Below are 60,948 nucleotides of genomic sequence, written 5' to 3'. Positions count from 1 at the left end.
CATTCACTTATACTTTTGTGGATGTTTTTTAATCTGCAAAACTTTTAATGCACTCAATGCTCAAATCAACTAAATCCGTCAGTGGTTGTATTGAGGTTCCAAACGTTCTTGTCGAGGTCAAGATACTCAGTAATTTTGGAAATATCAAAAATAAATAGTTTAGAAGTCATTCATTCATTGGTAAAAAAAAATAAAATAAAACTCAAACAAATTGCCAGTTCAGAAAAGCAATTGTAATACAGTTTGTTATATTTGTGCCTCACTATTAAATAATCTTTGAATTATTTATTTATTCTTTAATCCATGTCTTAAAATTTCTTCCTTTCAGACGTCAGCACTATATCACAGACAGCTTCCATTACAACTCCAGCTCCAGTTTTCGCATTCGACGTGACTTTGTGTAGATTGACAGACAGTCAAATTAACTTTCAATGGGCTATCTGTAAAAAAAGATCCACTTTTGTATGAATCGCTTTTGTATTGCCAATGTGTGAACAGCTTGCAACAAATCTTTTAAAAACGACCCCCACCTGACTAGGTTGTAAATGAAAACCTGTAGACTGATTTTTATGTAAAGGAACTCCAAAGGATGTGATGGTTACGCGCGCTCCGAACCTCTCTTCTGCTCAATGACATGAAATGACTGCTCATACAATATTTCATGCCAAAAGAGCTATTCTGTACTGTAAACGTGTCATGCAAAGAAAAGGAACTAATTCAAACTATAGTCTCACATAGCCAGATCTTTAGTCCGTAGTCTCAAATATACTTTATAATCAAACTATCATAACAGTGTAATTTTAATTACCTCATGTTGACATGATGCCAGTGAATTGCAGAGCTGATGCAAACATATCCACAATATGATTAGATGCTTTCTTAACTGCCGCTTTCTCCACGTTGTGATTTTTGTTGTGTTTATTTTGTTATTAAGTAGAATCCGCGCAGCACATGTTTGCAACGTCGCTCTCAGCAGCATGGACGGTGTCTGGATGTTCGCTGCAAAGGTTTTCCATTTCCTATTTCCATTTTTTACTTATAAGGGGAGAACGAAAAAAATCTTCGACGTGAGTAAATCCGGTCCTTGAATCAATTTCAGTCTCGTGTACGTTACTTGTGCAGGAGCGCGAGCACGATGAATAAGTTGCTGGCAGCAGTTCGATTAACGGCCACTGGTGTCGCTAATAACAAGGTTTCTTAATTCTACATATAGCCCCTTTAAGTCCCAGTTGAGTAGATATAAAGTAATTGGGTATCATTACACTTTTAGGATCATTAGAATGTTCAAAGAGTAACAAGTGTTTTATGCATGTAACAGTCATGTGGAATATGCATGGACTTGGTATCTGGAATCTGGAATATTTGGAATATGTATGGATTTAGTATCTGGCTTTGACTGCTCCAGAATGTCAAACCCCTCATTGATTTTTGTCATTGTTGTTTTTGTTTGATCTCAGCAACTGCAACCATCACAGATGATGACCCATGCTATGACTACACCATTCTTGATGAACAAAATATAAGCCCAGATGATTTCTTTGCTGTTTATAATCGTATATATGGATATGATGTCACTCATATTGAATTGGATGGCTGGTATCGTCTCTTAATTAATGGATCGAGTGCTCAGATGCCTGAGTGGTGTTTCAGTTATATGTCATGTGGAGGTTTTAGTTCGCTGTGGCTTGATGGCTCTCATCCTCAGCTGGAAGATGGAGTTGTTACTCGTGACGTCTACGGCTCTTATTACGAATTGTGCAGTTTCTACAGATCTGACCCAATCCAAGTCAAAGCCTGTCCTGGAAATTACTATGTCTACAAATTTGTAAGATTAAATGAAATGATCCCAGCCCCTGCATATTGTGCAGGTACAGTTATGCATTTTTCTTAATTACAAATTAAATTGTGAGCTTTGCTAAAGACTGCATTTCCCAGACCTGCTTAAGATAAATGAATTTACCATGGAAATTATTTGTGTTTGTGTTTTAATAAAATTTTAGCAACCCCTCTATTGTTCCTAAAACAATTGTTTTCACCACTCCCAGGTCACAATATGGAAGTTCAGGAACTTGCCAATTTATAAAAGGCTATTATATGTTATAATAAAAATAAAAAATTATAAAAAAGACAAATAATATGAAAAACCCAACAATTCATGAAACTAAGTATAAAATATCCTAGAAAAATGTGACAAATAATTATTGTTGTTTATGAAACGTATAACATTACATTTAAAATGATGGAGCCACTAAAGTGCACAAGTAAAATTACGCAAAATAACCATTAGTGCGCTAATTAAGCATAAACATTAAAACTTAAAGAAATTAAAAACAAACAAATACTGTGCTCGCATATTATTGTGTTCAGTTTACGTATATGATCTAGTTTTCTTATGCACATGCAGTTTTTCATAGGCACGTAACATTTCGTGTGTAGAAAAGGGGGTGTTTAAAAAACAATATAAAACATTACTGCTAGAGAAAATACTGCAATAGCAAATTGCTGTGAGTAGAAATCAAATAACTATGTTCTCTCTTTAATTTTCCTTAACAGTTGTTGTCGCCAGTCCACCAAGTGTTGACCCTTGCTACGGTTATAACAGTCTGGATGAGCCTTGGAGAGCAGATAAAACTTCAACTGGTGATTTCTTCGATTTCAAATGTGATAGTGATGTCAACTGGAATGGCTGGTACAGGCTGTTCTACAATGGTCAGAGTGTCCAGATGCCAGAGTCATGTGTTGGTTATGGCATGTGTGGCACTTATTACCCACTTTGGCTCAACAGCCCTCACCCACAGCTAGAAGATGGAGTGGTCACCAGGAAAGTCTGCGGTTCCATAGGGAATGACTGCTGTGGTTACAGGTCTCATCCCATACAAGTCAAAGCTTGTCCAGGAAATTATTATGTGTATGAGTTTGTCAGGCCACTAATGTGTGCAGCTTACTGTGCAGGTAAACACATTGTGTTCTTTTTAATGTATATATATATAATTTATTTATAATTCTGAAAATTATTGTATAAATACTTCCCATTTCAGAAGTCTCAAACCCGACAACAATGCACATAACAACATTGGCATTACCAGTCACAGAAACCAGTGGTAAAGTATTTTCATTAGAGATTAAAGTTTGTCATGATACTTTTGCAGGTTGACTCAAAGTTTAAATTCTTTAAATGCGTTCTTTTATGTTTTTAAAAATTATATATTTTTTTTACTTTTTTCCAAGTCACAAACACAAGTATATCAGGGCTATTATCGAAAACTCAAACTCAAACCATCGAAAACATTTTCATTACTTGAAATAAAATGAAGTGAAATAAATAATAAAAAATAAAATAAAAAATAAAACTTTACAAAAGTTAATTAATTTCATTCCTAGCTAATCTCATCAATAACCAAGGACTTCAATTAATGATCAAATTAATATAATTAAAATACCCAGTTTACATTTATTCCACCTGTAAGTGATTGTGAAACTAATGGCTAAATATGGGGTCATGACATTAAATATTACTAAAACAAGCTTAAACCCAGCTATTGTCATTAATCCTGTGGTTCTCCTCTAAGGTGAAGGAGACCACTGTTCTGAGCTCAACTGCACTGAGGATGAAAGCTGCGAAGAGGAACATGGTGTTTATGGCTGTTTTTGCAAGGACAACCATCACAGATCTCAGCGTGGATCCTTTGGTTGGACTCATTTCAAATATACACTGCCCAGCCAAAGAATTAAAAAATTAAAAAAATATTTTGCTGATGGATTTAAATGATTTAAATGGATTTAAATAGGCAAATATTTAGGAGTCAAAGATTGGATCATTAGTGCAATGATTATTATGTTTCTAGCATGTTATATGTTTGGCAACAGTTCTTTTAACCCTAATTAATGGATTGTGTAGCTTTTCATTTCTTAAACAACCATGTAGGAAGATGCATCAGGCTCAAATTGTGAAAGAATGATTGGGAGGGAGCATGAATAATCATTTTTCACACATGAATTGGCACCTCTTGAGTTCACTGAAAGTCTTTGGAATGTACTGGAGGAGACTTTACAGATTGTTTGATTTTTGCATTGTCAATAGAAGATCTTTACCAAAAATGTATGAATGTCTTGATGGAAATGTTGTTTCCTATGTACAAATGTGTCTTCCTACATACAAGATCTTGACCAAAAATGTGCACCCCTTGATGGAAATGTTATTTCCATCAGAGGATGCATTAATATTTGGTAAAGATCTTGTATTGAAAATCTACTCGAGCACATTCCAAAGACTTTCAGTTAATTTAAGGTCTGGACTCAGAGGTGCCAATTCATGTGTGAAAATGATTATTTATGCCATTCCCAACCGTTATTTTCACTCTTAATCATTTGCCTATTTAAATCCAAAGTTATTTATTTATTTAATTATTTTTTGCCAAGGCTGTCTATGTTCATCATTGATAATATTTTTGTTTTTGATCACAGCTGACATTTCTCTCCCTCAGATTTCACTGAAACCTGTGGAAGCAGCTCTGGCTCCATGTCTCTGTCTCGCTGTCAGCTTTTTGAGGCTGGTTTTCCTTCTGACATCTTACACCTCAATGACCCCAACTGCAGAGGAACAGTCCGGAATGGCAGAGTGGAGTTCTATTTTGACAACAATGACCACATCTGTGGTACAAGTCTTGTGGTAGGAATCATTACATACATGCTAAAAAGATCAAACGTACAACAAATCTTATTTTTTTTTTATATAAATACAATTCTTAGCTATTATTTAAAGTACAAATATTCAAACAATATGTCCCAACAGGCCAATGGCACCCACTTCATCTATGAGAACTTTATTGTGGGGGATTCTGGATCTGGGCATATCATCAGGAGGGGAACCAATCTGAGGATCCACTTCAGCTGTGTGTACTCACAAACCCAATCACTCTCCATGGACATCAACCCTCTGGAGAGGTGGGACTCACAAATTAAGAATACATAAATACATACGTAAAACCAAGAGTCTCTAAATTGCTTTCAAATTATTTGTTTATTTAATTTTCAACAGCATTGTGCACAGGATCCTTCCTGCTGGTCAAGGGACATATCGGGTCAGGATGATTCCCTATCAGGATGCTGAATTCACCCATCCCTTCACTGGTAGTGTGAACGTGGAGCTGGACAAGAATATTTTTGTGGAAGTTCGTGTCGATGGAGTTGACAGCCGTCAGTTTGCTTCAGTGATTGACACATGTTGGGCTACACCTGTCAATGATCCTCATTACTCTGTCCGCTGGGACCTCATCACTGACATGTAAGCCATGTGTTATTTTAATTTATATATATTTTTAAATAAATACATTAAACTTGGTGCTTTTGGGATATATTTTTAAATCTTTTATTTATTGGACATTAATTATTTTGACAAAAAGGGATAGACATCTGCACACAAAAATTACAGCTCCACAAAGTTTATTAATAAAACCTGGCACAAGCCTGATGAATGAGATGCGACTCATGCGACATTAATTAATTTTCATTTAGAACTTATATTTTTTTCATATAAATGAATAAAAAATTATAATTTTGGATTGATAATTTTGATTTTGCTTTAGATTATTTATTTTTATTGCACAACAGAAGGAAACGTACCAAGTAGAGATAGAGCACTGATACAAAATTTTTCCGCAAATACTGATTGTTTAGAATGATATCTGCCCATATCTATTCCGATATTTTGATTATCTTTAGGATAAATTTCTCCCAATGAATGGTGTAAACATTACAGGGAACCCTCTCACTTGGTACATTAATATTAGAAGTTAAAAGCCTAATTATTAAATTGAACTGCTATTTATTTTCAGATGTTATAATTACACTCAAATAAATACAACTTAAATGTTTGTATACAACTCAGTTGCACTTGATGTTTTATTAACAAAGTTTGGGAGGAGCACCTTCAGATAATTAACCTAAATTAACACAAGAGGAGCGTGCACACTCAGTCAATCAATCAATTGCCAAATAAGAGGTATATATACAGCAGACTTACCTCCGTTCGTTGACAGTTTAACACCATCCCTTCTCCTCACTTCTAGTCCTAACCACTCCTACAACAACCAGGGGGAGTACTCTAGCCTGATCCTACCAGACTCTCATACATTTCATTTGTACAGAGAGTCTGGCCACTCCCCATTGACAAGCGCTAACTTCCTTGAAGGCGGGTACTCTGTTGAAGTTTAAGTCAAGTCATCTTCATTTACAGTATATAGCGCTTTTAACAATGTAGATTGTTTCAAAGCAGCTTTACAGAGATAAACGTAAGATTTAAGGTAAGATTGTTTTGACTTTATAACGGTTCTTAAAGTTATTTTCCAGCTAAAGTTAGTTTTGATTAATTCGCTTCCGTTGCAAAGATCATTTAAAACTATTGGATCTGCCCAGAGCCACTCTGGATCTGCCATGACCAATCGCTAGCGTTCACCTTAGCCAACTCACTCACCACTAACGGAGCGAGCTGGTAAATCTAACTTTTCCCGAACCCTGTGGGGAGGAGGGCCACAACATCATGGCCACCAACAAAACTCAGCAAAGATTGTTCTTGCTCCGGCTTAACTTCTGGATATTCAGCAGCCTTGCCACAACGGACCGAATGGCTTCGCTAGCATCTTTCTCTGCCGCCATTACTGAACTACAACTCAAACTAGTGCACAACCTCAACGTCATCATTCTCAGCCACTCCTTCTGTTCGCTGATTGGACAGGTAAAAATTGGCCGGAGAAAACCCGCGAATATACCGCAAACCCAGATGACGTACTGAAGGAAAATGAAAATTGAGCGCAAGTATGTAGGAGGGCGGAGCCAGGCTAGGAAAAACTCTGGGTTCGGGCCAAATTATGCTTTTATGCTTAAACTGGAGTCTGACAATGCTGGAGAGACTCAAGAAGAAGTGACAACATGTAGAATGCAACAGCCTGTTTCTAAATGGTTAGTTGTTGAATTTATGTTGCTGATGTGGAGTTAACTATGTTCAAGTCTTTGATTAGCATATTCTGTCATGATCATCTATAAATCGCTGGTGTAGGAACTGTTGTAAGATGCCTGCAACAGAGTGAAAAGACGGATGCGACAGCTTGAGCAGACTCACAAATGTGCTCTAACACTATTCCTCTTCTCAACATTGACTGTGTGTTCCCAGGGGCGGGGTTTATGTAAATTTTAGGGTTAGTGATGTCACCAACCCGGGAGGAATGTTGTGTAGTCCCTACCAGCCATTTGTTGTAGTCCTTAAAAAACGATTTATTTAAAAGCAAATATCTCCCTTTGCTTTGAACTTTGAGCATTGTAACTTTGCAGATGTTGTTTATGCTCAAACTGCAACATTACACACTAACTAAAATTTGGAAATCATGATAAACCACCCCTTTAAAATAGGCCTTTTAGAGAAAATAATTGGCCCAATTTTTTCAACCCATATACCTATTATTGGCCAATACATCGGTGCATCCCTAGTACCAAGGCACCTATCAATTACATTTTCTTTATTTTTTTTTTTATTTTTTCATTTTTTCATTTGTTGATCATTATCATTCTCAATATGCCCAGGTGTCCCAGTCCAAATGACTCAGTGGAGCTTCTGCAGAATGGTGTTTCCACATCCAGCCGTTTCTCCTTCAGCATGTTTATGTTCACTACAAACTCCACAAAGGTTTACCTGCACTGCTCTATTCACCTTTGCCTTCTGTCAGACAGTCGCTGCTCAGTGGTGAGTTTACAAATGTTGTAGCAACGTAATGTTTCACAAATGGAGTTGTTGAAAAGGCACAGTATTTTCCAAAGGAGGGTACAACAGGGTTAAAGGCGCACGAATGTAAAAGGCGCATTTGATTAAAATAGTTTCTATATATTTAAAATATATTTTTATATTAACATATTTTAATTGCTGTATATTTTTTGAACAAAAATTAACTCTTTTATTTATGAAAAAAATAACAGAAAATACTAGACTACAAACTTTGCTAAAGTAATTGTTTTGAACAAGTATTAAATTAGACATTATTAAAAACATATTACATTAGCTAAAGTATTTGCCACATGCTGGTGAGTCTGTGTGGGATAAAAGGCGCCACCTTGCCACCTCATTCATTTATAAGATTTTTAAACAAAATAAACCACTTTTATGATTTATTTACACATTAAATCTGTTGCTCCATCAATGTTTAATACTATTTTTTTTTCTGCAATCATAAAGCAATAGTTTTTATTTTACTTTGGGAGCAGTGAAAAGTCCCCTGCTAAGTCTGCTGTGGTGAAAATCAAGTTTTTAATGTTGTTTATACATCTATCTATGTGGTGTTTTTAATAGGCTATGCTTTAAGAAAAAAACATGTGTAAATTCATGTCAACACCACTGATGAGTATTCTCTCCTTAAAACTGCAGTGAACAGTTTCAAAAATGCGGTTTGAAATCATTTGTGTTTCTGACATCACAAACTTCCTTGTAACCAATCACGTCAATGTGTGATTGAGTGGATCTCTGAGCTGGTGTGAGTGAGTGGAGGCGGGGCTAATTTGCATTTCCATAGAACCATGTATACTAAATGAGGCAAGCGTGTAGGCAGCATTCAAGCTATTTTAAGGCATGAAGAATTGATAGTTTAGTTTTGGCCCGTCCAGAAGGATGACATTTTAGTTACAGCTTGTGTGTGTGTTCAAAAGAAACATCACACACGTGCCTTATGTATGTGAGAGCGTGCATAATAAATGCTGTGGAGCCCTCTGGTGATCACAAATCAGAACAACACAGTCAGCATATTCCCTTAAAACTGATTAACAGTTCATACACACATAATGGATACTTGTGGTTGTCTTCTGTTGTTGATGTTTGTGATTAAGAAGATAATTATTTGATGACATAATTTGGCATACCGCCTAAATTTCCGGTCTTTGTTACTTTTAGCACTGTGACTCTGAACAAGGCGTGAGAGATGCCAGATCTGTGGACTTCAATGACAGCAATTCCATATCCATGGGTCCATTTATGTGGTCTGACAGTAACAAAGGTGATTTATGGAATAAAAAAAAGAGACTAATTTATATTGTTCATGCATATCTGACATAGTTCATGTTTGCAATTGAACACAAATCACACGCTATACTTTACACTGACTCTTCATAGGTGAGCAGCTCCCAGTTTGCCAAGTGCTGATGTCCAGGGATCCAAGTCTGTGTGCTTCTCTGATGGTTTTACTAATTTCTATGATATGTGTCCTGATATCCTTTTAGACTATTTCCACTAAGAAACGTTTTAGGGATTCTCCCTGCAATCTCTGTTTGATTAAGGTTTTGTAATCTCTTTTTTTCTTTACCATATGACTTTACCATGTCTCCTTATGCTAAAAATACAGATTTGCAGACATGATTTTATTTTGATAAATGTCTTTTTACTCATGGGATGAAATATTCAAAATAATATGTTAAAAATAAATACAATAAGCAAACTGATTTCTGAATTGTTTTGGTTATTTACGTGTCAGTTCAAAATCTTTGTGTTTTCATTCATAAGCTAATAATAAGTATACCTATTGATTTAGGCTATATCTCATGTTTCAAAGATTAAACATGCATGTGTCATTTAAAGGGGTCATATAATGGTACATGCACTTTTACAAGTTGATTGTACTGAAATGTGTGTTGGCAGCAGGGCCGTTTGAAGGAATTTGGGGGCCCCAAGCAAAATGGACATGGAGGCCCCCCCAAACACCCCCCAATCCCCCCCAACACGCACGCACGCAAAGCCTACCACAGCATAGCCATAGTTCACCCGCACTTTATATAAATAAAAAATGTTTACAGTGCAAATACTGTGCATACAATTTGAACATTTTCAACAATTGAACATTTGCAGTAACCTTGAAGTAACTGTTCAAGATCCATTGGTAACTTATAAAAATAATGTCATATTTAATAATTTAATAATTTAATAACTGTCACTAACGTAGGCCTATATCCCGACACTAGCACATTAAGATAAGCTATGAAAAAATCATGTTCCTCTCTGCCTCTTTCTGGTTAAATAATGTTTATAGATGGGTTACAAAGTATTTATTAAGTAAAAAGACTGTTTGCTAACAGTTAAATGACAATTAACTAAAGATTAAATAACAATTTACCATCTATTAATGATGGTTATTATAAAGTGTTACCGAAAAGATGTGTTAGCATTTCCATATTTTGATATTAGAAGGAAAGGGATGCAGCTGCTTTCACAACTACCAATGCTTAAAAACATCCCGAGCTAATGTTTGATATGCACAGAATTTATTGTGTGGTTTTCCTAACCCCCATTTGGTAAATAGATTATCACGGTGGAATAGTTATTATAGCATGCTATCTATGCCACTTTCATCAAAACCTATTACAAAGCTATAGCAATGCCATGTCATTAAATACGATAAACAGTGATTCTGGAACAGATCTGCGTCTTCCTTCTCCCGTTAAAAAAAAAACATATTACAGTATGTAACCATATTCCGTCCGTTCGAAAAAAAAGTTGCACTAACTGTTCGTTACAAGCAGCATTTGCCGTCATGCAGGTAGCTAACGTAAACATATTTTTGCTAGCCTACCTGCTGCAAAATTACACCATTTGCACAAGACAAGTAGAGCTATTTTATCCAGTGTAATTTATCACTTACCACTATCTTGTTTTACTTGCATAATTCCACTTCATGATGACTGCCGAGGAGGTTTTGTATTTTGCCGGCAGCAGAGATCACGTAGTTGGCTGGCTGCTGTCAGCGACTACTGAGGGGGATCCCGATAACAGTGTCATTGCACTTTACTGCATTGACTATCAAAGGGGCGCTCACACAGTTTGTCGTTGCATTTTATTCTTAACCAGTCGTTGTCTTGGGGCCCCAGGCCAGCTCGGGGCCCCAAGCAATTGCTTGGTTTGCTTGCCTTGTCGCGACGGGCCTGGTTGGCAGTGCCTGTACACAACCATATAAAATGATAAAAATCCATCCAGTGTTTTTTTTTAAGATCTCCTTATGTTTTCCCCTCTCTCAAATCAAGCTGTTTGATTTTGTGACGTCACAAAATCGACACCCCTCCCACGATTGTTGATTGACAGAAGCATTTCAACACAGACCCGCCCTCGCTCGTGAGCAAGCTGTCAATCATAGTCCGTGCGGACCGGCGCGTCATTGTTGATATGCTGGAGCACTGTCTATGAGCAGAATGGCGATTGTGGCGATCTGCGATTGTGGTGTTCTGTTCTTGGGTATAATAAGGAACACAGCATCATTTTGATGTTCCTAAATCCGAACCACTGAAGACACAGTGGCTGAGTTTTGTTTTTGAAGGGAATATGCCCAAAGCATTGACGCAGGGATTCCCCACGATCAACATCAATGCTTTCATGTTTGCGCGAATCATTTCACACCAGACAGCTTTACAAACGAGAAAAAAAGGATCGGTACCAACGTGTTCCTGCTGAACGTCCAGAAAAAATGAGTGTAATGTTTTATTAACCTTTATATTAATATTTATATTAATATTTGCAAATCGCTTGCATGCTTCAAGATGAATGCGGCTAAGGTTTACACTCAGGGTACATTACGGCATGTTTTCTATGTACGACGTTCTCAATATAATTCATAATCCCACATTTATAATTTATAATTACAACGCATTATGGCTATTGTGTTATTACAAACGGTGTACGCACAGAACAGAGGGGCGGGGGAGCAAAGCTCATTATCATTTAAAGACACATGCACTGAAACGGCGTGCTGAAAACAGAGCTGTTTTTGACCAGGTAAAATGAGTGTTTTCTTACAATACTAATTAGAATTTTTAATTAAAGTATATTACAAACTTTTCATTTAGACCCTAAAGAATCATATTAGCTTGTACAAAAATGACATTATATGACCCCTTTAAATCAACGTCATTGTTCATTTCTTTGTTTAGTTTACGGTGTAGGAAGCCCATAGACAGTATAAGAAGTGGACAGAGCCATCTCATTGGAACTCAATTAAGACAAGTGAAGCCCATTTTTAGCGATTTTTTAGGACTTCCGTTCCTGACGCGGAGACTCAAACCGACTCAAACTGAGCTTGACGACGTAGATGTGACGTGAGCAACCCGTCTGTCTTCTAGTGGCTGTGGCATGAGAAATCTGAATCATTCCCTTCCGAAACTTGCAGAGACGGAGAGTGTGAGTATGAGCTGTCCATGAGCTTGTAGCAGGAGAAACTTTTGCTAGGTATTCTGATTAATTATTTTGTCATTTTGCCTCCATGTCTTCCCGATTGCCCACGAGCTTCTCCTCCCGTCCATACGGTAATCTCTCTACTGTGCGACAGAGAGTCACGTGGTTATGACGCAATCGTTAGCCTACTTTTACAAAAACTGCCTCTACGGGGCCATAACGTAAGATACAAGGTAATGGAGCATTTTATACATTGTCGTGTTTCTTTAGAAAAAAAATAATGGACAAATGGAGTCTTCAAACGCCTCAGATGTAAAGTTATTCGCTGTCAAAGTGACGCCAAAATGAATGGGAGTCAATGGAATGCTAACAGCAGGTGAAGTTCTGCTACAAGATGGTGGCACGCGGCCGGCTTCAACTTCCAGTCGACTTCCTTCCCACTTGAGGAAGCCTCAGGACACGCAGAGCTGACATTGTTATGGCAATGGGCGTTTTTGTTTTCAACAATCACGCTGTACGTGGTAGACCAATCACAACAGACTGAGCTGTCTGACCAATCAGAGCAGAGTAGCTCGCGGAAAGGAGGGATTTAGAGAGATTGATTCAACTGACGAGTCGTTTGAGAGTCACTGAAAAATGTGGTGATGTGCAAATGTATATTATGAGAAAATTAAACATTTTTTTTTTTTACCTTTGATGCATGTAAACCTGTTGTAGGAGAATAGCATAATAGGGACACTTTAATATTCTGAATTTGAATAATAATAATAATAATATATTACTAGGTTCAGTATGAGCTTTAAGACGGTCTTTCTTAATTAAGCAAAGTCAGTTCAATTCATTATCTGGTTTTACAGGAAGACTTACATTTATGATTTTTTGACAGACATGGGTGGTGCAAGAATTACGTTTTTCCAATGCCAGAAGGGAATTTCTTGCTGTCAGTAAAGCACCAACAGAATGTGCTTAGTCCACCAACTGCTATTGAACACATTTCTGTTACGAGGCTTTTGTTCATTTCTTTGAACAAAAGAGAAAGCTGTGGTTAAGTGTCTTTCTTAAGGCTTTAGTGGACTTCAGGTTATTATTCAGATCCACATGCCTGTGGATCTGGTAAACAAACAAACAAACAAACAAACAAACAAACAAACAAACAAACAAACAAACAAACAAACAAACAAACAAACAAATAAACAGCAAGACAACTGCACATACAAGAACTAAAATGAAATTATAATGACCAGGAACAAATTTTGTTTTATTTTGTGATACACAGAATATTATACAATTGGAAAAGTTTGCAGTCCATCAGTAACCATTATATAGTATTTCTTTCTAAATAGCAAATGTATGGGATATCATGGGAATTATGTCATGTTGCATGAAATAAAAACCCAAAAATTGTTTTGATCATTTCAAGTTATGTTAAAACTCAAAATAATGATGTTTATGTCAAAATTTAAAGGTCCCGTTCTATGCCCCTTTTCACAAGATGTAAAATAAGTCTCTGATGTCCCCAGAGTGTGTATGTGAAGTTTGAGCTCAAAATACCCAACAGATCATTTTTTACAGCATGTTTAAATTGACATTTTTTGGGGCTCAGAAAAACGAGCCGTTTCAGTGTGTCCCCTTTAAATGCAAATGAGGTGCTGCTGGACGACACAGGGGGCGGAGCTTCATGAGCTCGTGCTCAGTCTGTCAGGAAAAATTCATCTCACGGAATGATGATAATATCAGAAACTCTCAGTAACGGCGTTCATTTCGGACAATAATGCCTACAGAGTCAGATTGCTGTATAGAGATGAAACAGGTATAGTTTAGTAGTTTAATTACGGTTATTAAAACGTATTTGTCATCTGCTTGTAGGCTATGTATCCATTATTTATTAATAGCCTACAAGTCTGCTGTCTGAATGATGATCAAACATGTACTGATGAGTTTAATAAAGTTTATTGTACATCACACAAAAGATGAAGCGTCAGTTTTACTTTAGAAAATCACCATAAGAGCTGAGTAAACACAGTAGGCTAAGTTATAAGAAGTGCACAAGTAGCCAGTAGAGTTGAGGGAGCATTCCTGTGGGCGGAGGTTAGTCAAGAAACGGTTCTGGTGATGTCACTAATGCAGGATGTAGAGGGGTGTAGTCCAATCGAGCCGTTTTTTTGTAGTCAACTTCTGTTAAATAAAATATCTCGCTTGGCATTGAACTTTGAGCTTTATAATTTTACAGATATTATTTATGCTCTAACAGCAACATTACACACTAACTAAAGTTTGAAACATGGAATCGCATGCAACGGGACCTTTAATCTCAGATAGTTGATTCTATTCATTTAATATGACTCAACATTTTTATGACAAACTTACTTTGTGACATTCATTTATTTTGTGTAAACTTGGTTATTTCTCTGCCATCCATCTCAAAGAATTCCAATATCATTGTCAAAATCACAAAACAGTTTTGGAATGTGATTTTAAAACAGTATGTTTGCAGAAACACTGAACTTAATGCTGTTTACACCCCTCCAGTAATGGAAAAAAAAAAGTTTAAAGAGATTATGTCAAAATGTGTTTAGAATTTGTGGCATGCATAAACCTCAAGCATCTTGAAAATCCCAGAAACATGTTAGTCCTGTTTCTTCCAAATATTACTGAAGTTAACTTAAATTTTGTTTACTTTTGACAAATGTATCTGGGGGCTAAATATCTTATTATTTCTTCAATAGTTTTTTTTTTTTTTTTTTGTAATTCTCAATTCAGTTTTAGAGCTAAAACTGTTCAAGTACTAAAACTAGAATATAAATTTACCTAACCTCATTAAAATGACTAATAAATGATGATTTAAATGCAACAGATAAAACAAGCATGGCAAACAAACTTTAACTTTTCAACAGTAGTATAGGAAAGTGTTCTACCTTGTGTTTCCTTGGATAAATGCAATCCGTTCATGCTTGAGATGCTGTTTGTGTATCACACAGTTGCTAGACAGAAAGGCATGATGCATGAATGTGTGTGTGTGTGTGTGTGTGTGTGTGTGTGTGTGTGTAATTGCTTAATAATTATAATTATTGAATTATAAATTATATTATAATTGCTTTATTTAATCTCATAGGCCTATATTTAGTGTATCAGCTTCTAATTGAAGAACTAGTTCTACAAACAATGTAGGACACATACAAATAGTGTAGCTGAATTCAACAAAACAAGTGCTTTTGGTAAAGTATAGCTAATCTTCAAACAGAATTCTAAGAACACTACATCATTTGTTTTAGGCTCATAGGTTTATGGGTTCACGTGAGATCAACACCCCCCACCCCCACACCTTCGAAGCACTGATTCGAAACAAAAGAGTGGAAGCTTTGTGAAGCAGAGTTTAAACGCCACTATCACATGAAGTTGACAGACAATAACAGCCTAAGTGACTGACACTTGTTGGACTACTTTACAGCTCATGATCCGCATTGCTCACTCCCCGGGACCCTTGATATTAAGAGTAAACTTTAGGCTGCTGGGCCTGTATGAAGACTTCAGATGCAAAAACGTCTGACATTTTTGTTTTAAAATCAGCATTTATATGTTTTCATTTCATTTCAGTGACATTTTTGGAAATAAGGCATTTTAATAACTGACTAATAACCTTTCCATTAACATTAAAGTGAAATTACTGAACCTAATACTGAAATTACTGATTTGCTGTGAATGCCTCGATAAAAGAAGCCACTAAGCTTGTTTAAATGTCTCATTAGAGGTACTCTAAGGTGTTTATTTTTCTCACATTTTTAAATCATTCATTAACAAAGCTATTTTATTGATTAAGTAGCGTTGTGAAACTCTACATTTGTCTTGACGGTTTTCAGTAATAAAGGTCGTGTAGAATCAAAACGATGTCCGATTCTAAATGATTCTATGGGATAGATTATTTTCGGATCATCAAATTATTTCGAATTTGAGTTAAAGGGACAGTTCACCCAAAAATGAAAATGTTGTCATAATTTACTCACCCTGATGTTGTTCCAAACCTCTATGAGTTTCTCTCTTCTGTTGAACACAAAAGACGATATTTTAAATGTTGGTAACCAGACAGTTGAAGGTTAGTATTTTTTTCCTACTATGGAATTCAATGGCTACCTTCAACTGTGTGATTTACAAACATTCCTTAAAAAAAGAAATGCATACTGGTTTAGAATAACTTAAGGGTAAGTCAGTGATGACAACATGGGCCAGTTGCATAAACATTGCTGCTAAGTTTGCACTGCACAACATCAGGAAGATCAGGTCTTTCCTAACTGAGCATGCAACACAACTTCTCGTCCAGGCCCTGGTCATTTCTAGGCTTGACTACTGTAATGCTCTTCTGGCCGGACTTCCATCATGTGCAACTAAACCTCTACACATGATTCAGAATGCTGCAGCTCGTCTTGTCTTCAACGAGCCCAAGAGGGCCCACGTCACTCCTCTGTTCATCTCTCTGCACTGGCTACCACTCGCTGCTCGCATCAAGTTCAAGGCATTGACGCTTGCTTACAGATCTATCACAGGCTCAGCTCCCTCCTACTTTCACTCACTCCTACGAGTCTACATCCCTACCAGACGCCTACGATCGGTCAACGAGCGACGTCTCGTGGTTCCATCACAGAAAGCCACAAAATCACTTTCCAGAACATTCTCATTCACAGTTCCATGCTGGTGGAACGCTCTCCTCACCCTCATCCGGAATGCAGAATCCCTGACAACATTCAAAAGACAGCTGAAAACCTATCTATTCCGTGAGCACTTAACCTCATAAAAAAAAAAAAAATTCCTTTCCCTTTGAAACATCACTTATCAGGCTTATGCTACTCTGAATAATGCCTGAACTTCGTATTTTGAGCACTTCTTGCGTTGTTGTTGTTTTTGCCTCTTCATGATGACTCGCTTAATTTAGTCCTAATTTGTAAGTCGCTTTGGATAAAAGCGTCTGCTAAATGACTAAATGTAAATGTAAATGTAAGTTAAGACGGTGTCTTAAGAACTAGTCTGACCAGCTAGCAGTTAATTAGGGGCTTATCAATCTTACTTTTTAGACGAATCTACCTTTTCATTTAACTGACTTTAAAACACGTTATGACCAGTCTTGAAGAAAACAAATAGATGTCTAAAACATAAGACTATAGTCTAAGCATTTTATGCAATCAGCTCCTGTGCCGCTCTTCCCACCATAAACCTAAATAGACTGTTGAAACCATTGGTATAAAGTAGTTGATAGATTTACCAAATAGCCTACCTTGAAAACTTTTGGCCATTTCTAAGCTTCTTGAGCTTTAGTTGCATTATCCTGGCTGAGCTTTCACCGAGATCCTTAGTGCTTTCAAGGTAAGGTACAATAATTTCAGTGTTTCCAATAGTGATTAATACACTCTATTTTTAGGCTCGGTTTTCTTGTTTTCACAGATGATGGAAAATTGTCATGCATACTCATTTTTGTTTATTTCCTTAATGCTCACTGGGCCATGTCCTACCCCACAGATATTTGGGTTCCAGAACAAGTCAAGGTGTCTAGTGCCCTAGGTCTGTGTGATTCTTTATTGCTTTCAGTTTACCATTAGACTAATTGTTTGTTTCTGTAACGACAGACTGCAGTCTCCAATATATCTTCATCTTTAAACCGCATTCTGAGCAATGAACATTAGATGGCACTGCATGCAAACACTTGTGTGCTGAGCCTGGACTCACTTAAAGGCTGGGAGTTTCATTTGTATCAGCATAATTTTCTCAGTTCTCTGCAGAGCAGACATTTGTATCTTAATGGTGCAGTGTGTAACTGTGTGTGTGTGTCTCTGGCGCTGAAAGAATCATGTTTGTCTAACATGATCGATATGCTTCTCACCTCGTCAAGCTGGGGATGAAATTGAAATTGATTTGTGAACAGTGTTATTCAAAAGATCCACCCTGTGATGCATCTCCTTTGTCTGCAATGACACAAGTCTGAGGGATATAAAAGGGTCATGATGGTTTCTTTGAGACTTCAGTTCCTTAACGTTTCAAGGGTTTTTGTACTCCAACATGAATTATAATCAAACCACACCTACTCTTACATTCATTTTTCAACAGCAGATATTGGTCCATCTGTGGTTCCATTACTTTGAGTAATGCGTAATTAGCTAACTATAAAGATGAAACCCTTATGATTTTTGCATTTCTAAAATGTGAGGTGCACCTCACTCTATTAGGAAAATGTGATTAGGAGCATGTTGTTCTTTTGACACAGAATCACGTGTTATATGATGCCAATGATCCCAGCATTTGCTCTTTGGTACAGTGTCTGGCACACTGATGCCCAAACGCTCACCAAGGCTTTCAGGTAGAATATAATTACATTCATGCATCCCGTATCCTCATATGAATGTGTAAACATTGTCAGTGCTTTAATGGAATACTGAATACAGACCACAAAAGAAGATGTTAGGCAGGATGTTCAAGCTGCTCATTTCCATACAATGAAAGTGAATGATGGCCATAAAATAACACAAAAGTCCATTATGACTCGATTTTTTTTTTAAGAGACTGTTAACTGTTGTTTACTGTTAAATTTCTCTTGCACTTTCAAATCTAATTCATGCCAATTATATGTGAATGTGAAAATCCGATTGGCCGTCATTTATTGTTATTGTGCCATCAATGCGTTACATGTCTTGATGTATCATGTTTGTATACGCAAGAACTGCGAATATAGTTTGTAGATCATTATCTAACACTAAAGAGATAGCAGTAGATTATAGCAAAGATTTAAGGGCACTACTTTGTGAAGAGTGCTTTATCTTTAAGAGTTGCTTTAGTTTTTAGTGTGCTTTATTTAGCAGTTTTCAGCCATAACATGAAAATAATTATTGACTTAATTGAATTGGTCAGTGGATGCTTCCTTTCTATAAAGCACAAGAGATGTATGAACTACTTTCATGGTGCTTTTTGTCATTTTTTGAGCCTGACAGTGATAGATCCTTGTTATCCATTCACTTTCATTGCATGGAAAAAAAAAGCGGCTCAGGCATTCTGCCTAACATCTACTTTTAGCTCCAGAAAATAATAATAGTAAAAGTAAAAATCATACAGGATAGGGGAGATTTGGTGAGATGATAACGGAATTTTCTTTTCTCAGTGAACTATTCCATACACATCCCATACTTTACATGCATCACTGTAAAAAAATAAACCGTGATTTTTCAACAGCTGTGGTTGCCAGTAGCCTACTTTACCGTCAAAAATACGGTAGCAATGTTATTGGTTTTACAGACTTAACTTCAAATTTCCAGTAATAAACCGTAATTCATTATCTGATATAATATGAATTTAACGTCCTATTGAAGTTTTAATATCTGTTTTGTACCATTGTAAGACACTGATAACCAACAATTAGGGGTGGGCGGATCGATCCTGAAGTATCGATACTTTCGATACTGACGTGGTATCGAAAAGGATCGATCCTCACATAAAAATATCGATCCAAATGTGTTTTTTTTACCAATCATTTTTTATTAAATGAAAAACTGATATTAAATTTTTATCAGTGCGTAAAATAAGCGATTGTTAGCGGATAATTGTGTAGGATAGAACTTTTTCTCCTAGTCATCTGGATTCAAGACGAAACCAATCAATCACAGAGAGCGTTCGATGCTGGTGCTTCGCTGAGCTCACAGGCCCAGTGCGTTTGGGGAACGAAGCCTTGCTGAGATGACAGAGAAACAATCGGGAGTTATTTCGCAATAAACAAACCAAAAGTGTACATAACAGTTCAAAATGTTGACTTCAGTAAGATTTTTTTTAATGAAATTAATATTTGTATTCAACAAGGATCAATGCATTAAATTGATCAAAAGTGACAGTCAAGGGTTTAACACTGTTAATTCTGCATAGGTCATGGTTTCCATCATGGTTTCCACAAAAATATGAAACTGTTTTCAACATTGATAATAATAAGAAATGTTTCCTGAGCAGCAAATCAGCATATTAAAATGAATTATCATCATGACTGGAGTAATGATGCCGAAAATTCAGCTTTGATCACATGAATAAATAACAGTTTACTATAACATAGAAAACAGATAGCCTATGTTAAATTGTAATATTACAGATTTTACTGTATTTTTAATCAAATAAATGCAGAAGAGAATTAAAAATCTTACAGACCCCAAACCTTTGAACAGTAGGCTAGTACTATAATTAGGGTAGTTTTGTAAAAGTCACTGACTAATTACAGGCGATTGAGAGCACAAATCACAAAATATTTAGTAGTCATGAAAAAGTTTTCAGATTTAGCATATTAATGATGCATTTACCTCATAAATCATGACACACTGCTCTAGCACAGGAAAGTGCATACAAGTTCAAGTGCATGCTTTTAAAATGAAAAAGTATTGGTATCGGTATCGATATATGCGATACTGGCCATGTATTTACTTGATATCGGATCGATACCGAAATTTGCAGTATTGCCCACCACTACCAACAATCACAGCGGTGATGAGAGTCACTTGATCAATCAAAGCTCATCACAAGCAGCTCTTCTACAAGACATGTAATACTAATATAATAGAAGCTGCACAGTCTCATTCACACAAACATTAAACACCATCATGGTAACACATGGAATTTTAAAAATGTAATAAACATTAATTTAACAACATTAAATGTAACATAAAACCCTAATGTACATAACTGATTAGAACAAACTAAGAAAACTATGAAGAAACATAGTTATTTTAACAAAAATAGATCAAATGTTAAGTGTCACGCAGGGAATTGTGGGAATGTCAATTTACGGTTTTTCACAGTAAATTATACAATGAGTTGTTCTTTTTCACTTTCAAAAACTGTAAATTTAATGGTATTTTACAGTAAAATTACATTAAATGTACCATTAGATCTATCACAGTTATTTACCGTATATAGTACAGAAACTTTCTGCTAACCAATTAACAGTTTTTTACTGTAGTCTTTTACCTTTAAAATCACGATAATTTTTTACCGTGTATATGCGGCTTGACTAGCCTGCCAAAGCCTGAACTGGGTGAATTATTATTTAAAGGCCAAAGAGATGAACTAATCAAACAGAGGACAAGGGCCATTAACCAGCCATGAGAGAGAAAAAGAGAGGGGGAGATAAAGATTAATAACAAGCGCCTGTGATTCTACAAAATCCTGTTAGTCTGCAACTCACTAAAGCTTTGGAGATTTTAACATATGATGTAACCGAGTTGTTAACATGGATAATGAACACACAAAAAAGTTCAGCTATGACTTTACTTTTTCTTTTTGTTGTTTACTTCAACTATTCAGCCAGAAATCAGAGATGCTGGAACATTGAAACAGTCTCATCACAGATGATGCCCTCTCCAAATAAGAAGAAACTGATTTATGAATGATAATGAAATGTTCTGTGGAAGAATGAGCGGGAGAAGTCATCGTGTCACAGATGTACACACACACGCTCACAGACACGTACAGACATTTGCTGATTACTTTTGGCCTGGCCATTCATTCATGTGTCTATGTGGATTTTCTATCTGCGTTTTCTCCATAATGAAATGCTGACTTTGTGGCATGTTTGATTTAAATGATTGTGACATACATTGATATCACTGGCTCAGAAATGTTGTCTGCGCAGAACTCATTAAAATAGCAAAAACTAATATCATGGAGACCAGTAGGACATTACCTGTACTTGTCTCCTCCAGAGAGCAGAATTATCTAGGAAACAGTGTCATAAACAGGAATCCAAGTTAATGATGCTTTAATGATTCATGAAATAATGGCATGTGCTGTATTTAACCATCCTAGTGCAGATACAACCTCTTTTTGAACGAACTGTCTCTGAATCTCTGTTGTTTGGCAATGATTCATAGACACAAAATCAGGGACATTTTCTCTGAGAAGGCAAGACAAAACTTACTCTAGTCGAAATTAATCTATGCAGTACAGTTTCCAGATTTTATATGATGACTTTGATCATGTGGGGACAATACATTTCTGAGATTGTATGCATGTATAAACAACTTTTTTTTGTTTGTCTATGGCCGCAATGGCATAGAGCACTCATTCATGTTTATGATGTAATTTATATACAACATTTTCCCCTCCAGAACTGTCACTGGCATTAAAACTTATTTGATGTAAACATGGAATGACGTGGATTAACATCTTGGCAGTAAGCTACAACATGACTTTTTTAATAACGTACAAACTTGATGAAACTTTATGACTTGCTTTAATAAAATGCTGTTTTCTATTGTAATATATTTTAAAATGTATTTTTTTCTTGCTTATTGCTATTTTTAAATATGAATTATATGCTGGTGCTCAATAAATGTATTATCAATGTTGAAAATGGTTTCATTTTTGTGGAAAATTATATATTTTTTCAGGATTATTTGATAGAGTTATTGTACTGACTTCAAACCTTTAAACAATATTACATTAGTGATCATTTATTGCCTAAATATGCAAAAATGCCCATTAAACAGTTGAATTTTTAGTTGTCATGTGCACAAAAAACTTAAACCTACCTTATTGTAAAGTGTTACAACAGTATAGTATAAACATACAAATATATAAAAAAGTATTGGTTGCTTGTAATGTGTCAGTTAAACTGTATTTCAAATGCCTAGAAATATCAGTCCTAATGCTACAACTTGCTTTTCTCAGTGTCTTCTTTGATGTATGACCTCTCAGTTTGCAGAACTGGACGTCCTGATATGGACACTCACAGTTGGATGCGTGCTCGTCAACTCTCACTTGTCTTTGTGCGACAGAAAAGTTGTCATTCAAAATCAGCTGTCTCTTTTCCAGCTTACAGAACTTATAGGTGAAGTTCTCTTCTGGTTCTCCATCTCTCTCTGATGTGACACGGCTGACTAGCCTGACTCTCCCATTAAGGCTGCACATATACCCTGCTTCACTGGCAGTCGCACTTCTTTCCTGCTCCCTCTCATCCTCCTCCTCTTTCGTGTTTTCTTTGCATTGTGTCATAAACTGACGGCTACTGGTTTTTGTTCTGTCTGTTCTGACAATTGAAGCAAGCAAGAAGACATGCAAGGCAAGAGTGGGCAGGCATATGTCAGACTATGCTACACTTTTCGTTGAGAGGCAATGGTTTATGAAAATACAGAGAGCATAGCATATAGAATATGACTGTTGACTTCCTCTATAGGCATTGATTAACATAAAAATCCACAAAGATGTACTTGTTTTATATAAATTACAAACATTTATCATAAATTATTTTCTGGAGTGATTCATCACCCCATTCTTATAATAGCTGTGCTTTATTTAGCCTAGTCTAATTACACCGTTCCTTAGTGAATGAGGTTTTGTTCTTCAATACTTCTGGTAGTTTAACAGAGGGAATTGTTGGCTTCAGAGCAATATAAGCTTAAGACTGATCACAGACCAGTCCAGATGCTAAGCTTATCCTTGGAAAGCCCTGGTTGGCATGGCAATAGACCCTAAAGCACACCCTCCATCTTTGTTGGCGGCTGGGAGAGTTTTCTTGGGCTAACTCAACAGATGCTTCTCGGACTGTGAACTGCTCCAAGGGGGTTGTGGAAATGGGAATGAGCTCTGGATTACTCTGATGTAAAATCAAGTGTTTTGAGGTTTATGACACAGCGTGTGTGGACCATATGGAGGGACGCTAGTTTGAGAGGTCTCTGGGACCAAGCTCAAGGTCTTTGGTGTTTGTTGCTGTTTAATAATGACTGGATCTAAGCTCAGAGAACTGCTTTCTTCTCACAGTCTTGATCTATCCACTTCAGACTGAAACATCGTAAACTGCAGTTCACCCCAAAATTATTTTTGGTCTATTGACTCGCCCTCATTTGTTCATTAATTTCATATTGGCAAGCTTCAAAAATGACAAATGAACCATACAAATATTTTTCCACAAATCACATTCTCCATCCGTCTTATTCATATTTATTAACATTTTGAATTAGATTTTATTTTTATATTTTAGGTTTTTAAATTATTTTATGTTGTAGTGATTTTGTCATGTGCTTTTGCAATTGTATTAATTTTTGTACTTCAACGTAAACTTATTTTATTTCAGATTGTTGCCAATATTTCTATTTTCTAGTTCTTCATATATTATATTGTATTGTATTGTATTGTATTGTATTGTATTGTATTGTATTGTATTGTATTGTATTGTATTGTATTATATTATATCATATTATTTTAGCTTTATTTAGCTTTATTTTAATCTAATGAAAATATAGTGTAGTTTTAGATAAAAATAACAACACTGGTTTAATAACAACATACATGGGAACCAATGACTTTCACAAATACAAATGCAAAAGGTTATCGTTGAATAAAAACGGAAGTTTCTCTGTTCTCTCACGAAGCTATCATATGGCTTCAGGGTTTGAAACTACATGATCATTTTCACTTTTACTGACATTCTCATTGTTGGGTGTAATGTGTCCAAATATTCAGTAGACGAGTCAGAGAGACTCTTAATCACTCTGGCTGTCAGTTACAGGGAGAGAATCAGGTCTTCTAATGGAGATTATACCTGACTAATGTCTGCTCTCCTCAAGTTTTGGAGAAGAAACATTAGGACAAGCGCTGCTGAAATAATGAATGGTGCTCTGGTGTCTCTGCATGTTTCTCTGAGCTCCTCACCTCTCATCTCCAGCACCATCAGCAGTGGTGAGGCATGTTTCATTTCAACATTCCTTCAGCTGTCAATTCACATTCACATGAGGACAATGACTTGAAAGGGGCCGACACACACCTACCTCAACTGGAGATTAGTCTTGACTGTCTAATTAACTAGACCAGCATAGGAATATTTGTATCGTATGCTTGGAAGATGGAACCAAAAATCCATGTTCCCACATAGAAACTCTGCTGATTTAAAAAAGTCCCATAACTGAGCTTGTGATCACTATTATGGGGAATGTATATCCCCAATATTCAGATAAGTTATCAATAGTCAATGTTTCAGTCATTCATTCATTCATTCATTCATTTGTTTTCTGTTTGGGGTTAACCTAAACAGTGTTGTACCCTAAATATGTTGATTAATCCAAGAAGTCACAGTATTTCAGCCGTTTTCTGCAGATTGCAGTGGATTTCAATTTATTTATTTATTTATTTTTTCAACCATGAGGGACAGTGAGTACATCCGACTCTCACTTGACACAGAAGCAGAGAGAAGGGACTAAAGTAGGACATCCCTGGAGCAGACAGATGGGCACATGAGCAGTGGTTAAAGGCAATTTTCCAAGCAAGATTAGAACCTGAAGTTTTATGTTCATGGGAAGGAACCTTTTGCCCATAACCATTCACCACACCATTGAGGCTGCTCCCATTCCATTGACACCTGCTGTAAATACATTTGAATTTCTAACATTCTAGTTAACAACTTTCTGTAGGGATTGATAAATATTTAACATGTTTGATTAATTTTTTATAATGTTATTTGATGAATATTTTCCAGATGCTGTTAATCACCACAAAGGTTCACTTCGGAGGGGGTTGTGGCCAAAAATAACTTGTTTTGAAGTCTGCCACATAGGAACAGTGCATAAGAAAAGGTGAGGATGAATAACGACAGTTCACGAGTTCACACACATACAATTAGAGGGAGTAAAGTTTAATGCGTATTTGGCATGCTGTCTGGGGCGAGGGCTCCAAGCTCGGAGTTCGACCCGAACCCAGAGTACTCCTCCCGTATGTAAATGGTTAGGACTAGAAGTGTGGAGAAGGGGTGGTGGAGGGATGCTGCTAAACTGTCAGTAAATTGAGGTGAGACTGCTGAATATATATATATATATATATATATATATATATATATATATATATATACACCTCTTATCATTGATTGCTGAGTGTTCTCCACTCGTGTTAATTATGTGAACGTGCTCCTCCCGAACTTTGTTAAAGCATCATTTTGTGATACAATACCCCAATGTTTTGACATTGTGGGGCCATCTGGTTGGGGAAACAGCTTATAAATCATACCAAGTGATGTTTTTCGAAATATAAAATTGCAGAAAGTTTTCTGTGATGGTTTAGGAGTAGGGTTAGTGTAAGGGGATAGCATATACAGTTTGTACAGTATAAAAACCATTATGTCTATAGAAAGTCTACTTAAAGATATAAAAAAGTGAGTGTGTTAAAATGCAAAAGAGTTGTCCTGAACCAGTCGAGCATCTGCCATTGAGATGAATGGGATTGATAGATGGATTTCCAGGCTTGGGAAAGTCATGGTTATCTGAAAAGTTCACAGCAAAGTCATGAAATGTCTAATTCTATGTATTCATTCCTGGTTATTTTTCTGTCTCAGCTCTAAAGAAAAAATAAATAAATAAAAGAAAAGAAGCATATTATATTTTCATACGTTGTCACTAAATTGCTCAAGTGAAAACTGCTGTAATTTACTATGCGGGGTAATCCAGGCTTCATTTCACACCATCCATGGCTTCTAAAGTTCAGAGTCAGTCTGAAGTCTGATGATAGTCAGGGATTGCTCTGACAGACATCCGTCATTGTAAAGCAAAGCCAGACAAAACAAAATCCATCCTCGTTGAGTCTGTCAACCACCATTAGTTTGCTGTGACAGAGCGGATCACTGACAGTTTAACCAGCCTCGGGAAAGTGACGCCGCCAACTGGTGACACATCCATCATGGAAGTTGTCGGATCTAACATGGCAATGTGGAAAACCACACGTTCTGCAAGTGCATGAGAGAAAGAAAGAGTGAAGGATTGATAGACTACAAAGAACAAAGTGACATTTCTTTTGAGAGGTGACTGAGGGCTTTTCGTATAATTACTACACTGATCATTGTATTGATTGGCTGAACTTTTGATTGACAGAAATTATTATCTTTCAGGACATATTTGGGACCTTGTAATTTTGTTTATCTGAATTATTATTTTTTTTTTCATACCTGTCATTTAAAAGACATTCATCATGGTCACAGTGCAATTTGCATACCGATGTGGAATCATCTGAAGCACTGGTATTAATGAGGCTTAATTAGATTAGGTTCAGCCTTTCGCTCTGCATCAATTAACTATCAATTAACTTTGGCTGAGATCAAGGAATATTCCATTTATAATCCCTGTATCAATACATTTCTAAATTAATTATATTTAATCTGTTATCTCAATCATTAGCATTTCAATCAAAAAGTAGCAAGAGAATAAATAAATTATAATGAAATGGTAAATTGGGGTGGTGGAAAAATAGAGTTTTGTCCTTTCATAAATACTAGTCTAGTTATATAGAGGACAGTGGGGTAAACAGGTCTATTTTTTAACCCGAGTTGTCTTCTAGTCTAATGCCAAATTCACACTGGTCTAAGTGTTTCTGAGCTGGCATTTACGTGTCTTTACACACTTTTTAATGCTGTTCAGAGGTGGCATGCACAGCAATTTCAACTGTATACTTATACTAGGGTCTGAATTGGGTCAGAGCTGGCAAAATTTGGTCTGGCTTTTGCATTATGTCTTTACAAAGAATTTTGAATAGGCACAAAGCAGCCCTAACTCTGCTGAGTAAAGACGCCTTTAGAAGAATTAAAACAAATGCACTTATATGGGAATCATAACCACCATCTTGAATGCCTGAAAACTTAGAATGGTTTTAGAACAGAGCACCGGTTTTGAGAGGAACTTTTGTTATCTTTCCTGTTCCTACAACTTTAAAGACTGCAGGACATCATCATGTTAAGTGCAAGTATTAATGGCCTCTGACAGCTAGTGAAGTTTAAGTCCCATCAGTATTCCAGTCGAGCATGATGGGAAGGTCATTACTGAATGCAGATAAATGTTACAAGAGATAAAGCACTGACCTCAGATCAGCATAGAAAAATGAAGAAAGGTCAGATTTACATTTCTTCTCTCTCACATTCTTCCTGCACCACTTCACCTCAGCTTCTCTCGTGAGTCTCTCTTTCTTTTGCATATGTCTCTTCTTTAATCATATGAAAACAAGAGGTCTTGGTGGATAATCAGTGTTGTTTATTACACACTCCTCAGAAACTCTTACAGTTCAAGTTACATGTACGACTGTTTCCTTTCTGCTAATGCCAAACACCCCCACAGATGGTCTGTAATATGATATATTATATTACATACAGTGAGTTCCAAAAGCTGGAGACCACACTGAATATCCTCAATTCAAAAAAAAAAAATAATATATATATATATATATATATATATATATATATATATATATATATATATATATATATATATATATATATATGAAAATAAAAATCTAAGAACATAAGATGACAATTTAGCAGCCATTACTCCAGTCTTCAGTGTCACATGATCTTTTAGAAATCATTCTAATTTGCTGATTTGGTGCTCAAGTAACATTTTGTATTATTATCAATGTTGAAAACAGTCATACTGATTAATATTTTTGTGGAAACAGGATTATTTGATGAATATAAACTATTTAAGTTTCACTGTTTTAAACCGTTGAGTCAGTTTACAAAACAACAGCTTTACATAAGGGATTTAATTACACAACAGCTATTATATAAGCTAGGCCAATCGTATTACAGATCTTACTTTCTGACTGCATATGATAATGACTGCATTATGCATTATGTATTATGCATAAGTGCTCAGACCATCAATATAAGACTGACGGAAATGTTAGCTGATCATGCTGTGGAAAATGATGATTTATCTCATAAAAGCTTTTGACTAATTATCAAAGTTGCCATCATCAAATATAATCATAACAGTTTTAGATACCATCATCTGAAAACGTGTGTTTTTTTTTTTTTAATTTGCAAAACAGCTGAAAACACAGTAAAGGGAAGCCTGCTGGATGAGATATTTGTACATTGGCGGTCTGCTCAGTCTTAACATCTTTAGTGCAGTGGGAATAAACTGTGGCCTGCTGGTGATCAAACTAAATGTCTTGGGATTTACTAGGTCACATGGTCAAATAGCGGATAAAAGAAGGAAATAACCTTGTGCTCTTTTCTCGCTCTATTTTTCTGCCTTCTTCCTTTGGTTTGTCCTTCCATGGTTCTCTTTCTTAAGGTGGACAGTTCACAACAACCTTAAAATAGGTTCCTTTTTCCATTTCTAATGGTATTCCCTTGCCAATTTAATTGTAATAGCCCTGGGTTATCTTTAGGGCTTTTCACACTGCACATTCCTAAACCCCGGGTTAAAGTCCAGTGGTTGATAAAGTACTTGAAAGCCACTTGTGTAAAAGTATTTGATTTTTATTACTAAAGTATTGTGTGGGAGAACAGGGTTGCATTGACAATCCAACACAATGGGCAGCACATTGAACACATTTTATAAGTGGTCAGAAACTTGTAAATAACTCATGAACGAATAAAGTTACGTTGAAACCAAGCACACCATTGTTTTTCTTGTGACATTACCAATAAGTTTGGTGTGTCACATGGCCCTCTTCCTATTGAAAAAACAAAAGTTGTATCCAAGATGGCCGACTTCTAAATGGCCACCATGGTCACCACCCATGAGGAGTTTGCCCCCTCACATATACTAATGTGCCACAAACAGGACTTAAATATCACCAAACATTCCCATGTTATTACGGTGTATCCATATAAATGGCCCACCCTGTATATATATATATATATATATATATATATTCAGACTTTCAGTCTATATATTCAGACATTCATTCTATATATATTCAGATTTTCATTCTATATATATTCAGACTTTCATTCTATATATATTCAGACTTTCATTCTATATATTCAGACATTCGTTTTATATATTCAGACATTCATTCTCTCTCTCTCTCTCTCTATATATATATATATATATAGCCTATAAATAGAATGAATGTCTGAATATATATGAATGAAAGTCTGAATATATATAGAATGAAAATCTGAATATATATAGAATGAATGTCTGAATATATAGAATGAAAGTCTGAATATATATATATATATATATATATATATATATATATATATATATATATATATATATATATATATATATATATATATACAGGGTTGGCCATTTATATGGATACACCGTAATAACATGGGAATGTTTGGTGATATTTAAGTCCTGTTTGTGGCACATTAGTATATGTGAGGGGGCAAACTCCTCAAGATGGGTGGTGACCATGGTGGCCATTTAGAAGTCTGAATATATATAGAATGAAAGTATGAATATATATAGAATGAAAGTCTGAATATATATAGAATATAAGAAATCTGAAAATCTGATGTTATCAGCGCCATCTTGTGTTATTCATCTACTATTTTTTATACACATTTTGAACAATGAGCGAGTCCGCATGAAATTTAGTAGCAGCAATTTTAAGTAACGATCATCTAATTAACACCCTGGCGAATGCGTGTATGGGCCAAAATACTGGCAACCGTACTCAACATCGTTCTACTGATGAAGAAATTAATTCGCTATTTCATTGCGGAAGAATGATGCATAATGTTCTTTCAGCAACATTTTGTTGAACATGACTGCCCATAAGCGCTAAGAATGTTGCAAGAATGGAAATATGATCCTCGAGATGACGTGATGTAGACTCCAAATTGTTTATGTTGTTTGGAGTATGACCAACTGTTGCAAAAAAGTCTTGTAGCTCACCAAAGTATTGGAAAATTTCAGGGAATGACATTTTTAAATGAATCACAATTCAAAAGGCTAAAACAAGCTACAAATTATTCAGTGAGAATTGTCAAATGTACACTTTCTTTTCACATATTCACACTTTCACATACATTTAGACTTTCATTCTATATATATTCAGACTTTCATTCTATATATATATATATTGAGACTTTCATTTTATATATTCAGACATTCATTCTATATATTCAGACTTTCATTCTATATATAGTCAGACTTTCATTCTATATATATATATTCAGACTTTCATTCTATATATTCAGGCATTCATTCTATATATATTCAGACTTTCATTTTATATATTCAGACTTTCATTCTATATATATTTAGACTTTCATTCTATATATAGTCAGACTTTCATTCTATATATATATATATTCAGACTTTCATTCTATATATTCAGGCATTCATTCTATATATATTCAGACTTTCATTTTATATATTCAGACTTTCATTCTATATATATTTAGACTTTCATTCTATATATATTCAGACTTTCATTATATTCAGACATTCGTTTTATATATTCAGACTTTCATTCTATATATTCAGACTTCATATTATAAATATAATTATTTCCTGAACGGCTTGCCATAATACACACACATATATATATATATATATATATATATATATATATATACACACACACACACACACACACACTGTGTATTACAAACAATTGATATCACAAAAAAAAAAAAATGCACATATGTGGAGAATGAGTTGACACAAGTTCATTTGGAGCTTACACATATGCCATTCTGAACCTTGCATGTGTGTCTGCGTTCAGCATTCAAGATCCAAACAAACAGCCAATAAGAGTCACACCTCATCAGCTGTTATTTTTCACATGTTCTTCAAGCACTAATCAAATGTGTGACTTCCACTAGAGTGCGCATTGCTTCTAAACAAGAACATCTCTTGTCAAATACCAATCTGTGAAGGGCCAGCTGCCACGGTGTGCAGATAGAATAAGCACAATTACACACATTAGGCTGGTGGTGGGTTTTAATTGTGCACATTGGTGGTGACAAATAAGGAAGGGACATTATAGGGCTCTGGGGTTTGTGCTTACTGAATTGAGCTGGATGTTCCTTCAGTCATTCTAGCCTCACAGAACAAGAAGAAATGTTGTGGTTCAAACTCAAACAACTGATTAATAATAATTTCATGAAATAACAGAAAATGGTGAACTGTTTTTGTAAATATTTGGTCAACTTTTTCAGTATATCACAGTATCATATTTGATACATCAGGCTTAATGGCTCAACTAGTATGATATAGTGAGAATGTGGAACTCATACTCAAAGAGAAAATAAACACCTCAATTAGGCCCAAACTGAGCAAAAATATGCAATTTGTTGTGTGCAGATGTTATTTATTTTGTCCAAAAGATGAAATTCTGATAGCTTGCACTGTAAATCAATGAGATCTTTATAATAGTATAGCAGACTACATACTTAAAATGCATATATATCAGTTGTCGATTGTAACTCTATATCTCCTAATAATATGTCTTAAGTATTAAGTAATACTAATTAATTAGTAAGTAATAATATGTCTTTGAAGATCAAAGCTCTGTAGTTTTAATTCTGTGGGGCAAAACATATAATGCAAAGCAATTTGCAATATGATGGTGATTGAGTTTGCACACCAACCATTGTGAGTTGAAAAAAGAAATATACAGTTTGTTATGATGGACTATGATGGATTACCCAAAATTTCACAAGTTCATATTTGACCTTGCAAATCTCAGCAGAGAAACCTTGATGTGTGAGTTCCAGAATAAAAAAAATCCCACTGAAAACAATTACGAGCCTTTTTAATCTTGCATTGATTTTTATCCTGTTAAAAGGAACTGAAAAGTAATTCAATGCAACCACTGTATTGAGTGTGCCGTGTGGGCGTCTTACTTGAAAAGTTATTTTCAGTGGTTTCCGCTACTCTCCGCAAGCTCTTTCTGATGTTCCTGTCACTAAGAGTAAAGCACCTTTAAATTACTGTCAGTATAACGCAATTACCTTACAGAGAAGGATAGAGAGAGAGAGAAATAGAGTTACAGTGCCCATCTGCTGTTTCTCTGCTGTACATGCAAAACCTAAAATGGCTCTTAGAAACAATTTAAGACACAACAGATGTGATACAGCCATTTATTTTTTTCTTTTTAAAGCAGAAATTCTGTTGATAAGAGCTTAAACTCCTAAATGAGTTAGCATTGATCTGACTTCGCTTGCTCGAAAACTCCTCTGCGACAACTTGAGAATACTCAACACAACATATGCACACAACGTGTCTCGTAATTAACCGTATCCCCACATGGTCAGACTGACATATACCTGTTTGTCTTTGCAGTGCGCCTAAAGCTGTGTTGTCAAGGTGTCAGACAACTTGATGTGGGAGTTTATTACTGGAGTTTATTCTGTAATTCTGTGCAATTTAATCCAAATCGAGAGGGGAGAGCTGAAATAAACCTTGCATAAAACTTGAAATACAGAAGACACTTTATGTCCATGTGAGCCATAGCACCTGTAAAGGCCTGTTCACACCGGGACGAATTTCGCGCGCGATATTCGCCGACGTTTAACGCCTCGTAACTAAACAAAGGGCGCCAATGTGAGTGTGCACACCGACGCGAAAAACGCCACGCGTAAAAGTGTCATTTCTTAAAAAACGCCTCGGGTTCGTTTTTTTGGTTTGACGCGCCGCGTCAAAAACTATCCGACCAATGAGATTGCCGCTTTTGCTCACATGTCTGGAGCTTCTGAAGTTACAGTAAAACACAACTTGGGGGCGCTCAAACACAAAACGGTCTTGCTGAGCACACATACGTAAGGGCGAAGAAGATATATGCCGAGTAGCGTCTAAACACTGCCGGGAAGAAATAAGACGAGGAAGATGCAAGGCAAGATGAATGTAGAGCTGCTGGTCTCGTTGGTGTCGGAACATAAAGAACTATATGACAAACGCGACAGCAACTACAAAAATCTTGATAAAAGAGAACTGTTATGGAGTGGTATTAAGCGCCATCTAATGTCAGGGAATGAATTTGCATGTTCACTCGGCTCATCGTCAGCGAAAATCGCTTGGGTGTGAACACAAAAAACGCGCTGAAAAACGCTAGCGAATAACGCGCGCCGATATTCGTCCCGGTGTGTACGGGCCTTAACAGTTGATGATGTTGTAAAAACAGTTTTAATTAGGAGATAAAGAGTGTCAGGGGTGAAATGAAGTAGGCTGGAAGCGTCTGTGCTTTTAAAGGATAGCGAAAAGCTTGCAATAACATATTTCTTTGTATTAAATGCATTATCTCCATCAATCCATCCATCCATCCAGTTTTAATTAGGAGATATATAGTGTCAGATAAAATACATTTTCTTTTTCTAAATTTCAGGCAAACATGCAGAGACCCGTTCGTTGTTAATTACAAAGATCCCATATCTGTGGCCTAATGCAGAGAACAAATAGGCAATTTTCCAACAATCATTATTTTTTCTAACTGCACAACAGGCAAGAAATGATTTACCTCCCAGGCCAGAGTAATGTAAAATAATGCACATTCTAATTGTTTTCCTGACCTGATTTAAAGATTTCTGCAAAGCTGCAGAGCTAGCGATGAGGTCTAATGTTCAGTATTTTGTGCTTAACAGTGGTTTACATTACACTTGGAGTATGTGGTATTTGAAAGAGCTATTCAGTATCAAATGCTCTCCCTTTTGAACCTCTATATTTATTGTAACTGCTTCAGAGCAGAGATTACATGGACATCAGTGTCTTATCTGCTGCATTTAACTACAGTCATACAACCATGAAAAGCTTTACCATTTTTTTCTTATGATAAGAACAGAGAAGCAGCATGGAACATCTTCAGAATGCTTGCATCATCCTTCCCTGCGGAATACAGTGTAATACGTGTTAGTCCCTGAAAGAAAGTTCCAGACTTCCTCTAAAAATGTGTCGTATTTAGACTGGAGAGAGCAAAATGCTACCCTGAGGTGTTAAAATGTAAGCGGCTTTATGGAGCCTTGGAAAACAAGCTCTGAATCCTTGTTCAGCACAGAAAGTAAAAGATTCTGAGTGGTCTCATCTCTTGTGTGTGTGTTTGGTTTGCAATAGAGAACTTCTGAAATGAAACAGTTTGAATGTAATGAATATATTTGAACAGTTTGAAAGGAACCGTTGGTTAAGAGAGCTTTGGCTTGTGTATGATTTGTTTTTTTTCTGAGAGCGTCTTAGATGGTCTCTGCTGCATTGGCATCAAGTCACATTGGCTAGGTGCCTCGCTCTAAAGGGTTTTAATCACTGCCAACATGAAGTGCAGCTCTGAAACTCCAATGATAATGGACAGAATGGAAGAATGACAAATTAAAGTCGGATTTAGGTGGCAATGTTAAGAGATCCACAGCAAAAATAATAGTTCACCAAAAAAGTAAAATTCTGTGATTATTTACTCATCCTCAAGTCGTTCCGAACTAGTATGACTTTCTTCTGTGGAAGACAAAAAAGCTTCTTAAGAATTGTCATTTTCTCCAAACAATGAAGCCAACATGGTCCAATTTTAATCTTCTTTTGTCATTCAGATGAAGGAAGGTCAAACAGGTTTGGAATGTCATGAGAATGAGCAAATGATAACATGATTTCCATTTTGGTTGCATATGTAATGTTATGTAGATTGGATAACACTTAATTTTACAGTGTACTTCCATATAGTTACTGTAGTAATAACTATAAATAATGCATAATTACATGCAACTAACTCTTACCCTATAGTAAGTATATGTAGTAGTTAATTATGTAAAAGACACCTGAAAATAACATGTAACCATAGATTGTATATGTAATGTACACTGTAAAAAGTAAACCCGCTGCCTTAAAATTATGAAGTAAATAAATGTAATGCTCAATTGAAAAAAATAAGTTCTGTGAACAATTCCACATTTCTTAATTTTTTTTTCGATTAAACATGACGTTTAATAATTAACCTTTGTAATTTTAAGGCAACGGGTTTCCTCAATTTTTTTTAAGGTTAAGTCAACTGATAACTTTTTACAGTGTAGATTGTTGTGCTGTAAAAACATCTAAACAAGCATATGCACAGATGCATGGGTGATAATCAGCCAATCAAGAAATACAAATAAAGCACTGTCAATAGCATCTTATTTATATATATTCATACCTATATATGATGAAGATGGATTGCAACTGAAGTACACTTTTATGTGGTATTATATGTGAAATTACATAAAAAAGAAATTTGCTTTTCAAAGTTATAATCTTTGTATAGCGCAATCATACCAAGACTCAAGTCCTCTCATCAATCAAGTCTTTAGAATCACAAGAGGTTATGTGAATTGTCCTTCATCTGTTCTTCAGTAATGCATCCTAGTACTCAGAGGAGTTTAATGGAAAGAGACATTTTTTTTTCAGGTTTGTCCCAGCAGAGCTTTTTTCCCTTTACACTTACTCTATAGCCTATATCTCAGATTCGACTCCTGACCCCATGTGTTGCTTTTTTCTTCTTACCTTGGCATTTGTCCTTTTATAGTTTTAATGGGACATACATTTGGGATTGCATTGTTTTTTGTTTGTTTTTTGTTTTTTAGTCTGACTGAAACAATGTTTCATAATGTTTGAAAAAATTCTGTTAATTTACAATAAAGGGAAACAAAATCATTAAAAAAAAGAAAAAAGAAAATCTATGTTGATATCTTTGTTGTTAACTGTGTTCAGTGACTTTTGAGGGCTTGCATTTGATTTTCTGAAAGCAGAGCAATAGTCATGACAAAACAATAGTGTAGAGAAAATGCAATTAAACTATGATTCGTAAAAAAAAATTACGTTAGCCTTATCCCAAATAAGACTGAATTATTTTAAAGAAAAGGGAAAACTTCCAGGGATGAGATAAGAGAGGTTCACCGAGATGCTCACATCACCCAACTAAAACTATGCCACCGTACTGCAAAATGTTTCAGATGAAAAGCTTGTGCTAAATGATTAGCACATTGATATTCAGAGATAATCTTCTGCTGCATTCATTAATCTTTTCAGCATGTTGACACATTTACTTGCAATAACTTGCAATACAAAATAGTTTTGAGGGGCATGCCAGAGGCTCATACCCACCCAGGATTTTTGAAAGCAATCAAAATTACAATATTTTCCCCCCATTCATTTTCAGCTTATACATTTATTCCCATGTTTTGGCTAAAAAGAGCTTTTATTTATGCTATTATTCCTTGATTTTCCTGAGCTCTGTGGGTTGGACAAAAATATGAATTAGTAATAATAAAGACTTTGATTTATTATAAGAATAAAATTACCTGCTAATGATATTAGGTTTATTACATTAGGTTGAGAATGGGTTTGCTCAGTGCTGACCGATTACAAGCTAATGGCAACTGCTGATTGTTGCTCATTTTTTGTTTAAATTTAGAGATGAGCCAAACTGGGGGAGGGGTGGGGGTCATTAAGTATGAAGCAATTTATTATTTTGCCTTCACAGTGCCTTTATGTACCAGCTAAACTCATGCTCTCACCGAAATCATGAAATGAAGACATACATTTTCAAGAGCCTGCATACTCATCAGTTTAAGGAAAAGCCATTTTTTCTCTTTCAATAAATCTTATTCGGTGCACCCACTCATAGATCTGAGTGCAAGTGTATGAGGATGAGGACAATTTAACAGAGTGGGATGTTTAACCCCACTCTCATGTTTCAAAGCACTATGCAACAGAGTTGAATCATATGAGTATGCTTCACACTGCTTCAAAAATGGCTAAAGTAAAATTAATATAATGCTCTTGAGCATATATGTTGCAAAAGGAATATCATTTTGACAGCTTGTCATGATTTACAGTTTTTCTCGATTGCTTAAACACTATAACCAGGCTTTTGAACTAAAATTTCAAAACCATAATGCCATTTATCAAAAAGCACACCCATTTCACTAAACTATAAACACTATTCCCTTTTTTGACACATGAGTCAGATAGGTTGAACTGTCACTGCAAAACTCTACACACAAATCCCTTCATTTCTCATTGCTTAGACCATGTTGTCATGTATAAAGCACTAGCATTCAAAATTGTTCACTCAATCAGCACAGCTTCAGCTCAGTTAGCACACAATTACCCAAGTGGAAACACTAGGAGTCAAAATTTAACACACATCAATCAGAACTTCAATAGATAGATACAAGGGCCCAAATCAGTTTATTGCGTTTTGGAACAATGGATCCAGAAAGACATGAAGGAAGAGATCGAGGAGGGATAAGAATGAGGAGGAGGAAGGGCAAGGATAAGAAGACAAGCAGTCTCAGATGAAATTCAAGCCACTCTAGTTGCCCATGTCTTTATCAATGGTTTGACTATGAGGGAGGCTCGGCTACGAGTAAGGCCAAATTTGAGTCGCTTTACCGTCGCCTCGAGAACCTTCAGGGAGGAGTGGTGGCAAACAAAATTCTATCACTGAATAAGAGACAAACATTTCCAATAGTCTTTGATGAGGTTTATTTTCTTGCAAGAAAAGGCCAGCAGTCGTACAGTCAGACAGTGTGGCTGCAGAGAGTGACAGTGAAGGGAGGGCATCCTTTCTCCTTTATAGTCTTGACTCCCAGAATGTTATCTTTTCTAGGCAAATGATGGTATTTCAACCATATGTGGAACATTCTTAGACGTGTCCATCATATTGTATCCTTGAGTGGAGGCCCTTCTGTCACATCCCAACACTCTTTACCATTCCAATACAATTTGAATTCCATATTAGAATATGGTTTGTGTGTGCTCTTTTACTGTCATATGTTGGTCACACACATCTTACTGTAAGTAAATATAAAAAAAAAATTTTTGAGGAGAGAGTAAAAAAAAAAAAAGAGTAAAACAGGAAAAAAAAATATTTTTTTGTGTGTGTGTTTTCTGTGTATGAATAAAAATGTGCCAATTTATCCACTGGTTGTGTCTTTTGTGTTCATCATGTGAAAAGGTTTGTGAGGGGGGAACCACAAGCAACATAACTTTTCAGTTTTGGAAATGTTGTTTTGAATTTATTGCACCAGTGTCTTAGACTATGTTGTAGTGTGTGTGATTTTGAGGGCTTGTGTGTCCTGTCTGAGGCCAAAGTTTGGTTTTTCAGCAAGAGTGAATGGTTTTGAGTGTAAGGCTTCATTTTGACCTGAAAATAGGATGTTTGGGGAACTGAGTGAGACGTTATGGATTTGTGTTTATAGTTTTGAGAATACGAGGCATAGTTTCAAGAAATGTGTTTAAGCAATCGAGAAAAACTGTAATCGACAGTATGTCTTTGAACGTTAGAAGGTTAAATATTCAAATACCGCATGGACTGTTCATGTATTTATGTTCTGAAAAGCACAACGCTCTCCTGTAATCATTGTGTCTATATCTCGAGATCTTGTATATGTTGAAGGACAACTTGAAGAGTGCCGGAAATATGGATGAATTTCAACTGTGTTTTTTTTTTTTTTTACAGCCACTCACATTCTCCATGCATTCACACAGTCACTGACCAATAAAAGAGCCAAACAATCACAGATGACCCTTTCGGAAGCGCCAAGGCCACCGGAGCGCCAAAGAAAAGTTCGCAAAGTTATTGATCCTGCAGTTAAGCTCATCCTTGAGAGGCTTGAAAATGACCTCAATCCTTATTTGAGATGGAGGGGAGGTGTTGGAGAACGGGGACCATTTAATCTCCCCACTGGTGAGAAAGATGGGCAGAGAGACATCTATTAAACTGAATCTTTGTGCCTGAATATAGGATTGTGCTTCCTCTGAGACTCTACCTAAGGCAACTGCCAACAGTCACCGGCATCCCCAGGGAGCACGACTTCCCACAGAGATTCCCGAGACCGTGAACATGTCACAATATTCCCCGGTTCTCGATCACAGTCTAGGCTTTTCGTGCGGTACTTTCCTCTGGTATTTCTCTCCTAATTATGCAGGTGCCACGAGGCATGACCACTCGTTCTCGCCAAAACCGCGTTGCCATAACCTTTAATTGGGTCTCATTATAAAAATACTCTACTCCCGGCCGATACGATGTAAATATCTGCTGTTTCTCCTCTTAACATGTGTGAATCACTTTAAGGAAGGCAAATTATGAAGGCAGAAATTCCAAAAGGTACTGTAATGTATTTGTGCACTCATGTCTCTCAGCCATTTTCTACGTTCATTAAGGAGCAATGCAATGAGTGGTTGCGACTCTGGCAAGTTCTTGTTTAGTAATTATGCATAAGGCTGTAAGTGAGTCTTTCAGCCCATCTCAACTTCTGGCTGATCATTATGTGCATTGAATACTGAGAAGGCTCTTTCAGTTGGAGGCCGAGGGCTTGGTCAGCTTGTCCTCCACTGTATGAGTGAAATTTGATTAGGAGTCTAATTATGTGTAGCAGAGAATGAGGAGGGTCACGCTAGGCTGGCTGCTTTTCACAGTCGTTCTCTCTCTTTCTCTCTCGTTTCCAATCATTCTTCGCACTCTTGTAGGCTGTAGAAACGGAAGCACTTAACAAAACCAGAAGTGGCACATTTTTCCCCCTCTATTCAGAATGATTTAAAATCATCAGCACCCAGCCATAATCTCTGCCTGTATATGATCATATGAGCATTTGTCTTGGAGGTAAAAAGAATTGATTTTAGGAGAATGTTGTAGCAGGCTGCTTTTGCGTTTTATCAGTGCTGATTTTTGATGAGATCCATGTGGGATTTTATTTTTATGGTGACCTTTATCTTTGAGCATCTTACCATCTGCAGTGGAATCCTTCAATTTAAATTGCTTGTTCTGAAGTTTTGACAGGGCATATATTTTATCATACAGTTGATGCATCCATACTTTGGAAATTAATTTGGGCCATTTTTCAGCATGGCGATAATGTGACTAGTGACAGTTTAAAATGCAAATATATTTTAAGGAGTGTAAAAGTGTTAACAAGTGTTACTGTATATGGTACGTACGTGTACGTGTATGTATGTGCACATGCGTGGGTGCAAATACAGAACTTACCAGGGGAATATAAATAAACAAGATAATGAGGGATAAAACAAGGCACAGGTGGGACTGATCAATCAACCAATAAGAAACCATGGCAACCAAGGACACAGGGACAAAACACAGCTAAAAAAAAAACAAAAACCAAAGAACCCAAACACAGACAATATGTGGCATTATATGACATAGGCATAGTAGGGCTTCACAATATATCGAAAAATTTTCGTTATCACGATAATAGTATATGCGATATCCGTATCGCAGAGAGGTGCGATAAATTGCATTTATTTTAAATGCCAAGCATTTGTTTGATGCATGCATGCATATGTTGTTTATCCAAATTCGACCAATCAAATGGGGCCTTACTATCTTTATACCTGCCTCCCCAGTAGGTGCTATTATGCTATTGGCTAGAGCGGGCGCAAAGGGGAACCTAGTGGCTCAGAGGAGCAGAGAGTGGAAAATAAAAACTAATGGCGGGAGTAGAGACAAGTGAGGAAAATGACAACAGCGAAGAACCTGCGCCTAAAAAGAACTGTACGTCTGAAATATGACAATATTCTGGGTTCAAGAGAGAAGACGTGTCTTAAATGCATGTACTGTGAAAGGGGCCGTTCACTTATCGATCTAAAAACGCATGGAAAGCGCGGCCGCACCGCTATCTCCTTCTTTCCACAAGCGATTGCGTCTGTCGTTGCTATGCAACCATGACCTGCGTGAGCTTGCGGAATTCTGAAAAGTTGAGATGTTCTGGAAAATGGAAAATGTGCTTTCATTTTGCACTTAAAATAACGAATTTGCACGCACAAAAAACTCGATATGTGAACATAAGTGACGGTGTCACTAAGTCGTGCCGAAATAATTTGGCCACGTTGAGAGGAAACTAATCTCCACAGTCATCTGGAACACAACCTCAGGGAGCTATATGAGGACTTCAAAAAGTGTAAACCCAAATCTACCAAAACTGCTAACAAAATGCCAAGTAGCCTAACAATAACAGAGTCACACAGACAACCATTAATCAAAGTGTTGCATGTGTAACGTTAACTCCTTATGAAAAAACTGAGATATTCTTCTGAAGATCAGAGGAATATCTATTAGCCTACCTGTTTATTTTAGTATGATCATTAGATATATAAATGATATAAAAACTTAATAAAAATAGCATTTCTCTGGGGAAATGTTATATCGCAAGAAATATCGTTATCGCAATACTCAACAACAATATCGCATATTGCATATTTTCCCAGTATCGTGCAGCCCTAATGCATAGTTTATTTGTCAATTCCCCTGGCCGAATAGATTTTCTTGCCCATAATTTTCTTCTATTGGTTGAGCCAGTGTTGCTATGTCTGGCTGGACAAGGTTGCTAAATGGCTATACCTTGTCTCTGCATATTAAGCTGTGAAAATTGTTTTACTATCAAAACAATTACACATACAATAGCCTGAAATCCTCCCACAGACAAAGAAAAATGAGACCTGATGATTTAAATCTGGAATGACACTATGGAAAATGATTGAGGGGACTTTTTGCAGACAGGCCTGTAATACGAGTTTAATGACTGTGAACTAATGAGATCAGCTCCTATCAATACATTAGTTCATATATATATACATATATATATATATATATATATAATTATTTTATAATAATTATTTATCACCCCTGCAGAACATTGAAATGATTGAAGTTTCAAATAAAAAATTTATTCTACAAACAGTAATTATTGTTAGCAGCCAACTGTGAATTTTTTTTTAATTCTGTTAGTAAATACATGCAGACAGTTGATGCGTTGCTAATAACACGCATGTTTGGTTTTCCAACCTCGAAGTTTCCCAATAGTGAATTTAGATTGAGACTTGACATGCATGTAGAAATCTAATCTCAGGCAGGCGACGGCAGATATTGATATATGCTGTGCTGTGTTTTTCCATTAATGAAGATTACCTGCCTATTCCTATTTGTACATACAGGTGTCAGACTTAGATTTGATTCCATCAATTTGACTGGATGTGTTTGAGCTACTACAGTACATCCAGCAAATTGAAAAGGTTCATTCAGCTGCCCTTAATATGCATCTGTCAATTTTCAGCAAATTCAAATAAAGACAGGCAGTAATGTCAGAGATTTTTCAGCTTTTCTTCTCCCAGATGGTTTTACAACTTGAGGTTTGTCTGACTAGATGCAATTTAAATGATAAATCGAAATAAGGGACTCTTTATTTGTCAGGATCCTGTTTATTAATACAGATATCTGTATGCGAAACATATCCCCTGAGCATGCAATAATGCAGGGATTGATATTCTTCTTACTGTCGTTGTTGAGATCTTGTAACTCAGATTGATGAAGTGACAGAGCAACCTATTATCTATATTCTGAATATACTGATGTAATCTCTCCTTAAGGATGACAATTTAATGAGACAGGGATGCAACTTGGTTATAAAATGCAGTACTGCATCTGAAATTGTTGACTACCCAGTAAAACGTTGACATTTTTAAACGATCATCTTTCGATGTTCCTTGATTCTTACCATTTTTCTTTTTCCCTCCCATTTTTCTCCCGAGCGACCTTCACCACCGACTTGGATAATTATTGTCCTTCTCAAATGATGTGCAGTGCAATGTGTTTTCCTGCACACTTATAGGCCATCCAGCAGGGTAATATCCCTGAAAAATAACAGAGCAGTAGTTCTGCTGATCTATAACCACTTTTTGTATTTTAATGAATATGTAAATTGCTCTCCACTAAGATGAATTCAGGTGAAGTCTTTCTCACAAAAGCTTTAGTGCTGCACCAACAAGGCCAGGAAAGCTAAATGTTTGTTAATGTACCTTTGTCTTTTTTTTTTTTTTTTTTTTTTTTTTGCGCTGACTGTCAGGTGGTCTTAAAAACAACCTTGTCATTGCTGCCTCCATCCTAAGGAGCTCATATGAAATCATGTCAGCTTGGATCCTGTTTACCCCCCAATTAGATGCTACGGGTCTGGTAATCTGAGATGTCATCTTTCATTGCTTTCCTGTCATACTTTCTCAAAACCATCCAGTGACCTTTGCAGTCACTCGATATTAACTTGGTGACTGATTAAAGCTGAATTTCCCTCAGGACAAGCTACCGCCAAAGAAAAACAAAGGATCATAAAGTACATGTTTTATTAAGTGATTGGCGCAATATAACTTTGGCATAATATCTGTCATCTGTTTGAATGGCTAAATCTATATTATATAATTTCATTTAGCTGAGTGGAGGCCAAAATCTTTTTGTACCTCCTGGATATTTTGCCACCCGCAATCATACAAAGCCACAGCTACCTATGGGCCAATTTCATTAGTAAAACCTCTGAAAACATTTCTAGACGTTTATGTAGCGGAGTATTAAAACATCAAATAACTCTGACAGCCTTGCCCTCAGGAGCAAAAAACGTTATTTCAAAGTAGAAAAGATGCTTCATCTCATTCCAGGAATATTCTGAAGGATCCTCATGAGTCTTGCCTTTGCCAATTTTCTAGTGTTTCTCACTTCTTAAACTCTCTGCCATTTAAGTTGCCCAGTGCCTTGCTAAAAACGTTTGCGTGAATCGCAGCATGGTGACCAATGCATAATTGCATTCCATTCACTCAGAAGCTATAGAGCCAACAGGGCATTATGGTAATTAGAAAGGGACAGAAAACTGGCAAATGAAATATGGCTGAACGAATAAATGAAGGAGGGGTTTAGAGGGTACTTTAATCAGCTAGAGACCAGGTGCAGCCAAAAACAAAGTTATAGATTAAAAGAAAAAGTTCACCCCTTACACTCTTGCCTGGGAAGGCACATTAAGAAACTTTTAATACAATATTGACCGTACTCTAATGTGTCTCAGTTCTCTTCAAAATATTCCAGACTTTTTTTTACAAGCTCCTGACAACCATATGCCTTCGTATCATGCCGCAAATGAGGATTGACTTGGTTCCATATGGTTGGACAGCCCTAAAATAAACACATGGGATCATTTTATGACTGCCGTAGGTGAGTAATGGATTGTGAAAGGTTAATTTAATGAAAGTCTCGCAATTGTATTAAGCAAACGTCTCTTTCCTGATCAGGCAATGTGGCTATAAACCGAAGAGAGCGTAATTGGATTTATTCTCTAAAATGGGGGTGGAGAGAGCAGCTGTAGGCCAGGTGATTGGTGGGAATATTGACTGACAGGTGTCGGATTGCAGTCCTGTCCTAATGTGTATTAGCAAACCCCTCATGTTTCCTGAGCGGGCCTGGCCGCACATTTGGTCTCCCAAATAAATATGACATATAGTCTTGTTGCTGTAGGCCTATCCTGTTGCTTTAAGGCCAGGACCATCTGTTTATGTGAAAGAGTTGAATAACTTCTGATACAAAATTCTCTTTCATCAATTGAATGGGCATGTAACTCTGTGTATTTCTCTATTTTTAAATCGATATTGAAAAGAGTTTAGCATGAGATGCAGGTAAAATATTGATCGCTACTGAGAACTCATGAATCATGCATGTGATGCAATTTTAGTTTTTAATGATGTATGGCTCATCATAGTAGACACATGCAAGTAAAACACATACAAATATAAATAATTCAACTGATAATGAGCAGGTGCTACTTTTGTTCAACTAGTTATTTCTTGCTCAACATATTGCACACCCCCTTGCGACTGAGCTTTTCTTTGCTATTTAAGTTTGTCTGTTTTATACCCAGAATCACTTTACTATAGGGTTAGGCTAATTAGTTAACATTAGTTAACTGCATTAGTTAGCCGAAACTAATAATGAACTGCAGTTATACAGCTTTTATTAATCTTTGTTAATGTGAATTTCAACATTTACTAATACTTTATTAAAATGTTGTTAACATTAGTTAATACACTGTGTTAGTTCACAAAGTTAGTTCATGAACAAACAATGAACAGATTTATTTGTATTAACTAACATTAACAAAGATTAACAAATACATGTATTGCTCATGGTTAGTCCATGTTAGTTAATACATTAACTAATGTTAACTAATGAACATTATTGTAAAATGATACCATCTTAGTTAGTCTACCTCTGATAGTTTAACATGAGGTATAGGCTTTTTAATTCAGATGAATCCCTTGCCTCTGATGCTGTCTTATAAAAAATAGTTAGCATAATCTCATTGCTATTCCATCAACCACTTGAAATATGCAGAATGAATGAAAAATCTTGTATTAGCAGTGTCAGGTTTAAGATCATTTGTGAAATTCATCGAAATGAGACATCCCTCTACCTCTAATTAGAGGCCCCTCGGCCTCGGGATGTTATGAGAATGCCAACAAAAATAATGAATTCGTAATAGCTGAAGGAGATCAATGATATTCTGAGCAGTTAATGAAATTATCACCCCATGCCCAGCTACAGTATGTAAACAAAGGGCTGAGTAAACAGAGCCAAAGGACTTATTATTCAACCGACATATGCTGCTCATCAGACGAGAATGAATAAGTAAAAAGTGCCTTTTTGGGAGTCATTTAATTTATAGACGTGGCATTAATGATAAATATGAAATATTAGCTAAAGCCAGGTGTAGATATCATGCTCCTGCAATATGAGCTCAATTAATTTGAGTCTGTGTATTTATTGGTTTACCTTCGGATGATTCAACTGCCGCAGAATTAAAAGAGCTTGTGAGATTTAAAGATTGCTTAAAATGGCAATATGTCTTAAAGCCTTCAGGCCTCAGTGCAATTGGCAAAATGTAATAAGTGCTTCCTATTGTCTTATGTAATAAAAACGTTGCCCTCTTTGAAACTAAAGGGCTCCCTGTTGTTGTTAGAAAAAAAAATAAAAAATAGGAAACAAATAAAAGAGTAAGTTTCCCTCTTAGCATCGCCATTTGAAAATAAGCCTTCCGCAGTAGGCACATTAATGTCATTATTCATTATAGTCTCCACGAAGAGAGACTTTCTTTTTGTGCAATTTTGTGAAACAATAATTTAGAGTTTTGTTTAAAATGCACTTTTTTGACTCGATGGCAAAGGCGAGATTGTAATTCATGAGTAAAGAGGTGCACACCACTCATTTTCATAATTCTAGGTCTGAGAATGCTTTATAAATCACTAAAATGAATTGTACAATCAGTGATAAAGAGGATTACACAATGACAATTGGATTGAATGTCTATATTTATATTCAGTGTTTTGTAAAGACCATTAGTGCATCTTTATACATGATCCCATAGCGTATACACTCAGACAAAGGCACAAAAAAAAGTCATTGGTTTCATTGATCTAAACAGATGCAAGGTTGCATAATAATCATGCTTTTTACAGTGCATGCTTGAGATGTCCCTGCAGTATCTCAGTATTAACCATACTGACTCCATTCAAACTTTAAGATAATTTCAGCCTTAGGTGTGGTGTCAAAATTACATTTGCAAACTATATATACTACCATTCAAAAGTGTGTGGTTGGTAAGGTTTTTTTTTTTTTTTAATAAATCTATACTCACCAAGGCTGCAATTATTTGATCAAAAGTACAGTAAAAACAACAGTATTATGATACATTGTTACAATTTAAAATTACTGTTTCATATTTGAATATATTTCTAAATGTCATTTTAAAATGTAATGTCAGCGCCGCATTTTCAGCAACATTACTCCAGTCTTCAGTGTCACATGATCCTTCGGAAATCATTCTAATATGCTGATTTGTTGCACAAGAAACATTTCTTCTTATTCTTATTATCAATATTGAAAACAATTGTGCGGCTTCATATTTTGGGAGAATACAGTAAGTGCTAAAAAAATGTCAAGACTCTTCGATGAATAGAAAGTTATGAAAAGAAAATGCAAATCTTTTAGAACATTATAACTTTACTGTCACACACACACACACACAAAAAAAAAGAAGACAATTACATATTTACAAAATTTTCTTCTTTTTGCACAAGGCCACTGACACCATGCTGAATTTTAAACTCAATGTCAATTGGAGACCCTGCAGTCAGAATTCATCCAAATTCTTCCTCAAGTTAATCAACAGAATGATGTTTCTCTGATAAAATGCATAACGTATTTCTCATTCATAGAATAATTACTGCAATTTAAATGAGATTCATTCTTATTGCAGAGGCTTCCCTCAAGACTTCATTTCAAATTAGTTTGGCATCTACACATAAGGCCTGTTTGGATGTTTTGGAATGCTTCAATATTTTCTTCATTTAAGATAGGAGTTACTGTATATGAGTAGTGACATTTTCTTTTAAATAAATATAATTGCAAACACTGAAACACATCATAACCTCTGTCCTTATGATTTAGTTTATACATGAATAAACTCTGTAAAACAACCCAAAGTGGAGAGAACTATTGGAAGTGAGTCCGAGCATTTTTTAGGCTGTTAACCTTACACACATTCAGGCAGGTTTGCTTTTCCCAAGAGTTCAAGACACAATCGATGGGATGGGTGAGTGTTTTCAAAGCAATGACAGGAAGATATTGAATGAGTGTGACACTGATGTTACCAAAGCTTGTTAACACACGTATAATCTGAGTTACTAATCTCTTATCGACACTTCATAACAAACGATATATATATAGATTATGTCCAAGATTATTCAACATAATCCAAGACCTGATATTGTACAGATTACCATGGAACTTAAAAAAATGCTATTTGTTTTCTGTGTAACAGTGAAGACATTTTGTGCACACCGTGACATACATTCACTTGGAAACTTAAGTAGGATTATGTACATTCTTATGGCCATTTTTACACATAATGAATACAGTGTGAATATAATTCAAATCACAAATATTGAGGATCAAAAGTTTAAGACCACTTGTCAAAATTCTCCCATTTCTTTCTACATATCCACCCTTTTCCTGAGTAAACAATGAGCTCCGCCATTATGGATTCTAACTTCTGTTTGGATGCTGTCCTGCTCCAGTCTCCATAGGAACCCACTGTTAAAATAAGGTAAAAGAGCGAGTGAATCGATTGAACAGAAACTTTTTGAGCAGTAATAAAAACTAAAATGAGTTCTGACAAGGTTAAGTTGTGCTGTTGTTTGCTGTGTTTTGAGCACAAGCAAATCCGAAAAGAATGTCCATATATCTGTTAAACAAGCATGGCTTGCAGCACTTTAGTTAAAATACTCCCCATAAAAGGTATATACGTACCTATATATATATACGATCATACGTATACGTATATCGTATATACGAAATACGATCATACGCAAATTTGACTAATAACACCGGAGCCCACAAATGTAAAGGATAATTCCGCGTTCAGGAAAAAGGTGGATATAATGCTGCTTTCATCCATGTTGTTATAAAGCTCTGTATGCTTTCGAATCACTCTAGCTGTACTTTGATGTCATACACCGATCGGTATGAACCGTGCCGCGTCAAGTCGAGCACACAGTAAATCTGCAGTGGTCAGGTGGTACAGCGGTCACATGGTACAAGTTATAGCTCTCAGAAAATTACTAGTTTACACATTGTAATTACAAGTTCTACATTCTTAATGCCGCGCTTCACAAGCAGACCCGATAGGGAGTGTGATTATTCAACCCGATCTCACGGCAATTCGTATGTATTTTACGAGGTGGTTAATTCATATGAATTCATATGACCTCACTTGTACGAACTACTATTACTCGTAAAATATTTCACAAGTTACCCAATTCGTATGAATTCGTACGAATTACCTACCTCTGACCCCGCCCCTAAACCTAGCCACCACTGGGATTTAGACAAAAAGTGAGGTTGTACTAATTAGTTACCCCCTAATCACTCTTACGAATTTGTACCAATTGGTCGTGAGATTGTATTGGATTATTAGTAGCTGCATGTCTCCACACAGTAGTAGTTGTTCCGGAACCCATTTACATTTACACAATACATTCTGTACAATGTATTTGGAAAAGCTTGCTGTTTTTCCTCGTTTTTATCCTCTTGCCATCTAGCTGTTTTTTTTTTTTAATCTTTTGGGGATGCAACTGGCCTTTTCAGTTTTCTTTTCAATTCCCATATGAGAGATGGGGTGTTGACATGTCAGGTCTGTATGTGTGATACGTTTTCAAACCAACTTATTCCAGCGGATACACTCGGGTCCCGAGCCATCTGTCCGCAGTCTCCACTAACACAATCATTCAGGTCTAAGACAGACTCTCTTCGATTTCCTTTATTTCACACAAACAGATCAAGTCAGAGCATGAGCAACAGATTTTACGTGTGTAATGTGAATTGTACTTAATAAACCTAACCATATATCATCAAATACAACTTTGTTATTAGCTCCTCGTTTATTTGTTTGTGTGTTTAATTAACCTTTAACCTTTATTTAATTGCTACAAACAGCAGGCCTTCTAGAGTAATTGTTTTGCTTGTGCATTATAGCAGTAGATTAGATTTGATATGTTAAAATGCTGTTTATGCTGGAGGAACATATGAACAGATTGGACCCCTTCTGAGAGTTTGAGCTAATCAAGTTGGACACTTGTAGTCACCCCTGAGGTCCATGGATGTGAGGTGTGTTATTTACGAATTCTTCTCACAGGCAGGTCTGGTAGCAGCAGTCATTCCTCTTGAGCTCACCATTACGTTCGGCTGTCAGCACGACTCGTGGACATGTACTGAATTAGCAGACAGGAAACTCATTTGTAAAGATGTGTCAACAATCATTCTAAATGTGACTTTGTAAATATAACAAATGTTCTTGCAAATTTCCTGGAAACTTTTTTGAAACCATAACTTGAAAAGGAACAAAACGTTTGAGTTAGTTAGGCTAAAGTCAAGACACCTTTTAAAAAATAGATTATTACATTATAAGCTAAGTAGCACTGAAGGGCAAAATCAGTTTAAATATCCAATTATAATCAGGTTTTAATTTTCATTACACAATTATAGTTATATTATTCTGGCAGAAAAACAAACTCAATTAAGTAAAAGTCAAAAACATTGATGAATCGCAGCATTCAACTACATATTGCAAATTAGAAAAATAATTAGAGACTCAGGTAAATCTGTGAATTGTTTACTTGAACTATATGTTTAGTATCTGTCTTTAATTTCACCCTCTCTTTAATAATCACAAATGATCTCTAAAAAATACACAATTTTGCTTATATGTACAGTATGTATTCAACTCAACTATCAACCACTTAATTTTCATATTCAACTTTAAATTTCATGACCATGGATGAAGTAGGCTATCATTGTTCTCTCTCTCTCTCTCTCTCTCTCTCTCTCTCTCTCTCTCTCTCTCTCTCTCTCTCTCTCTCTCTCTCTCTCTCTCTCTCTCTCTCTCTCTCTCTCTCTCTCTCTCTCTCTCTCTCTCTCTCTCTCTCTCTCTCTCTCTCTCTCTCTCTCTCTCTCATCACTTACACTGTCTTGTCTTTTATTCAAATACAGAGGATATTTTTCCTACATATTCCCTAAAGGTTTAAAAAGTTTTTTTTTTATTTTTATTTTTTTTTATGCCTACATCATTTCTACTAATATCTTTTAATGTAGTGTTATAATTATAATTGTCTTTCCTGTTTGTTGGTTTTAGAATGATCTATTTTCATTTCAATTAAGAGACACAAAAACCCATCACGTTTCCAATTTGAAGTAAATTTTCTAAATGAGAGCATGCTAAGTGGCTGGTCGATTTTTTGACATTCGCCTTTCTTGTCATGTTTTAAGTTAATATGAATTTAAATTGTTCTCTAAACTAAGCGCTGCGCTTGTGAGCTTTGTATCAACGACTGTAATTCTCATATTATGTGTCTTGCTGTAAGATTGCCACAAGTGGATTTGTAAGTGGATAATTGTGATTATTGTCCATGGTTTGAACACCATGTTCTTGGTATTAGAATTGCAAAAACATTTTGGCACTTTGCCTCTTTGTTTTGAATTGGCTTGTTCTTGTCAAGTGCTGTCCCTCTCCATTTATTGCAGCAAACAGGGAACAAATTTCCTGGGCACAGATTAAGCCTCTTACATGCCTCAAAAACGAAAGGTAATTTCCTATTCTCAGTCACAATTTGTTCAGAATTAATCTTCGACTGTAAAATTTGACCCTATTTCACAATAGTTTTTCACCGTACCCACCCAATGCTACACATGGGGTAACATTATGTTGACTGAAGGATTGTGAATGAGAATCACTATCCACTGAGATGCTTTTAAAGAGTACCTTTCTTTATTGTGTTATGTTGCTGATTGAGCATGAAAAAGGTCTGCAAAGTTACAAAACACAAAGTCCACTACTGAAGACTAAAAATGTCATAATTTAATATTGTTTTTAGTATTATTATTACTTTTTATTAATATTCATAATCAGTAGTATTATGTATCTGTATTATACTTTTTATATACATTCATAATCATTTGTAATCATCGTAATGCTCTTCAATACATATGTGGGGGAGAGAGACTTTTAGTGACTTTGAGTGTGTGCTAGAGTTAGACTGAAATGCCAACCGAGCATAGCATAGTATATATATTTCTATGCTAATGGGAACCACATGTTTCTCTGGTAATGCAGCATAAAAGAACTGAAATTCTTTGTCTATGGCAGAGAAGATGACCGAGAAGCTGGCATGAAGACCTTTGTTTGGTCCATTGTCACTCTCTCCTATGTCTTATATAAAAAATTAATAAATACGAGATCTCTTGACAGAATAACTGGTGTCTGTCTCCATGAAATTAAACAACAGGGGAAAAGCAAGATTTTTTAAATCAACAACTAAAGGTGTTATTTATTTATATCATTTACATTTACATTTAGTCATTTAGCAGACACTTTTGTTCAAAGCGACTTACAAATTAGGACCAAATTACGCGAGTCATTGTGAAGAGGCAAAAACAACGCAAGAAGTGCTCAAAGTGCAGGCATTGCTCAGAGTAGCATAAGCCAGATAAGGGAGGATTAAGGGAATAGTAAATATTTTTATTTATTTATTTATGAGATTAAGTGCTCACGGAAGAGATGAGTTTTCAGTTTTTTGAATGTTGTCAGGGATTCTGCATTCTGGATGAGGGTGGGGAGAACATTCCACCAGCATGGAACCGTGAATGAGAATGTTCTGGAGAGTGATTTTTTGGTCACCGCTCGTTGATCGATCGTAGGCTTCTGGTATAGGGATACAGACTCGTAGGAGCGAGTGAAAGTAGGAGGGAGCTGAGCCTGTGATAGATCTGTAAGCAAGCGTCAATGCCTTGAACTTGATGCGAGCAGCGAGTGGTAGCCAGTGCAGAGAGATGAACAGAGGAGTGACGTGGGCCCTCTTGGGCTCGTTGAAGACAAGGCGAGCTGCAGCATTCTGAATCATTTGTAGAGGTTTAGTTGCACATGATGGAAGTCCAGCCAGAAGAGCACTGCAGTAATCAAGTCTAGATATGATCAGGGCTTGGACAAGAAGTTGTGTTGCATGCTCAGTTAAGAAAGGCCTGATCTTTCTGATGTTGTGCAGTGCAAACCGGCATGATCAAGTGGTCTTTGTAATATCAATTTCTGAACTCCCTGAAACGCTTCAATAGTAGACTTGATTTTTCTTCCTGGAACATACACTCTCTTCTCTCTCTTTCACCACCTACTGGACTGGAGTGTGAAGCACAGGGATGTACAGGTACATGTCACAGTATTCCTCATTTAAATAACTGTATTTAAATAACTTGTATATGCAACAAAAGGGGCGAGGCCTGGTTGAGTTGTGTTAGTAGTGTTTTAAAACTTAAACCGAAAGTATAAAAAGTGAAGAATACTTTAGCCTTCAAGGTTATGGTAAGGGGGCACGATATTTCTGAAACACTCGAAGCAGTGGACCAATCACAACACACTGGTCCAACTGACCAATCAGAGCTTATTGTGTTTTAGGAAGGATGGGCTTCTTAGAGACGCGAACTAAACAGAGCGTTACTGACAGACTGGGAAGAGAGGTGCTGAAACAATGTAAACTATGTGAAAAATAATGTGTTTTTTTGAACATTCATGCATAAAAACCTATTCTAGTAGACCCCAAAAACAAAATCAAGACTTCATAATGTGGCCTATTTAAGAACACTATTTGCACAGCAAATTAAGATTAATGTTCTAATTCATGCCTGCATTTGCTGCTTTTTTCAGTCTCTTTGAAATGCAAATGATTTTTAACCATGATTTGTCCAGTCAATTTAATGAATTAAGCTGTGGGTAAATCTGTATTGTTCTTGCTCTGTCTGTCTCTCCTAGAGAGTTTCTCTCAGTGTTTACTGCTTGTTTGAGAGTTGGATGTTTACTTTGACACTTTGATCTCAGCAGCAGACTTGATTCTGACTGGTTTTCTCAGTCTGAGGTTGGTGTTTCCTTTTGTGAGTTTGGTAGGTGTCCACACTGTTAGATACACCCCACAGAGTGTATCAAATCAGTGGATGTTATGCTTTTATGTTAGTAATAATACTGTTGGGTTTGCTTCTAGGCAACCATGCACCACTAACATGTTGCTCTGGTGACCTTCTCGCTTCATTTTGGAAGATTCCATCACGCCACTGCAGTCTTTGCATATTAGAAGCAGTGATGTGGCATCAAATGGCCTAAAAATGCCAGCTTCTCGGGCATCTGCTTGTCATTTTTCTTGCAATACATGTATATTTTAAGTTACAGGTCCATTTGACTTTTTAAATGGTACATTGTTAATTAAATTCGATTTAAAGGGATAGTTCACTTTGAAAATAAATTTTGGTATGTTTTAGCTTACCTCAAGGGCATCCAAGATGTAGGTGTCTTTTTTTCCGCAGTAGTTTCAATTTGGATATTTTTAGGTCAAACCGTTCTTGTCTGTCAGTCATATAATGCAGGTCGATGGTCACTGTATCAAAACACAAGCACAGAGTCCAAATTAAAACAATTCCCCATCGTCCAAATTAAACAATTCCCCATCGCAAGTACACATTGACGGCCTAAGACACGAAACGAGCGGTTTGTGTGAGAAAACGAACAGTATTTATATCGTTTTTACCTCTTGTAACACAGCACACGTCCAAATGATCTGACGGCGCGGGCGGGTATAGATGTATACATAGATGTCGCCTTGGCTACGGTTTCGTTCCAATGAACTGTAGTAGCAAAGGCGACATCTAGTGTATACATCTATACCCGCTCGCGGGCGTGTATAGATATATACACTAGAAGTCGCTTGGCTACGGTTTCGTTCCAATGAACTGCGTAGCCAAGGCGACATCTATGTATATACATCTATACCGCCCGCGCCGTCAGATCATTTAGACGTGTGCTGTTTTCAAGAGATAACAACGATATAAATACTGTTCGTTTTCTCACACAAACCGCTCGTTTCGTGTCTTAGGCCGTCAATGTGTACTTGCGATGGGGAATTGTTTAATTTGGACGATGGGGAATTGTTTTAATTTGGACTCTGTGCTTGTGTTTTGATACAGTGACCATCGACCTGCATTATATGACTGACAGACAAGAACGGTTTGACCTAAAAATATCAAAATTGAAACTACTGCGGAAACAAAGACACCTACATCTTGGATGCCCTTGAGGTAAGCTAAAACATATCAAAAATTAATTTCAAAGTGAACTATCCCTTTAATTTACATTTATATGTAGTGCTTTTACAATATACAGTATTCACAAATTCGCTCTAATCAGATATATGCCTGGTTTCACAGAAAGGGCTTAGATAAAGCCAGGATTTGGCTTAAGTTCAATTATGACATTTAAGTACATTTAATAAACATGCCTTAGAAAAAAAAAAACACCTTACTGGTGTCCATCTTGAGACAAAGCAAAAACAAACTGCTTTCAGTTAAAACAGCTGAAACATGCATTTTAGTCTGGGTCTAGGCTTGTCTGTGAAACCGGGGATAGTAATATGCGTATTTGCCGTGCAGTCCGAGAGGAGGTCTCTGAGCTTGGAATTTGGCCTGAACCCAGAGTAGGTGTGTGCTCTGGGTTCGGGCCATCCCTGGATAGGATAGGAAAATTCAACAGTGAGGAGTTGGGGTGGAGGAGTGATGATATGTATATGGTTCCACAGCGAGTTATACAGCTAACATTTAGCACCAGTCTGTTTGAGATGTTTTACCTTCATAACATCAAAGAGCACAACAATATCTGCTCATACTCCTCATTTACATGCATCGGCCTTTGAGTTCTCGCATAATGAATCAGTTCACAAACCCAAACACGGTGAATCTCTCCAGCGGCGGCTGTAGTCCAGGCAGAGACATGCAGTGGGCTTAATTTCCTTCTGCCTGTTTTGAAGGTCATCCGGATGTCTGCCATGACCTTAGTGCTTGTCTTGGTTTTAAAATGCTGTTTAACTCGGGGAGTCTCTCGGCTGTTATGCTTGAGATAATGTCAGGCCTGACATTTTCTTCAGATAGTACGATTACCGCTGAACTCTCTTTGAGCTTTGTTGGCGGACTTTGCGGCAGATTCGCATCCTGTTGAGAAACGTGCTCATGAGAGAGTGAGCGATATCTGTTTTGACAGAATCGCTTCCATGGGACGACAGTACGGCTTGATTAATATTCCAAAAAGGAAAAGTAAAATTTAATGTTATTGTTTATGGCTGGATGATGTGACTGGTACAGTTTTATGCCTCTGTGTGCCAACGTAAGCCAAACAGCGCAATGAATTTATCATGTGCCCGCAGAGAGCACTTGAAAGTTTAGGATAATGTGGCAACTTCTCTCTTGGGTCTTCATGTTTTCCAACCTATATCAGGTTGTTAATTTATATTGTATGATTTCTTAATATACTTCCATCATAAATTAATCAGAGACTGTTAAACTGCAATCAAACAAAATAGAATATTCCCCCTCTGGTTCAAACATCTCATTTTGGAGCTGAAAAGTTATGGAATAAAAATGATGACATAAAAGATAACAACTCATTAATAGTATATAGACCACACACACCTCTCAACTTGTGTGTCTGAGTACAATAGAAACACATAAATTCATTAATATACTGAATTAATATTAGAGAGGGAGAGAAAACTCAGGCACAAATTAAAGCCATAGATTAATGTCAGAAAAAGCCATGAAATGAATATATTGTATTTTTTCTTCACTAAACTACAGTCACATCCCTGGGAACACTGATGCTTTTGAATAATGCATTTTCTTCTGTTCAATATTAATTTAAATGTATAACAGCAAAGCAACACCAGAAAGTGTTATGTCCCAATTACGTTCACGGGCGGCTTCAAGAACAGATTTACAGAAGATTTGCTGCAATATATGTAGGCCTGTGTTTTTTCAAAACCCTGGAAATAAATAAATAATAATAATTACACAAAACATGAGGCTTAGAGCCTTCAACTTGTAAGATTAAACTTTAAAGCTGTTTGGTCCCCTTGACTCCAAAGATGTTTTTCCTGGCTTTCAAAAAATGAGCATTTTTAAAGTCATGTCAAAAGTCTAGTAAACAAAGCATCAGAAATCTGTAATTAGACCATAGCTGGAGATGTCTTAGAGACTTGGCGCAGAAAGATTAATTTATTCTTTTTGACTAAAACAGCCCGGCTTCTATCATCACCTCTATAGTATTAGTATTAGTATTTATCAGTATGTATTAGTATTAGTAGTATTAGTATAAGAGTAGTTTATATATGGGTTATTGTGTCACTTTATGACCATATGATTTATGGCCTCTGATGACCTTTTATGACCACCAGGTGTTCGTTTATGACCCTTTGACCATCTGTTTCCGGAGTGTTTGTGTGTTTACGACCCCAATCTGTTGTGTGATAAGGAAGTGAATGTTTTTTTTTTTCAGGATGTCTTTTTATTATTGCAGGTTAACGACCCCAGGTCGTTGAATTTATGATCAGAAGAGACCTGGCAAAGGGTCGGAGGCTTGGTTTGCAGATTGTACAGCAACGTCCATAATGTCTGTGTGAGAATGAAACGGCACAAATGAGTTTAAAGAAATAAAAAGCATTGCTGATAAATAAAACGCATTAAAATAATAGATGAATAAATTAAACAAGATTACATTTTACTAAGTATTTATCAAGTATTTTAAAGTTAGGGTTTAAGTTTTTAAACACGAGTTGAAGTGAACTTACCTGAGATGAAATGTCTTTTTTTTTCACTCAAGCTGATTAAAGTGCACAGCTCTTTGAATTTTTCTGAGCAGAAGAAATATGTCAGTGGTTTTTGTTTCCGGAATGCAACAAGCCATAATGTCTATGTAGTTTTGTTTTTCTCCATAAGTTAGAAAAATGATCAGGCTGTTGTGCATATACACTCACCTAAAGGATTATTTGGAACACCTGTTCATTTTCTCATTAATGCAAATATCTAATCAACCAATCACATGGCAGTTGCTTCAATGCATTTAGGGGTGTGGTCCTGGTCAAGACAATCTCCTGAACTCCAAACTGAATGTCAGAATGGGAAAGAAATGTGATTTAGGCAATTTTGAGCGTGGCATGGTTGTTGGTGCCAGACGGGCCGGTCTGAGTATTTCACAATCTGCTCAGTTACTGGGATTTTCACGCACAACCATTTCTAGGGTTTACAAAGAATGGTGTGAAAAGGGAAAAACATCCAGTATGCGGCAGTCCTGTGGGCGAAAATGCCTTGTTGATGCTAGAGGTCAGAGGAGAATGGGCTGACTGATTCAAGCTGATAGAAGAGCAACTTTGACTGAAATAACCACTCGTTACAACGGAGGTATGCAGCAAAGCATTTGTGAAGCCACAACATGCACAACCTTGAGGTGGATGGGCTACAACAGCAGAAGACCCCACCGGGTACCACTCATCTCCACTACAAATAGGAAAAAGAGGCTACAATTTGCACGAGCTCACCAAAATTGGACAGTTGAAGACTGGAAAAATGTTGCCTGGTCTGATGAGTCTCAATTTCTGTTGAGACATTCAGATGGTAGAGTTAGAATTTGGCGTAAACAAAATGAGAACATGGATCCATCATGCCTTGTTACCATTGTGCAGGCTGGTGGTGGTGGTGTAATGGTGTGGGGGATGTTTTCTTGGCACACTTTAGGCCCCTTAGTGCCAATTGGGCATCGTTTAAATGCCACGGCCTACCTGAGCATTGTTTCTGACCTTGTCCATCCATTTATGACCACCATGTACCCATCCTCTGATGGCTACTTCCAGCAGGATAATGCACCATGTCACAAAGCTCGAATCATTTCAAATTGGTTTCTTGAACATGACAATGAGTTTCTCTCAATGAGTGACTCTTTCTTTCACACTTTCTCCCAGAAAGACAGGATGGGGGACAGTTACCCCAGGAAGTAAGGACAATTAGCTTATCATAACAATCAATGGATAAGATTATATACAATTTAACTTCCTGGCAATTTTCCTGAAGACATAGGTATAAATATCTAATTCTATTGATCTCACTTCTATTGGTCATTGTAGAGGTGTCAAAATGATCACATTTTGGGGTCTCCCAGACAATACAAGATGGGAGACAGTTGTATGTGATGGTTTACGTTTCTTCACATTTATGATCAATCAATAATAAAACTTTAGAGGTGACTATCCTGCCTTTTAATTGTTTGATGCTTCCAGAAATGAATTACAAACCAAATACACAACAACAACGCACAGTCAGGATGGGGAGCAGTGCCCCTGCATCTCAGTTTATTTAAGTTTCTCATACATCTCATCTCATGTTGATAAGCTTGAACCCTATCTATTTCAGATGTCTATTATTATGACCGCCGCTAGCGTAGCTAGCGAAAGCGGTCATATAGGGATTGTCAAAGTTTTTTTTTTTTTTTTTTTCGTCACCTTACTGAATTTTTCGTCAACGATACCAGGGACACCGAAGCACCGGGGAACATGAAATTTGGTGGGCATGTAGCCCCACTAGACTTCTAAGGAAAAATTTCGTTTGGTCCCCGGGGGCCACTCCCCCCCCGCGCTGGGCCCCCCCAAACCCAAAAAAATGCAGTTTTTCCTAAATAACTACCTGAACCGTGGCACCGAGGATGAAGAAATTTTTATGGTATGTTGGTCTACTAGACTTTTACGGAAAAATTTCGTTTGGTCCCCGGGGGCCACTTCCCCCCCCCCCGCGCTGGGGCCCCCGTAAATTTTTCGTCAACCATACCAGGGACACCGAAGCACCGGGGAACATGAAATTTGGTGGGCATGTAGCCCCACTAGACTTCTAAGGAAAAATTTCGTTTGGTCCCCGGGGGCCACTCCCCCCCCGCGCTGGGCCCCCCCAAACCCCCAAAAATGCAGTTTTTCCTAAATAACTACCTGAACCGTGGCACCGAGGATGAAGAAATTTTTGTGGTATGTTGGTCTACTAGACTTTTACGGAAAAATTTAGTTTGGTCCGCGGGGGCCACTTCCCCCCCCGCGCTTGGGCCCCCTTAAATTTTTCGTCAACGATACCAGGGACACCGAAACACCGGGGAACATGAAATTTGGTGGGCATGTAGCCCCACTAGACTTCTAAGGAAAAATTTCGTTTGGTCCCCGGGGGCCACTCCCCCCCCGCGCTGGGCCCCCCCAAACCCAAAAAAATGCAGTTTTTCCTAAATAACTACCTGAACCGTGGCACCGAGGATGAAGACATTTTTATGGTATGTTGGTCTACTAGACTTTTACGGAAAAATTTCGTTTGGTCCCCGGGGGCCACTTCCCCCCCCGCGCTGGGGCCCCCGTAAATTTTTCGTCAACGATACCAGGGACACCGAAGCACCGGGGAACATGAAATTTGGTGGGCATGTAGCCCCACTAGACTTCTAAGGAAAAATTTCGTTTGGTCCCCGGGGGCCACTCCCCCCCCTCGCTGGGCCCCCCCAAACCCAAAAAAATGCAGTTTTTCCTAAATAACTACCTGAATCGTGGCACCGAGGATGAAGAAATTTTTATGGTATGTTGGTCTACTAGACTTTTACGGAAAAATTTCGTTTGGTCCCCGGGGGCCACTTCCCCCCCCCGCGCTGGGGCCCCCTTAAATTTTTCGTCAACCATACCAGGGACACCGAAACACCGGGGAACATGAAATTTGGTGGGCATGTAGCCCCACTAGACTTCTAAGGAAAATTTTCGTTTGTTCCCCGGGGGCCACTCCCCCCCCGCGCTGGGCCCCCCCAAACCCCAAAAAATGCAGTTTTTCCTAAA

General features: G+C 36.7%; 1 protein-coding gene across 1 annotated transcript; it reads left to right on the top strand.

Moving 5' to 3' along the window:
* Window positions 1-1,329: 1,329 nt before the first annotated feature.
* LOC308706847 (pancreatic secretory granule membrane major glycoprotein GP2) lies at window positions 1,330-9,473 on the top strand (the record flags this gene model as incomplete). Its single annotated transcript, XM_081392713.1, has 10 exons — window positions 1,330-1,342; window positions 1,458-1,868; window positions 2,554-2,952; window positions 3,570-3,689; window positions 4,485-4,669; window positions 4,793-4,944; window positions 5,039-5,284; window positions 7,576-7,735; window positions 8,930-9,032; window positions 9,149-9,473. The coding sequence occupies 10 exons, from the start codon at window positions 1,330-1,332 to the stop codon at window positions 9,253-9,255; spliced, it is 1,896 nt and encodes a 631-aa protein (XP_081248839.1). The 3' UTR covers window positions 9,256-9,473.
* Window positions 9,474-60,948: the final 51,475 nt, after the last annotated feature.

The sequence above is a fragment of the Scardinius erythrophthalmus genome (genome assembly GCF_964197995.2).
Source record: "Scardinius erythrophthalmus genome assembly, chromosome: 18".
NCBI lineage: Eukaryota > Metazoa > Chordata > Actinopteri > Cypriniformes > Leuciscidae > Scardinius > Scardinius erythrophthalmus.
Note: the sequence above shows the minus strand (reverse complement) of the source record. Positions and strands in the feature narration are given on the sequence as shown.